The following is a 72,089-nucleotide window of genomic DNA, read 5'->3' on the forward strand; positions in this document are numbered from 1 at the left end:
AGTCTGGACATTTTTGCAGCCTATGGGCTGTACAGTGTAAATAAACATTTACGTGTGAGTAACAACTTGAGTTGTGCTGCTAGTAATCCTCAACCTGACACTGTCTGTGATGTATCCCTCCTTACATTACCATTTTAAGAGTACCTCATTTGCATCACATGAATTTTAAATTGTACATCCCTTAATGATGAAAAATCACTATTAGGAATTGATTGTGTGCTAGCTGTGTTTATTAACATGTGCTCTGAACATAAAGGTGTAAATTAAGAAAAAAATAAGTAAAAATTGTGAAGGGAACAGTCATGGTGGATGCAATCATTAATGTAGCTGCCACAACATTTGAAGTCCAGTGTCCTACAAACCTGGAAAATGGATAGTGCTTGGAGAACAGTCAACAGTGTGCTTCTGTGGCACACAATGGGTCTCCATCAGGAAGAAGTCACTTCCTGGCAGTGATTGAGGTCTTGGCATTTGCACCTCCTGGATGTTTGGGTGGACGTCCCCGCTTGCAGGAGGGGGGTTTCTTCAGCTACAGAGACAGGGGTGTTTGAGGCAGGTCCATCCCCTGGCAGGGCCTCTGTTCCACTGGCTGTCACAGAGGTTGAAGGGGTTGATGTTACTAGGCCAATGGAAGGGACCTGGTGTTGTTCTTGATCCCTCTTCAGGGTGGAGTTCGTATCCCTCAGCACCCCTGTTATGGAGGCCAAGGTGGCATTGTGGGCCTCCCACTGTTGCAATATTTCCTGGTGGTAATCCCTCTGCAGCTACTTGATCTCCCTAAGTTCAGTGAGTACCTGGTCCATTATGCCTTGGGATTGTTTGTAGGCTCCCAAGACTTGGATGATAGTGTCCTGGACAGACCTATCCCCAGCAGCCTCATGCCGCTGGCCCATGCCATTTCTCCCTTGCACCCTATCCCCACGTGCCTGCACCCTTGGCACAGTTTGGCCCCTACCGTTAGGCCCAGGTCCATCAGTGTCGGAGGTGTCTACATGTGACTCAGGTACCTGGACATGTGGGAGGGGGGACAAGATTGTTGGCTCTGTTCTCGGGACACAGGTTTGGGGGTCAATGGTTGCCTGAGATATTGATGCGACAGGGCTGGGAGGAGTCGATTTGGTCAGGGTGAGGTTGACAGGTGTTGTCTGAACAGGTTTACCAGATGGGCCGGTGCCATCCTCAACTTCTATACATCCAGGAGTGGTATCCTCACTGAGGGCTTCATCCATGGGAAGAGAGACAGTCTCTTGAACGGTGTCTGTGTACCCAGTTATAGGAAGATCTGTTGAAGTGAGAGACAGAATGTTACACGTTGTAATGTGACATGCACCTCCAACAGTTTGCAGTGACATTTGATTTAGGCCATGTACACATTGGCTTTGCATTTTTCCCTTATGTGAGAGGCACACCTGCTATCAACTGTATAGACCTGACATTTGGGGATCAGACCAATTTCATTTCAAGTCACCTTACTACAGGATGTCTGAGTATCTTGGCACTTGGATGTCTGTTCATAGACTCTTATCTTTCCAGCAGTGCAGTCAAAACTGTGGCTGGGCATGATATGGCTTAGAACATCTCAAGACCTAGTAGACTGTTATGTGGGATCATTGTTGTAGTATCTGTTAGTTGTAATCACATGGTCAGTTCATTGTGAATATGTGTTCTGCCACAAGCATTTAGATGATGCATCTTGGTACCTTTGTGTTGTCCTTCATTCTTTGGGCACATAGATTGGACTGTCCTTCCTGTCCACATTATTTTCATCTTGACTTATCTGCTCAAGATGGATCTACTTGATGAGGCACATCACAGAGTGTACCATGATGTGAATGTTGGTCCCTCCCAGGTAGTCCACCTGCATTCTTAAATTGACAGACAGCAGCAAGTCATTGTGGACAGTGTCCTGGTTATTGGAGTTGGAGGAACTGTTCCTCCTGGGATTTACAGGGTTGTTGCACCAAGTACTACACACAGCACACATAAGTCATCCTCTCAGGTGAGTAGACTTTCATAGCGAGTTGATGTACAAGGATGTTATGACAGATGCACAGTGAGCAGGTGTTTTGCATTAAATAGACAGTGCCTGCTGACCTTGGCATTCTTGTTATTGCCTGTCCTACCCATACACTATACAGTTGAAATCCCCATAGGTGAGTACATGGCAAAGGCTGAGTAGAGGGAGAATGGTACTAGGAGCCGAGATCACTTTATTGGCTGGGTGGAGTGACATTACCAGTGCCTGCTAAGCTTATCATTACTGTCATTGCCTGTCCTGGCCACACATCATACAGTTGATATTCCCATAGGTGAGTACATGGCAAAGGCTGAGTAGAGGGAGAATGGTCCTAGTAGCAGAGAACACAGTATTGGCTGAGTGGAGTGACATTACCAGTGCCTGTTGAGCTTATCATTACTGTCATTACCTGTCCTATCCACACACTATACAGTTGATATCCCCATAGGTGAGTACATGGTTAAAGCTGAGTAGCGGGAGAATGGTTCTAGTAGCAGAGAACACAGTATTGGCTGTGTGGAGTGACATTCCGAGAGCCTGCTGAGATTATCATTACTATCATTGCCTGTCCTGCCCACACATTGTACAGTCTAAGGGGGTTATTACAACTTTGGAGGAGGTGTTAATCCGTCCCAAAAGTGACGGTAAAGTGACGGATATACCACCAGCCGTATTACGAGTCCATTATATCCTATGGAACTCGTAATACGGCTGGTGGTATATCCGTCACATTTGGGACGGATTAACACCTCCTCCAAAGTTGTAATAACCCCCTAAGTCCCTTCAAGTGGGTACACTCCAATGTGGAGTTGACAAAGGGGGTAATTTGGATTGCCCTACACTGTTCTTGTATTAGTGATAGTAGAACAGTGCCTGCTGGGAGTGTAGTGCTGGTAATCCCTGTACTACACCCACTATACAGAGATGTTGTTCCTCCAGGTGGGTGTAATTGACATGTTTGGAGGCCAGACATGGGTTTATGGACAGGTGGGCACTGGACTGATGAGTGGGGTGACATTGTAGGTGGGGAAAGGGGACCAGTGAACATGTATGTCAATACATTTTGGTGACCTAATTTTGTTGTTGTAACATACCCAACTCCACTCCCTCAGGTAGTCCTGTCAAGCCCTCAGGATGCAGGATGGCCAAGACATTCTCCTCCTACGATGTGAACTGTGGGGGGGGAGGTGGGGGACCACCACCAGTCTTGTGGACCGCCAGCTGGTACCTGGCGGACATTGAACGTACCTTACCCCTGAGGTATATCCACCTCTTCCTGATGTTGTCCCTTGTGCATGGGTAGCTGCCTACAGAATTCACTCTGTTGACTATTCTTTGCCATATTTCCAATTTTCTTGTGATAGTATTCTGCTGGACTTGGGCTCCCAATAGATGTGTCTCTACTCTGATTTCATCTGCCTCGACTCTTAACTCATCATCTGTGAAACTGGGATGTTTTTGTGGTGACATGGTGGTGGTATAGGAGAAAGAAAAATAAATAAATTGAAAGTGTTGTGGGATGATGGGGTGACGGGGAGCAAATGGTGTTATAGGGTGAAAATATGTGTGTTGGGGGTGTTGTGAGGATGTGTGGTATATGCTTTGTGAGATATGGTAGGGTGCTTCATCTATAATTTGATTTGCTTTGATGTTGCTCTGGCTTCTGTGTTTGGCGTGGGAGATGCAAAGGATTGTGGTGTGTGAAGGTGTGTGTTTTATAGTGTGGTTGATAGGTGTACCAAGTGTGTGTATGTGTGTCAGCTGTGTTGTTTCAAATCTATCCAATGTGGTGTTGTGGACTTCTTTTTGGACGGCCGACCATGGTGGTTCGCAACACCATTGGAAGACCGCCATGGCAAGACGCCATGGCAAATTTTGACTTGGGGTCGGTGGCTGGTTGACCTGCTGGCACTGCCGGTGATCGGGCTGTCTCTTTCCCACCCTCGGGGGTCCTGAAGGTGTCGGGATTTTGGCTGTATTTTGGTGAGCCTGGCTGTTTTACTCACAATACGGTGGGTCTGTATGACTGCCAACATGGTGGACTTTTGGCGCCCGCCGCCGCGGTGGTCTGGAAGTAAGACTGCCAAACTCGTAATGAGGCACAAAAGTTGGATCATCTCCATGTTAGCCAAAGTTAGCAACAACATTTTTCTGCCAAGACTGCTGTAGACCATGATTGAAAGTCTTTGACTAGGTATTGGGAAGAGTAAAACCACATTGCTATCTTAAATAACGTAAGGTGGCAATCAATCTTGTCAATGTCTAACCTTACAGAAGAATGGAGTCGCATTTCCAAGACTTTAATCTTTCAGAGAACTGCATCACGTCCCAGATCAAATCAACTAATTTTCCAAAATTGCTCTAGGGCATATTCTCCCCCTTGCACCAACATCATCAGTACAAATCATAGAACATCTAAAAATATGCTTTACATGAAACTTAAGAGCAAGATACTCTGCAATATAATATTGAGTAATGAATTACATATGGTCCAAAGTTAGATGTTAACAACTCCTATGAACAACGTCTGTATAAACTGATGGATTTTACGGGGTACGGTAAGACAACTGTAGAATATAGCAGTTTAGCCATATCATTTCTCAACAAATCCTAAACCAGAATAATTTTCAAAGCCACGGTTTAACTATAAAATGACTTAAGTCTAGCCAAAAAATGTATATTTTATTAACATAAAAGTTACTCGATTGACTTGGCTTCTTTTAATCCTGCCTCTATAACACAATTTTTATAAGCAGTACTACGATGTGAATGCCTGGTAAGAAGGGTTGTACTGTGCAAAAGGTGAAAAACAGCACTGCATTGATAGAATTAGAGAAATTCGCAGTGCAAGCCGACGCTGGATACATTTAATCAAAGAGCGACTTTTACAAAGTCACATTACATAATTAGCATTCGCATGCCATCGATTGCTTGTACTTAATAGCAAAGATGCATTACCTTAATAGAAGATGTATAGGCCCGTATTTATACTTTTTGACGCTAAACTGCGCTAACGCAGTTTAGCGTCAAAAAGTTTAGCGCCGGCTAACGCCATTCTGAAGCGCCATGCGGGCGCCGTATTTATTGAATGGCGTTAGCCGGCGCTAGCAGACCGGCGCTGCCTGGTGTGCGTGGAAAAAAACCACGTACACCAGGCAGCGCCGGCGTTGGGGAAAATGGCGTTAGGGCGTCTTAAAATGGTGCAAGTCAGGTTGACGCCAAAAAATCACCTCCACCCGATTTGCGCCATTTTTTACGACGCCCAGACGCCATTTACATGACTCCTGTCTTAGTAAAGACAGGAGTCATGCCCCCTTGCCCAATATCCATGCCCAGGGGACTTATGTCCCCTGGGCATGGTCATTGGGCATTGAGGCATGTAGGGGGGCACAAATCAGGCCCCCCTATGCCAAAAAAAAAAAAAAAAAAAAAAACAAATTATACTTACCTGAACTTACCTGAATGTCCCTGGGATGGGTCCCTCCATCCTTGGGTGTCCTCCTGGGGTGGGTAAGGGTGGCAGGGGGGGTCCCTGGGGGCATGGGAGGGCACCTCTGGGCTCATTTTGAGCCCACAGGTCCCTTAACGCCTGCCCTGACCCAGGCGTTAAAAAGAGGCGCAAATGCGGGTTTTTTTGCCCCGCCCACTCCCGGGCGTGATTTTTGCCCGGGAGTATAAATACGACGCATTTGTGTTGCAGTCATTTTTTTGGACGGGAACGCCTACCTTGCATCTCATTAACGCAAGGAAGGCGTTCACGCAAAAAAATGACGCTCTTTCCTCATACTTTGGCGCTAGACGCGTCTAACGCCAAAGTATTAATATGGCGTTAGTTTTGCGCCGAATTTGCAAACGGAGTATAAATATGCCCCATAATGTGCAATTAATCGGGCAATTGGAATTTAGACCATAGAGGTGTAAGCAAATATGACCTTTTGAAATGATGGAAATATTGACTTGATAATGTCATATGAGGAAGTATGCGAACCTCATTATTTCGGTTTGATGAAAAAAATTTTTTTTCTTTTTTACAAACAATTTCATAGTCTGTGGCTAGGTTCAGGTGTGTACTGATGATGAAGTATGTCAGATTTGAATGATTGATAATGAACCTCAGGTTCATGAATTAGCAATTAGACCACACACAAACCAGGCACGCATTTAGACACGTTTCATTTATAGGGGCATATTTATACTCTGTGCCGAATTTGAGTCAACATTTTTGACGCAAATTCGGCGCAAACCTAACACCATATTTATACTTTGACACCCGACCCCACGAATGTCAAAATTCAGCAGTGTGCCTCATTTTCTGGATGCCTGAAACCACCTTGCGTTAATTACATGCAAGGTAGGCGTTCCAGTCCAAAAAATTACTTTAAGGCATTTGCGCCTTATTTATACTCCCGTGTCATTTTGATGCACAGGAGGGGGCCGGCCTTAAAAAATGGCACCCAGCCTGATTTGCGCCGTTTTTTAACACCTGGGTGAGGGCAGGTGTTAAGGGACCTGTGGGCTCATTTCCATGGTCTCTGACCATGGAAGAAGTCCACAGGTGCTCTTCCCTGCCCCCAGGGACACCCCCTGTCACCCTCGCCCACCCCTGGAGGACACCCAAGAATGGGGGGACCCATCCCCGGTAAGTACAGGTAAGTAGAGGTAAGTATTTTTTTTTAATGTGGCATAGGGCTAACTTCGGCCCTCCTAAATGCCACTGTGCCCAGTGACCATGCCCAGGGGACCGAAGTCCCCTGGGCATGGCCATTGGGCAGGGGTGCTTGACTCCTGTCTTTTCTAAGACAGGAGTCATTTCAATGGGGGTTGTGCGTCAAAAAATGGCGCAAGTCCGGTTAGAGCCATGATTTTTGACTCCAACCTGACCTGCATAATTTTTTTACGCACAAGCCTCATTCTTCCCTACGCCTGCGCTGCCCGGTTAGAGTCATTTTTTTTTTATCTAACCAGCCCGCAGCGCCGGCTACCATCAATACATAAATAAGGTGCCCGCTTGGCGCGTAGGAATGGCGTTAGTCGGCTGTACATTTTTTGATGCAAACCAGCACCGGCACTGGTTTGCGTCAAAAAGTATAAATATGGCCCTCAGTGTTGTAAATTTTGTGCCCACAGTATTCAGCAGATTGTACAGAACTGATTCCGATCCTGCTTTTAAGTAGAGACAAGGTTAGTCTGTTGTGAGTTCTGAAGCAAAGAATGGGAATACCTTTGTGACCTTATAGCAAACACTTTTAAGCAGTGGTTGTCAACCTGTGGTCAGGGGACACTGGGGGTCCCCAAAGCCTCCTAAGAGGGTCCATGACTGCTTAGAAAATGAAATAATATTAACAGATTAATAAAGTGTTTATAAATAATGTGGCTAAATGGGCAAAAATAATTTTTTAAACATACTGTAAAATACAAGGAATTTGTAAATGGAGACTAAAAATTAAATTATTATTCTCCGGTTAATTCATGGAAGCACTGCAGGTGCATCAAGCAGAAAACAGCATGAATGATGTATGACTTCATTTAGAAAAGCTCCAACCTTCCTATTAAAATTATATATATATATATATATATATATATATTTATATTTGTTTGCAAATTAAATGAAATGGATTATCATTTGTGTATGATAAATGCTTGTTTTTGCATTTTTTGTGTATTGTTTTGTGTTTCAAATCATCAACAATGTTTAGGGCGGGGTCCCTGGTGCTCAGTAATGACTCAGTGAGGGGTCCCCGGGTTACAATAATGATTTACTGGGGGTCCCTGTGTTCAAGAAATGGTAAAGTGGGTGTCTGCATAAGTCAAAAGGTTGGGAACCACTACTCTAGAGTGTCATTAATAGATTGGAGGACAATGTGCTTACTGGAGCCAAAGAATGTTTTGTCTTTATTCTACGTAGGTAATCAGTCTCAAAACTGATTATAGCCTTATGGTAAGAATAAGGCAGAAAGTGCAAAAGCTAATGACCCAGCAGGGAGAGCAATCTACCACCTAGGTTCTGGAGCTATGCAAGACCTTAAAACGGGTTGTTTCCATGGAGCTGACTAAAGCACTGTGTTAAACACGTCAACTGTTTGACGTAAAGTTAAGTAGGAGAAAACGCTATTTAAAGTATTGAAAGGTCAGAAGCATAAGCTTAGCAGTACGTTAACCCACAATACCAGTGAGGCATGCATGAAGCCCACGTTTGAGCATATTGATGCAAGTAATTAGTAAAATACTGTTCCTTGTGACATAAATAAGTTCACAGCATTGGCATTTTAGCAAATAGTGCTACCTCATTCTATTGAGGCATATACACAAGTCTGGTGACACTAAATAACTTGTATTAGCACAATGGGGGTTATTCCAACTTTGGAGGAAGTGGTAATCCGTCCCAAAAGTGATGGTAAAGTGACGGATATACCACCAGCCGTATTACGAGTCCATTATATCCTATGGAACTCGTAATACGGCTGGTGGTAAATCCGTCACATTTGGGACGGATTACCACCTCCTCCAAAGTTGGAATAACCCCCAATGTACTTGGACATATGTACTTAAATATCACAACTTACAAGGGTAGGTAGAGTCATGTTTTATATCACAAAATGTGAATGTATGAGTATCAATGGATTTGTTGACACTCATAAACCTATGATGGCCCTGTGAGCAGATTTATATTTATTTCCAATGCTATGTTAAACATGCCGGGATGGGGATGTCTGTTGAAATAAATTAACATTCACAAACAACTATTTTTCTTCATATTAACTTTTATATTATATACATATAGAAGTATGTCTGCTATCACACGCACCATTTTGAACTATAAAATATCACATTTGTAATTTCCTGTGCAGATTAGACGTATGCCAATTCACTCCCATTTGATATGTAGAACGGGGGTTAAAAGATTTACAGCGGAAAGTATGAAAGGAATGTTACAACTACTAAAACCATGTTTTGAGATCACTCCGATTAGCATACCTTTCCAAACACTTGAAGTAGATTAAACATTGTACAGTGAAAACATAAACTGCATAACATTATTGTTAGAAATGGGTTTTTTGGTTGCAGTCATGTTACCCCCTGTCCAAGCAAGTACCCTCACTCTAGTCAGGGTAAATCACACACAGTCCAAATTATCCTGTGCCCACCCTCTAATAGCTTAGCACTGAGCAGTCAGGCTAAATTTAGAAGGCAATGTGTAAAGTATTTGTGCAATAAATCATGCAATAACACAGCAGAACGCCACAAAAATACACCACACAGTGTTTAGAAAAATATATAGGCCCTCATTATGACACTGGTGCTAAATCCTTCTTACCCCCATGCTGACTGCCGCCAACATACCGCTGCGGATATTCGCTCTCCATATTATGACACACACACGGTAATCCGTCACTATACAGCCACACACACAAATCCGCCAGCCCAAAGGTCAGTGATAAACTGGCGGTATCAAAACACACACCGTTACGCCAACAGAACAACCCTCACAACATTATGACCCAAGAATCACCACGGCGGGCATTCAATGGGGGTAAACCATTGGCGGTACATACCACTGTGCTCAAAATACACACACACAAACAAAACAACACCACATTGGTCAATTCACACTACACACACCTGACACACATACACACACCACACCCACACCACTATACAACACACACCCACACAACCCATAACCCCTTACAACAACAAATAATTGCCAGGAGAGAGAGACAGCAAGAGCACTCAGACAACCAGGGCCACATACCACTATCAACTATACACCACCCACACACCTTTCATCACACAACCCAACACATCACCCTACACACCCTCACCCACACCACTTACACTATACCCATGGGACCACAATGACACCCCAGATTCTCTGAGGAGGAGCTAAGGGTCATGGTGGAGGAAATCACTTGGGTAGAGCCACAGCTATTTGGAGCACAGGTACAGCAGATATCCATTGCTAGGAAGATGGAGCTATGGCAGAGAACTGTGGACAGGGTCAACGCCGTGGCACAGCACCCCAGAACAAGGGATGACATCAGGAAGAGGTGGAACGACCTAAGGGGGAAGGTACGTTCCATAGCAGCAAGACACCAGCTCGCAGTACAGAGGACTGGCGGTGGACCCCCACCCCCTCCCCCACAACTAACAACATGGGAGGAGCAAGTCTTGACAATCATGCATCCTGAGGGCCTGGCAGGAGTAGCAAGAGGACTGGACTCTGGTAAGTCAACTCTCTATTACTATCACCCCCCCACCTGCATGTCATCACATAACCCCACCCTTACCCTCACTCTCAATACCCCACCACGTCCCACACACACCACCATCACAACCCACTCAATGCCAAGTCCTGCATGCCCTAACAATGCATGGACACCACTCACAGACCTGCATGGACACTACAGGATGAACACTAGAGAGAATCACCTAGCCCACCAAATAACAATTCACACATGGCAAAGCAGCCAGGCCAATAACAACCATAGATGGAAGCCCACCCATGCACAATATGTCACACGCAGAAACAATAACACTGGATTTACATCCCCACAGGTCCCCTAGCCAATGTCTGTCACTGGAGAAGAGGTGCCAACAGCATCCTGTCCCCCCCACAGAAGAGGCCCAAAGTAATGACAGCAGCTCTGATCGCCTGGATCTGGATGACCAACCTGGCCCATCAGGGACCTCCGGACAGTCTGTTACCCAGGCTCACTTTCACACCACCACAGAGCCTCCCCCTCAAGAAACACTACCACAGCATCCACCCAGCGGGCACATACCTCTGTACCCATGACACGTCAATCAGCAGTGTGTCCACCACTACAGGGACCCCAGGGCACACCACAAACCCAGGACAATCTGGGACCTGGGGTTAGTGGCAGTGGGCCCAGGGACAGAGGCACAGAACAACAGGGAAGCTTGGAAGACTGCTGTGCACTAGGGGAGGACAGGCCAAGGGAACCGACTCTCCAGGAGGCACTCATCGCGATCCTGGGAGCATACCAACATTCCCAGGATATGCTGGGCCAGATCATGGACAAGATGCAGGAGAACATGCGGCTGCAGGAGGGACAGGGAGGACTTGAAGTCCATTAACACCACCCTGGTCTCCATTGCAGGGGTGCTGGCAGACATGGCCAACACAATGAGGGAGGCAGTGGCACCACAGTGGGCCCCTGACACTAGCCAGACTACTGAACAGCCCTCCACCTCCACTGCGGCTAGTAGACAGGAGGCCCTGCCACAGGACAACAGGCCACCAGCACCCCTCCCTCTGTAGAAGGAGAACCACTCCGCAAACGTTCCCTGAGATCCAGGCAGAAGCCAGAGACTATTGCCAAGACCCCCTCCAGGAAATAAGACTCTCCTGATTGTCACCCTTGTGTGCCACTCTGTCACCCTGTCCACCTTGAATTGCCATTGCTCCCCTTCCTATGCCCCCTTGGACATTGAACATGTGCTACATAGAGACTGAACTCTAACCTGAACTTTCCTCCATCATAACCCCAGCCGATTGCACTTCCCCCATTTCGTCAGAGCACTGCAATAAACACACTTTGAAAAAATACAAGTATGGAGTATGTCAAATGATTGAAAAATGTATTAGTTTAACAAGGTTCAAACATTGCAATTCAACTGTACAGTAATGTTTACATAGGAAAAACATGCAGTTGGCTGCAGTGAACAAACCTGGAGCAATAGTCAGGCACCAAAATCTGAAAAAAGAGATGCCAATGGGTACAGTGAGTGGGCATAGAAGTGGGAATTCACAGCATGCCAGTGACAATGTCACAAATCAAACTGTCAATGAAATGTGAAATAACACTGTCTTACCTGTGTGTCATTGGAAGTATTGACAAATTACTGCACTTCTGTTGTCCTCATCCTCACCCTCTGCCTCCTCATCTTCACTGTCCACAGGGTCCACTGCTGCCACGTGGCCATCTCCAGCCTCCTCCTCCTGCAGAAAAGGCACATGGCGTTTTAAGGCAAGGTTGTGCAACATACAGCATTCCACGATGATCTGGCAGACCTTCTTGGGTAAGTAGCACAGGGATCCACCTGTTAGATGGAGGTAATGAAACATGGCCTTCAGGAGGCCGAAGGTCCTTTCTATTATCCTTCTTGTTTGCCCATGTGTATCATTGTAATGTTCCTCTGCCCTTGTCCTGGGATTCCTCACAGGGGTCAGTAGCCATGAGAGGTTAGGGTAACCAGAGCCACCTGCAAATATTGAGGGTCAACTGTTAGCCACACACTATGCCATATGGCCCACACCATACCCATGCACCAACATCCACTGGGTGGGAACCAGGGCTCACCTATTAGCCACACCCTGTGCCTCTGTAGTTGGGCCATCGCATTTGGAATGCTGCTATTCCTCTGGGTAAAAGCATCATGCCCCGAGTCTGGATACTTAGCATTGACATGGGAGATGTACTGGTCCGCCAAACACACCATCTGTACATTCATCGAGTGATAACATTTACGATTTCTGAAGACCTGTTCATTTTGCCTGGGGGGGGGGACAAATGCAATATGTGTCCCATCAATCGCACCAATGATGTTGGGGATATGTCCCATTGCATAAAAGTCAGCCTTTACTGTGGCCAAATCCTCCACCTGGAGGAAAACAATGTTGCTGCACATGTGTTTAATCAGGGCAGACAACACTCCGGTCAGCACTATTGAGAACATGGCTGTGACATTCCTGTTGCCAAGCCCACTGTCACTTGAAGATAACCAGTTGGCAAGAAATGGAGCACAGATAGTACTTGTACAAGAGGGGGGATCTCAGTGGGGTGACGGATAACAGATATCAGGTCAGGCTCCAATTTGGCACACAGCTCTGTGATTGTGGCCCTGACCAGTCTATATGTGAGGATAATGTGCCTGTCCTCCATTGTTGCCAAGTCCACCAGGGGTCTGTACACGGGTGGATGTCTCCATCTTCTCTTCATCCACAGCAGTTGCATTCTATGGGGTAAAAGAGTGAGCAGCTGGTCATTATCTGTACATTGTAACCACTATAGTTCAATGGATTTTGTGGTTGTTGGAATATTTTAGTAGCATATGTCCAGAATGTGAAATTGTGAACTGTGACGCAGTTAGGATCCATGGCCTGCCCCCCACGGAAATGGCATCCACCTGTCCAGTATAGAGGGACAGGTGGAAATGATGTAAATCCACTGACGTTCTGCGTTGTTGCGGGAGGCGGTCGAGAACTGCTGAGCAACTCCTCATTGGTTATCATTGGGCCCTATGGGATACAGTGGCCAATGGTGATGTACGCTGGTGGTGACGGTACGCACCTCTGTGGACCTGACAGCTATTTTCTATCTGTACACTCACTTGCTACCTGAGCTTCAACAGGAGAGGACCTACACTCCATGTGCTGCTGTGACCTGCGTCTGGAACCTACCATGGCGCGTGTGACTGGGTAAAGGGCCCCTGCCTTCACCTAGGCAGAGTTGGAGTGATTAGTGGATGTGGTCCTACCCCAGTACAGACTGCTTTATGAGCCTCCAGACCAATAGGTGAGTACACTGTGAGTATGATGCCTAGGGCATGAATGTATGGAGTGCTGTGTGTAGGCCTTGTGTAGGGGGGTTGGTGGATCGGCCCTGGGCAGCATGCAGCATGTATGCTGGGGCATGTCTGTGCTAATGGGGATGGGGAGGGGCATGGTGGGCCATGAGTGTAACAGGCAGGATGGTCGGACTAATAACTTTCCCTGTGTGTATTTCTCTGCAGGTCAGCGCCCATCAAAAGAAGGGTAGATGGCGTGCCATCACCAAGGAGGTGCGGTCCCTGGGGGTTTATAACAGGTGGAGCACCCACTGTCCGAAACAGTGGGAGGACCTGAGAGGCTGGGCATGGAAGACGGCGGAGGCCCAGTTGGGGATGGCCTCCCAATGAGGAAGGGGTGCCTGTCAAACCCTGACCCCCCTGATGGCCTGCATACTGGCGGTGGCCTATCCAGAGTTGGATGGGCGCTTGGGGGCATCACAGCAGAAACAAGGGGGTGAGTACAGTGCCCTTCATTACTATTTATGCCTGGTGCGGTGGTATCTGGGTGGGGGATGAGGGCCTGTGGGTGCCCCCAGGCCGGGCCTGACATTGCAGAGTAGGTCCCATGTCGGGCAGGGTTCTGAGGTGAAATTCTTCCAACCTAGCTAGTAAGCATCCACTACTGGGCAGGGGTGTGTGGGTCTAAGGTATGTTGCAGTTGGTGGTATGTGTCCCTACCAATGGCCTGGTGACTAGCATTGTAACTGGTAGTGCATTGCCTAGTGCGTAGCCCTGTTCCCTGTGTGTGAGTGTGTTGTGTATGGCAACGGTGATGTTGGTGCCGCCATTGACCAAGTGTATACTTTGTCACTTCCCCCACTTTTTGTTTTGTGACTCTGTCCTTATGTGCATTAGAATCATCTGGCAGAGGAGCAGAGGCACCGGCGATGGATGGAGCTGCATCCCACAGGAACCAGAAGGCCGAATCCACTGATGGTGAGGGCACCAGTGGGACAGAGAGAAAGGGGAGCATCACGGCGAAGACTGGAGGGAACAGTTCGGACATGGATACCTCCTCCTCCGATGGAAGCTCACTGGTGGTAGCGAGTACCTCTATGCCCACTCCAGCTACAGGTACATCCGCCACCCCGTACCATTACCACCCTCCCAGCAGTCCCTCAGCGAGTTGCCTGTGCCCTCTCACCCAGGAGGGTGGGCATCTCCTTCATGCCAGTCACCTCAGGCCCTGCCCCAGTTATCCCTGCTGCCCTGAGTGAGGAGGCTATTGAACTCCTGAAATCCATCCAGGGGCTGGCAGCCCAAATACAACCGTCCAATGCATTTCTGTTGGGCATTCACACTGGCTTGGCGGCCCAACAGAGATCATTCCAGGGTATGGTCTCCTCTCTGAAGGCAGCCATTGTCCCTGTTTCCACCGTTCCCCCTGCAACTTCCTCCTCGAAATCCCATTCCCCTCAACCCCAACCTATCCCAAGCAAGCATACAGGCAGATGAGCATGCACACAGGGCAACACACAAGAGTGGATATGGGAAACACAAGCACCACACATCATCCCACAGGCACTCACTCAAACACCATCCAGATGCAGACAGACCAACATCCACTGCCTCCACTTTGGCCCCCTCCTCCTCGTCATCCACCTCCCTCCCAGTTGCATCTCCACTCACACCTGCATGCACTACATCCTCATCCACTACCAGCATCACCAGCACACCTATCAGAACACACACCTCACTGGCAGTCACCACCCCCACATCCATGCGCATGTTCCCTGTCTCCTCACCCGCTGTGTCTGTGCCCCCTCCTCCCAAAATACACAAACACCAGCACTCAGAAACCCGAAAGCCATCCAGCCCATGCCCCTGCACACAAACACAGCAGACTGACACCTCCTACAACCCCTCCCTCTTCCTCACTCCCAAACCATCTCCCTCTTCCCGCCCAATGTCCTAATAAGCTTTATCTCTCCACCAGTGACCTCTTTCCTTCCCCTCCTCCCCCCGTCCTTCATGTCAGGCCAGGGTGGTAAAAATCCAGGCAAGCACCTAAGCCACCTAGTCCACGGGCACAGTTGTGTCCCCAGCAACTCCAGGTGGGAAATGATCCCGGCCACTAGCCAGCCAGATGGAAAGGGTGCGTGCCCCAAGTGCTGCAGGAAGGAAGGGCAAGGAGCCAGCCCCAGGTGCTACAGGAAGGGAGGGCAAGGAGCCAGCCCCCAGTGCTGCAGGAAGGAAGGGCAAAGAGCCAGCCCGAGCTGCTGGCAGGAAGGGCAAGAGGCCTGCACCAGCAGGCAGTAAGGACAAGGGGCCTGGTGCTGGGACTCAGTCGGAGATCCGGCCCCAACCATGGTGGTGCAGCCGTCCGAGGCTGGAGGGGATGGGCTGGAGCCTCCCTCCACCACCAGCACCAGTGGGCAGCTATCCGAGGCTGCAAGGGATGGGCTGGAGCCTCCCCCCAACACCACCAGCTCCACGAGCAGCACCACCACCAGCAGCAGCACCAGTGGGCAGCCATCTGAGGTTGCAGGGAATGGGCTGCAGCCTCCCCCCACCACCAGCACCACCACCGGCACCAATGGGCAGCTGTCCGAGGCTGCAGGGAATGGGCTGGAGCCTCCTCCCACCAGCTCCATCAGCAGCACCACCACCAGCACCACCAGCAGCAGCAGCAGCATCAGTGGGCAGCTGTCCAAGGCTGCAGGGTATGGGCTGGAGCTTCCCTCCACCACCAGCAGGCAGCTGTCCGAGGCTGCAGGGGATGGGCTGGAGCCTCCCCCCACTAACACGACCAGCAGCAGCACCAGTGGGCAGCCGTCTGAGGCTGCAGGGCTGGGCTGGAGCTTCCCCCAACTACCAGCACCAGTGGGCAGCCATCAAGGCTGCGGGGGATGGGCTGGAGCCTCCTCCCACCACCAGCAGCAGCACCTGTGAGCAGCCGTCCGAGGCTGCTGGGGAAGGGCTGCAGCCTCCCCCCCAACCACCAGTAGCAGCACCACTGCCAGAACTGAACAGCCGTCACTGCCGGCAGACATTCTGTAGACCTGTGCCCATGGGCTGCTGTGAGGCCTGCTCCCTGCAAATTGAGTGGGTATGACAACCACCTGAAAGACTGTGACCTTGCACTCCCCAAGATCTGCATCACAGGGCACAATGCCCCCTCCAGAACCAGTGGAGATGCAATCCACTCACCCCATCCTCCTCAGGATGAAGCTCACAGGGCACAATGCCCCCTCCACAACCAGTGGAGATGCCATCCACTCACCCCATCCTCCCCAGGATGAAGCTCACAGGGCACAATGCCTCCTCCAGAACCAGTGGAGATGCTATCCACTCACCCCATCCTCCCCAGGACATGATGCCCCCTCCAGAGCATGTGTGCAAGTCACCCACTTGAGAGACTGTGGCCTTGCACTCCCCAGGACAGACTAATGGGCATGTTGCCCCATCCTGAACTTGTGTGGGAGACACCCACTTGAGAGACTGTGGCTGTGCACTCCCCAAGTCAAAGGGCACAGGGCATGTTGCCCTCTCCAGGACCAGTGCCGTTGTACCATTTTCTGGCTGAGGTGCCCCCTGTTCCCCGACCCCCTGAGGTGCCTGCCTATTTTCGACCTGATGCCCCTGCAGTGTTCTCTCCATGTTGTTGCAGGAGTAAAGTGGGGCCTTGGACTTTGTAATATGGCCCTCTGGCCCACGAACATTGAGGACTGGGCAGTGTACCTTAATTTGTAAATAGGTATATACTTTTTGATTTGGATGGATGGATTGCTACTATTTTATCTTATTACACTCTTTCTATTATATTGTATTTGTCCTTGCATTATTCATGAGGGGTATGGGGTAAATATGTTATGTAGCTGCATCTGCTTGTGTGTATGGTGTTGGGGGTGGGGGTGTTGCGTGTGTGTGTCACTCTCTTTTTCCTCCCTCCCTCCCCTGTGTGCTAGGCGGCTGTACTCACAGTGGTCGTCTTCGCCGTCATTGGTGTTCGTAGTGGAGCAGCACGTAGAAGAGAATGGGGAAGACATGCAGCTCGGGCTCCATGGTGTCATGGTTGTTCCCTGAGTCTCCACAGTCAGTTGGACTGTCTTAATACTGTGGGAGGAACATTGTCTTCTGCCTGGCTGTAGGCGGATACCACCATAGTGCCTGTTGATTCCGCCCTGGTGGTCGGTGTGTTAAAGTGGCTGTCTGTCTGAGCTGTTTTCACCATGGTCATAATTTGGCGATATTTACCTACAGCCTGTTGGCAGTATTACTGCCACTTTATCATCAACCGTTAGGGTTGTAATGAGGGCCATAATATTTATCTGGTAAAAAGCAGGTCAAAATGATTAAGATGCAATAAGTATATTTTGAAATATCACTGTAAGAATGATATAAAGGCCCTCATTACAACATTGCAGCCCGCCAAGTTGTAACCGCCGTGCGGCCGCCAATGCGGCCGCACTCCCGCGGTACCCATTATGACATCCCCCCTGGGCCGGCGGTCGGAAACAGAGTTTCCGCCCGCTGGCCCAGCGGGGATGTGGGCCGCAACATGGGAGCTGGCTCCAAATGGACTGCACTTGCACCCGTCGCGCTTTTTACTGTCTGCAGAGCAGACAGTGAAAAGCCGCATGGGGCCCCCAGGGGCCCCGTGACTCCCCGTACCAGAAGCCTTTTCCTGACGGTTCGAAACACCAGGAAAAGGCTGGTGGTAGGGGGACTCGTAATACCCTGGGCTGGCGGATTACAACAGCTGGGGCCATTGTGGCGGGAAACCGCCGGCTCCGCGGTGCAACCGTGGCGCTTCCACCGCGGTCATAATGACCAGGGGAGCACCGCCAGCCTGTTGGCGGTGCTTCCGTCATTTCAGCCCTGGCGGTCCTGTACCGCCAGGGTTGAAATGACCCCCCATGAGTCTTTAGTCTCTTAAAAGCATCAAATGTCTCTTGCAAGCACAAGTGCCTGGTTTGCGTTCAAAATCTCCACAAGGAACTGCAGAGGAGGAGATGCATGGAAAACAAGGAGGTGTGCGTTGATTTCTCAGGCTGCACACAGTGATGCGTTGTTTATTTTTCATGCAGGGAAGGCTGTGCAATGATTTCTGGCGCTTGGTCTTGGATCCTCTTCGGGTTGCGGTGTTCTCGGATGCCTCTGGGATGATGCGTTGAAATCCGGCACTGACAGGATGAAATTTCTACCGCATGGCAGGCGCTGCGACGATTCCCCTCAGGAAGTCAGTCTGCGTCATTTTGGCTCGGCTGTGTGTCGATCCAGGGGGCAGTGCATCAAATCTCCAGTCACTACGCTGGCACTGCGTTGATCTTCTCCTTGCGAAGTCAGGCTGCGTTGTTCCAGTTTGGCATGCAGTGAATTTTTCACTGTGATGCAGGCTGTGTGTCAGTTCTCAGCACAGCCAGAGAGCAGCAAGGCAACAGTCTTTCTCAGAAAGCAGTCAGGTGAGTCCTTTGAGCAGCCAGGGAGTTCTTCTTGGCAGGTTGCAGGTTCAGGTTCTTCTCCAGGAAGTGTCTGAGTTGGTAAGGGCAGAGGCCCTGTTTAAATTCCCAAATGCGCCTTTCAAATGGGGGAGACTTCAAAGAGTGGATTAGAAGTGCACAAGGTCCCCTTTCAGTTCCATCCTGTCTGCCAGGGTCCCAGTAGGTGGTGTGGCAGTCCTTTGTATGAGGGCAGGCTACAGTCCTTTGACATGTAAATGTCAGGCCCTCCACCCTCCCAGCCCAGGAAGACCCATTCAATATGCAGATGTATGCAAGTGAGGCTGAGCATCCTGTGTTTGGGGTTTGTCTGAGTGAATGCACGAGGGAGCTGTCAACTGAACCTAGCCAGGTGTGGTTTGTAAGGCACAGAAGGATGTAAGTGCAGATAAATGCTCACTTTCTAAAAGTGGCATTTCTAAAATAGTTAATAGTTAAATCTAACTTCACCAGTCAGCAGGATTTTGAATTCCCATTCTAGCCATACTAAATATGACCTCCCTACTCCTTTGATATCAGCAGCTACCACTCAAACAATATATGAGGGTAGCTCTAATGTTAGCACCCTGCCATGTGGGTTACTTTGGGCCTACTTTAGGGGTGAATTTTATGTCGAAAAAGGGGAGTTTTAGGCTTGGCAAATACTTTTAAATGCCAAGTCGAATTTGGCAGTGAAACTGGACACACAGGCCTTGCAATGGCAGGCCTGAGACATGGTTAAGTGGCTTCTTGAGTGGGTGACACAAGCAGTGATGCAGGCCCACTGGTAGTATTTAATATACAGGCCATGAGCACATATAGTGCAACTTACTAATGACTTATATGTAAATTAAATAAGCCAATTGGGTATGATCCAATGTCATCATGTTTAAGGGAGAGCAGTGCTAAAGTGTGCAGAGTCCTAATACCAGCAAAATCAGTGTCCAAAAATGGAGGGAGACAGACAAAAAGTTAGGGGTGATCACCCTAAGGCTGTCAGGTCTACCAATTATGATTAGGGGAATAAGAATAACCCGATTTCACCTCAGTCTAATACAGCAGGCAGCAGTTCCAGCCAGAAACAAAACATAGGAATGGCTCCCACAGACCTGACCTCTCCCCTGTGTGATTCACATTCGGTCCTTGATGCTGACATCTTGCTTCAGCGGAAGAACATCACTGAGGTGGAGGTGAACAATAGGGTAAGCATAGTAGTTTGTCACTGGGAGAACACCTTGATGAACCACTTTATGTCCTTAATGAAGGAGAGAAGTGGGTCATGAGCAGGATTTCACAGACAAGGATAATGCAATAGAGTTGGAAGTACGCACCATGAGGATGATTAAAAGATGTGGCAGGATGAGATGAAGGTTAAGAAGAATAACTTTGGCAGTATACAAATTACTTGTTGATGCGGGACCCGGCATACGTCTCCTGCGCTTCCTCATGGAGCAGAGTATCCTCTGCACCATGCATTACCACCAGCTGCATGACCTTCCAGTTCCATGACCATACAATTCTCTGAACATATCTGGACTCAGTGCCCACAGATAGCATGCATGTCATTCATACACACAGGGTCAAGAAATATACATATAAACATGGTTTCTGGTTGGCAGAGGTATGTTCACTGTCCAAGAGGGAACCACAATCATAGTCGGGGTAAGTCTCAAACACACCCTAAATTAACATGTGCTCACCACATGGTACCATGGCACAGAGCAGTTAGGCTTAAGTTAAGAGGCAAAGTGTAAAGTATTTGTGCAGCGCTTGAAACTGTAAAACAGTGAACACCACACAAAAAGATACCTCACTTGGTTAGAAAGATACAGTTTAATGTAACAAACAAAACAAGACCAAAATGACAAAAATCTAATAAGTACTTGAGATATACATTTTCATTAAACTGGAATGTAGTGGTTCAAAGCATAAAGTGCCAATCAGAGCTATCTGTTCACTCTAGACTGGGTTTAATCTCAAAGTTCAGGCTGTCCGCATTGGAACATGGGTAAGATACAGGGACTAGCCTAGGCCTGCTGCAACAGTACCTTGTTTGCGTCAACATCGAAGAAGGTGTGAGGAGCAGAGGAGGTGATGCGTAGTTGACAGCCCTTGGGATTGAGGCAATGCATTGGCTTTGAGCTGCACAAAGCCAGAGATGCATTCGAAATGGATGTGATGCGCCTCACAGTCGGCAATGCACGGCAGTCAGTCCTTGAAGCAGCAGTGGTGTGTCAGCGCTGATGGACATGCGCTGGTTACGAGCACTTGTAGCAGCGTTAATGCAGTGTTTCTGGTTGAAGAAGCACTTTATTCTTGCTTCCAAGGGCTCAGGAATAGATTGGCACCACTCGGCAGGGCAAACGTCACAGATGGTAGAACCATTTTGCTGTAGTAGAAAAGTTGGCAGTGATTTGTGTCCCTGAGACTTCAAAAAACAGGAGACCAGTCAGCTAGCCCTTGGAATCACTCTGGGTGTTGGGTTCAAGTGTAACAGGTTTAGTTCTCTCACCCAACAAGGAGGGCAGCAGGCAGCAGGCCAGCAGAGCAAGAAAGCAGTTCTCCCAGAGCAGCAATTCAGCAGAGCGGCAGTTCTTGTAGCAGCACATCAGAATATCCACAGGTCCAAAAGTGTACTGAGTTAGTAGGGTCAGATTTTGGGTTCTTATAACCAGTGGTGTCTTAGAAGTGGGGGAGACTTCAAAGACAGACTTTTAAGTACAGAGATGTGCTCCTTTCCTGCCCTGGCTCCAGACTCACTATAAGGGGTTAGGCAGTCCTTTGTGTGGGGACAGGACACAGCCTATTCAGGTGTACGTGTGAGGCTGTGGTAATTTCCCCCTCATATCCTACCCAGGATGGTACATCAGGATGTGGAAGGCCCACCAGTCATACCTAAGCTCCCTTTGTGTGTGCCTGTCTAAAAGGAATGCACAAAGCCCAGTTGTCACCCCATTGCAGATGTGTATTGAAGACAGGCTGCTGGCACACCGGGCAAAGAGAAGGAAAATGCCAACTTTCTAAAATGGAATTTTCAGAATTGTAACAATAAATCCATTTTTCCCATTAAAGAGGATTTATTATTCTTTCTAAAGAAAGTTGCTGACATACAGTCCTCTTTTGCTGATTCGAGCGTGGTAATTCCATCCATTGATCTTACAGCTACTACATGTACCCTGGACACCTATTATCCTCTAGATCTGATATCATTTAGTTCTCTGTTGGCAGCTACTAGATCAGGATCCCCTCTTGAACCCTGTCCTTCCTTGATAATGGGCAAGCTTGGAACAATTTATGCTCTACGTAATTCCTCCTTGAAAGATGGTACCATTCCTCCAGCATGGAAACTGACTTTGGTTACACTTTTGTTAATGAAAATACATTTTGACCCTCTTATCTGTGCAAAAACAGGCCAATTTCTCTTTTGCCTACTTTGGCTAAGGTGCTGGAGATGCATGTCAATCTGCAGCTTACCTCCTATGTCGAACTGAATGGTCTACTGTAGCCTTAACCATCATGACCATCTTGGCATAATAGAATATATGTGCTGTCACTAAGACAACAGGAGCACTCCTTTTGGATTTCAGTGTAGCTTTTGATCCCCTGAACCATTCTATTTTGTTGTCCAGACTGAGTAAAGCAGGTTTTTGGGGTACAACAGTGGCTTGGTTGAGCTCGTTTTTACCTGCATGTATTTTCCAGGTCCATTCACAACAACAAAGGTCCAAACCACATCACCTTATCTCCGGGTGCCACAGTGGTCCAACCTAAGCCCGCTTCTTTTCAATATTTATGTGAGCTCTCTCATGCTGAGATTGTGGAACCTCATGGGCTTACCTTGTTTTAATATGCAGATGACACCCAAATTGTGGTATCCTTATCATCCCAGGATAACCTCAAGGTAGAACCTCTTAACAGCTGTCGTGCCCAATGGATGAATGTGAACTCAATAAAATTAAATGGGTAACCAACCCCACCTTTGGGGTCCTCATCTGTGGCCAGAGATCTTGGGCAGCACACTCTCACCAGTTCATGTGTTTATAAACTTGGAGGTTTGAACTGATGATAACCTGGTTGTGGACCATGAAATTAACAATGAAGCTGCCACTTGTTTTGGCATCCTTAAGTGGTTAAAGAAAATTCTGTTTTACCTTCCAGCCACTGATCAAAGAACAGTAGCCCAGGCTCTGGTAATTTCCTGACTGGACTACTGTAATGTTCTATATTGGAGTGCTGCAAAACATTTACTCAAACGGCTTCAGACCGTACAGAATGTGGCAGGAAGGTTTTTCTTTCATCCACCCTGACTTACTTCCTCAACCGGTTTGTTACACACCCTTCACTGGCTGCCAGTTCAACATTGGGTTTTATTTAAAACACTAAGGGGGTCATTCTGACCCTGGCGGTCGGTGATAAAGCGGCGGCCAACCCGGCAACAGGCTGGCGGTCCAAAAAATTGAATTCTGACCCTGGCGGGAACCGCCAACAGAGCCCGCCACTTTAACACTCCGACCGCCACGGCGGGACACACAAACAGCGCGGCGGTCACCGCCAACAGGCAGGCGGCAGACAATGTACCGCCCACCCTATCACAACTCACCAATCCGCCACCTTTTCCGGGGCGGGAGCACCGCCGATAAAAACACGGTGGAAACAGACTACGAACGGGAAAACGCTCACCTCTATACACTCCACGAGGACGGAGGACAGCATGGAGCCCGAATTGAACATCCTACCTTCTCGTCTACCTGCTCATCTACCACGAGTACGAACTCCGGCGCAGACGACAACGGTGAGTACCGCACCTACGACACAGGGGAGGGGGGGAGGAGGAAGGGTTACAGGCACACACATACGCAATACACCCACCCCCCAACTATCTACACACCAATGCAGAGCACCAAGTCAAAGTGACCCCACCCAAACCCCCCGGAATAATGAAAAGATATAATTAAAGTGAGAAACTAAATTTATGTATAAAATAGGTTCATTGAAGTCATGGTAAAATAGGAAAATGAATAAAAAAAAATCAAGTTTAAACATTGCGTAACCGATAAATAGAGGCAATAAGTCCAGCACAGTCACTGAAATTTCAACTGTCCGTGGGCCAAAGTGTATCAATACATGGGCAAAGCCCACACAGGAGACCTGAGTCCGTTGGGGAGAACACTGCAGGGGCATCAGATGATAAAACTACAGGCACCTCAGGGGGAAGGGAAGGGGGGGCACCACAGCCACAGGAGTCCACGACGCCAGATCCAAGAAGGGGCCACCATGCCCACTGTTCAATCCTGGGGAGTGCAAAGCCTCAGTCTCTCAAGTCTCTACAGTGGGTGGCTTGCCCACTGTCATATCCTGGGGAGTGCAAAGCCACAGTCTCTCAAGTCTCAACAGTGGGTGGCTTGCCCACTGTCATATCCTGGGGAGTGCAAAGCCACAGTCTCTCAAGTCTCTACAGTGGGTGGCTTGCCCACTGTCATATCCTGGGGAGTGCAAAGCCACAGTCTATCAAGTGGATAACAGTCTCCACAGGCAATGGAGGAGGCAGGGTGGCCTGAGTGCAGCGTGAACAGTAGCACGACACAGAACCAGCACTGTCATTGGGCCAGCGGTGCTTGAGACGGCGGGGCCCAGCGGAGCGATGCTTGAGATGAAGGGCCCAGCGGAGCGGTGCTTGAGACGGCGGGGCCCAGCGGAGCGGTGCTTGACAGGAAGGGCCCAGCGGAGCGGTGCTTGAGATGAAGGGCCCAGCGGAGCGGTGCTTGAGACGGCAGGGCCCAGCGGAGCGGTGCTTGAGATGAAGGGCCCAGCGGAGCGGTGCTTGAGACGGCGGGGCCCAGCGGAGCAGTGCTTGAGACGGCGGGGCCCAGCGGAGCGGTGCTTGACAGGAAGGGCCCAGCGGAGCGGTGCTTGAGACGGCGGGGCCCAGCGGAGCGGTGCTTGACAGGAAGGGCCCAGCGGAGCGGTGCTTGAGATGAAGGGCCCAGCGGAGCGGTGCTTGAGACGGCAGGGCCCAGCCGAGCGGTGCTTGAGATGAAGGGCCCAGCGGAGCGGTGCTTGAGACGGCGGGGCCCAGCGGAGCGGTGCTTGAGACGGCGGGGCCCAGCGGAGCGGTGCTTGACAGGATGGGCCCAGCGGAGCAGTGCTTGAGACGGTGGGGCCCAGCGGAGCGGTGCTTGACAGGAAGGGCCCAGCGGAGCGGTGCTTGAGATGAAGGGCCCAGCGGAGCGGTGCTTGAGACGGCGGGGCCCAGTGGAGCGGTGCTTGAGATGAAGGGCCCAGCGGAGCGGTGCTTGAGACGGCGGGCCCAGCGGAGCGGTGCTTGAGACGGCGGGGCCCAGCAGAGCGGTGCTTGACAGGAAGGGCCCAGCGGAGCGGTGCTTGACAGGAAGGGCCCAGCGGAGCGGTGCTTGAGATGAAGGGCCCCTGTTCAGCGGTGCTCCTCCCGGCGGTGCCCTGTTCAGCGGTGCTCCTCCCGGCGGGGCCCTGTTCAGCGGTGCCTTTCTGGACGGCGGGGCCCTGTTCAGCGGTGCCTTTCTGGACGGCGGGGCCCTGTTCAGCGGTGCCTTTCTGCACGGCGGGGCCCTGTTCAGCGGTGCCTTTCTGGACGGCGGGGCCCTGTTCAGCGGTGCCTTTCTGGACGGCGGGGCCCTCTTCAGCGGTGCTTGTTCTGTAAGTCAAGGGAGTCAGACCTGGCCACGACTCCCTGCTCAGTCGCCCTCCGACCGTGCAGTTGCTGGACCCTTCGGTGACGGTGTCCTGGGCCCTTGGGTGTCCTCCCTCACACCCGGGATGGGGCTTGTGGGGCCCTCCTGGTCCGCGCTCCTGCTGGCTGACTTCTCCGCCCTGCTGCCCTTGCCCTCCTTCGATGTGGCTCTCTAGGCATTGCCTCCCCTGGATGTTGTGGCAGGTGAAGTGGCAGAACTTTGGTCCTTGGGGGCAGCCGTGTCAGTCTTCTCGCGGTGGCCCCTTACTTCACGGGTCCTCTTTCCAGGGGGGGGGCTGGCTGTCCCCTTGCTGCTGACCGATGTATCACTGCTGGCAAAGGGGGGACTCCAAAATCCATGCACTACGGTGACCCTTGAAGCCGGGCTGGTGGTGGCTGAGGTGCTCTTGGGACTCTTAGCAGATGGAGGGGGGGGGTCAGGTGAGGGAAAGAGGTCAAGAGTGGAGAGGTAAAGTTTTTTAGGACCAAGGTAAAGTGTAGGTGTAGTGGTTATGGGAGTGGAGGAAGAGGAGGTGGTTGTAGGAGAGTCAGGTGTGCTGTCCTTGGATGAAGGTGCATGGGCTGGAGGCTGTCGTGAGGTGGTTGGCTGTTGGGTGGGTGGCTGCCTGCATTTGTGTGTCTTGGAAGAGGGGGTGACAGACACAGTGGGAGAGGACACAGGGGACGTGTAAATGGCAGTGGGGGTGGTGACTGCACGTGTGCGGACTGGACTGGAGGGTGTGCTGGTGATGGAAGTACTGGCTGTTGGTGGTGTGCATGCAGGTGTGAGTAGAGACGTCACAGGGAGGGAGGAGGGAGACGAGGAGGTGGGGGACACAGAGGTGGTAGTGGCTGTTGGCATGTCTGCATCTGGGTGTTGCTTGGGTGAATGTTTGTGTGATCTGTGGTGCTTATGTCTGGATAAGCTGCCCTTGGGTGTTGAGGTGTGTGCAGGCTGGTCTGATGGTGTGGGTGGGATAGGCAGAGGAACAGGAGACAGAGACAGGCTGGAGGCAGTTAGAAGAGGGAGGCTGGAAACAGGGACAATGGCTGCCGTCAGTGCTGAGGCCAGAGCATTGAACGATCGTTGATGGGCAGCCTGACCCGAATGAATGCCCTCCAGGTATGCATTGCTACGATGCACCTCCCTCTCTACCCCCTGGATGGCATTCAAAAGGGTAGACTGCCCAACAATGATGGTCTGTAGGAGGTCAATGACCTCCTCACTGAGGCCAGCAGGGGTAACAGGGGCAGGGCCTGAGGTGCCTGGGGCGAAGGAGACGCCCGCCTTCTTGGGCGAGCGGGCACGGAGCGAAGGCTGAGGGGCTGCTGGGAGGGCGGAGCTGGTGCGCTGGGTGGCGGCTGTACCTGTAGAGGCGGGGGGCACGGATGTTGCCGCCACCGCTAGGGAGCTCCCATCCGAGGACGTGTCGGTGTCGCTGGTGTCACCACGGCTCCCCGTTGTGAAGCTCCCCTCGCCCTCCGTATCACTGGTGGCCTAGGTGTCTGTGCCATGGCCCACCGGGGCCTTGTGAGTTGCAGCTCCCTCGTGCTCCGGTGCCAATTCTCCTCCGCCTGATGATGCTAATGCACACATGCACAAGAAGATAAAGAAAAAGGGTGGGGGGAGAAATAAAAACAGGTTGAGTGCATGCATTGTCAACACCGTTGGCGGAGAGGACAGACACAGGAGCCTCATGCACTAAGCCGCGCAATTGGGGTACACTACTCAGTACTTGTGACTAGGCCAACAGGTCTAGGGACAACAAACGCGCACATGGGTGATGCAGGACCATGGATAGCTGTACTTGTCACCCTACAGAGGTGGGGGGCGGGGGCACAGGGACATGGCTAAAGGAGAGGACTACACTACAGAAAGCGCCCTGGCCTAATGTCACCCACAGCCCTCTTCCCCCACCCAGGCACCTCCACTGCGCGTAAAGATAGCTGAATGTGCTGGTACTCACCCCCTTGTGTCTGCTGTGATGTCCTCACGCGCCCATCCAAATCGGGGTAGGCCACCGCCAGGATCCGGGACATCAGGGGGGTCAGGGTACGACTGGCACCCCTACTAGGTTGGGAGGCCATCCCCAGCAGTGACTCAGCGGTATTCCTGGTCCCGCGGCGGATGTCCTCCCACCTCTTGCGGCAGTGGGTGCCCCGTCTGTTGTGGACCCCCAGGTTCCGGACTTCCTTGGCGATGGCACGCCAAATGTCGACTTTCTGATGGGCGCTGACCTATTTGACATGTACAGGGTGGAATTTGAAATATCATCAATTTTCCGCATGATAGATGCGATTGGCCCCCCCTCCCCAACCTTGCCATGTGGCACATGCTCTCATCTGTCGTGCCTTGCACTCGTCATTGTCTCCCCACCCCACCATCTAATATCCACCCCACTCAACACAGGCATAGCCCATTCAACGTGCACACAGTGTACTTACCTGTTGGTCTGGAGGACCGTAGAGTCGCGCATACTGGGGCAGGACCCCATCCACAAGTTTCTCCAACTCTTCTGTAGTGAAGGCAGGGGCCCTTTCCCCAGTCGCAGCAGCCATTGTCTCTTCCAGACCGAGTTCACAGCAGCACTTGCAGTATAGGTCCTCTCCTGTGGATGATCAGGTCTCGAGTGATTAACCAGATAGAAAATGGCGGTCACGCCCGCGGCGGTGCGTACCGCCGTGGTGCGTTCTGCGACCACCGGCGCACCTAGTCATTGGCTCGTGAAACCCATAGGGTTCGATGTTAACCAATGCGGCTTGGCGCCGCGGTCTTCGACCGCCTACCGCCACGGTGTGTCACGCCAGCGCATTGACCTCACATCCCACTGTCACACTTCTCAGGTCAGGCAGCCGCCATTTCAAGGGCCCACATGGCTTAATTTCTACTGCGTCACACAGGCCTAGGCCTTGCATTGCCACTCATACAAGCCATTCAATGCATTGAGAATCGTGTACTGTGCAAGCTGTAGTTACGTACCTGTGGGTTGCTTGACTCTGTGGTCCATGTTGTCCTTCCTAGGCACCGTCCGCTGGGACTTGCGAGGAGAAGGATGAATCCTCCCGTGTACCGACCGCTGGTGGACCTGTCGACAATGGAGGAACGTCATATAATACTTCGATACCGACTTGACCGAGCCACTATACATTAACTGTGTGCCCAGCTGGAGCCAGCACTGATGTCCCCCATCCGCCAACCCACAGGAATTCCCCCTCTGGTGCAGGTTCTGTCAGTCCTCCATTTTTTGGCAAGTGGGTCTTTTCAGACAACAGTGGCCATGTCATCAGGGATGTCTCAGCCTATGTTTTCTAAGATTTTGTCCAGAGTGTTGTCTGCCCTGACGAAATACATGCGGAGCTACATTATTTTCCCTGAGGAGGGTGATTTGGCCACTGTGATGGGTGACTTCTATGCCCTTGGACATATCCCCAACATCATTGGTGCCATTGATGGGACCCATGTGGCCTTAGTACCCCCAAAAGACGATGAGCAGGTGTACAGAAACAGGAAAAGTTACCATTCAATTAATGTGCAGGTGGCCTGTTTGGCTGACCAGTACATCTCCCATGTAAATGCCAAGTTCCCTGGGTCAGTGCATGACGCGTATGTTATTTGAAATGGCAGCATCCCCTATGTGATGGAACAGCTACAGAGACAACGTGTGTGGCTAATAGGTGACTCTGGTTACCCCAACCTGCCGTGGCTACTGACCCCAGTGAGGAATCCCCAGACCAGGGCAGAGGAACGGTACAATGAGGCCCATGGGCGATTTAGGAGGATCATAGAAAGGACCTTCGGCCTCCTGAAGGCCAGGTTTAGGTGCCTGCATATGACAGGGGGATCCCTAATGTACTCACAAAAGAAGGTGTGCCAGATCATCGTGGCCTGCTGTATGCTTCACAATCTTGCATTGCGACGCCAGGTGCCTTTCCTGCAGGAGGATGGTCCAGATGGTGGTGTTGTAGCAGCTGTGGAGCCTGTGGAGAGTGAAGAGGAGGAAGACGACGGGGACGACACGGACAACAGGGACACAGTCATACAACAGTACTTTCAGTAGCACCCAGGTAAGAATCCCCCACGCCATTTTACATTTACTTCTGGCCTCCTGCATCTCTACTTTCTGTGTTTCCCCCCAGTTCCTTTTAACTGAATTGTGACTTTCCCTTCCCTTTTCAGAGCTGTATGACCCACTACGTGACTTCTGGTTTGTTCGCCCATGGAGTAAAGCACATTGACATTGGTATGTTGTCATCACAATGTAACTGAACATTGTTGAACCGTTATGTGTAATACATTTGTTAAGAATACAAGCAGACTCCTGAGTGTTTTAAGTGCAATTAGTGATTTATTTAAAGTGCTACATATAGGTCCATGATAGTAAAACGGTGATGGGTGGGGGTGGAGTGATGTCCATGGCAGAGTCCAGTTCTCGGTCGCACAGGTGCATTGTCCATATGCCTGTGGAAGGATGGAGCAGGGGCAGTTCAAGGTTGGACAGGGTGACAATGTGGGACAGTGGAATGACATCCGGGGGTATCTTATGCTGGCGGGGGTCTTGGCATCCTACTCTGTCTTCCTTTGTGATCTCAGGTTCCTCTTGCGGGGTGGTTTATCTTCAGCAGGAGGTGGGGTTCTGGTGGCCTGTCGTTGTGTGGGGGCCTCCTGTCCACTAGCGCCGGCGGAGGTGGTAGGCTGTTTCTGGTCCAGGCTGGTGACAGGGGTCCTTTGGGGTGCCACATGGTCCCGCAATGTGGTGACTATTAGGTTCAGGGCCAGGACGATGTTCCTGAGCTCCTCTCTGTACCCCATGTACCGTTCCTCCTGCTGTGCCTGGATCTCCTGGAACCTGGCCAGTACCGTCGCCATCGTCTCCTGGGAGCGGTGGTATACTCCCATGATGGTGGTGAGGGCCTCTTGGAGAGTCGGTTCCCTGGGCCTGTCCTCCGCCCCCTGTCGCACTGCAGCCCTCCCAGTTGCCCTGTTTCCCCGGGCCTCTGTCCCCTGGACAGTGTGCCCACTACCACTGCCCCCAGGTCCCTGTTGTTGTTGGGGTGTTGGGTCAGCCTGGGTGCCCTGTAGTGGCGGACACACCGCTGATTGACCTGTCCTGGAGACAAAGGCATGGGCCCGCTGGGTGGGAGCTGTGCTGATATTCCCAGAGGGGGTTAGGTCTGCTGTGGCCTGTGTCTGTGTGTGGGGAACCGACTGTCCAGAGGTCCCCGATGGTCCGGGCTGGTCATCAGGTTCTAGGTCGACAGAGCTGCTGTCCTCACTGGGGGCCTGTTCTGGGGGTGGGATGGACATATCTGGACCCTCCTGGCTGGTGTGTTGGCGTTCGGGCCCTGCAGGGGTGAAAGAGTATGGTTATTGCTTCTGTGTGTTCCATGGCGTGCGATTTGTGGGTGCCCTTGTCCCCCAGTGCTGGCATTCCCTTGTGGCAGGAGTTGTGAGGGTGGTTTGTGGGGGGGATGGGTATGTGCAGTGGTCATGCATAGGTGATGGGTGTCCATGGTTTGTGTTGGCATTCAGGGTTTGGTTTTGGGTTGGGTGGGTTGTGCTGGTGAGACATTGGCAGGGAGGATGTGTGCTGGGGGGTTGGGGGTGAGGGTGGGGGTGTGGGTTGGCATGCTGGTGGTTGGGGGGGGGAGTAGTTGAGACTAGACTTACCAGAATCCATTCCTCCGCCTACTCCAGCGAGGCCCGCAGGATGCAGGATGTTCAAGACCTCTTGCTCCCATGCTGTGAATTCGGGAGGAGTAGGTGGTGGTCCGCCGCCAGTCTTCTGCACAGCGATGTTGTGTCTTGAGACCATCGACCGTACCTTCCCCCGTAGGTCGTTCCAGCGCTTTCGGATGTCTTCCCGGTTTCTGGGATGCTGTCCCACAGCGTTGACCCTGTCGACGATCCTTTGCCATAGCTCCGCCTGCCTGGCTATTGTGGTGTGTTGCACCTGTGTGCCAAAGAGCTGGGGCTCTACCCTTATTATTTCCTCCACCATGACCCTGAGTTCTTGGTCCGAAAACCTGGGGTGTCTTTGGGGTGCCATGGGGTGGTGTGGATGAGGTGTGGGGTGGTGTTTGTGGTGATGTGAGTGGTGGTGTATGGTGATGTGTGCGTAGATGTGGTGTGGTTGATGATGTTGGGTACCTGTGTGTGTTGGGGTTTTCGATTGCTGTGCTCTCTCTCTCTCTCTCTCTATCGCCTTCTCTCCGATTTCCTACTAGTGGGGGTTTGTGGGTGATGTGGGTGTGTGTTTTATAGTTGCTTGGATGTGTGGGAGTGGTGTTTGTATGTGTATCAGGTGTGTGTATTTCAAATTGTCCAATGTGGCTGTGTTTTGGAGCTGGGTGTGTATTTTGACCGCGGCGGTGTGTACCGCCAATGGAATACCGCGGTTGAATGACCGCCGCGTGGATTCGTGGGTCGTAATGGCATGGGCGTGTTTGTGTTGGCGTGGCGGTGGAGGTTTGGTCATCACCAGTTTATCGCTGCCCGCTGATGAGGCGGCCTTCCGTGGATGTCGGGTTTTTGGCGGCTTGGCAGTTGTGGGTCAGAATGACCGTGGCGGTTTACCGCGGCCGCGGCGGTAGAATGGCGGTCTTCTGACTGGCGGTAAGAGCCTTTTACCGCCGAGGTCAGAATGACCCCCTAAGCATTATACATAAGTGCCTCTCCAATTCAGAACCCATGAACTTGAGACCTCTGGTTCCTTGGTACACTCCTGCTCGCTCATTCCAGCTCTCAACATTTGGTTGAGGTCCCCAGATATAATAGAAGCCATCAAGGGGGTTGAGCATTTGCATTTCTGGGACCAAAATTGTGGAACACCTTACCACATTCATTGAGAATCTGTAAATCACTCACAGCTTTTTTGAAAAGCGATCAAAACATGGCTGTTGCCACCTCTCCTTCCTCAATAGATTCTTATGCTTTGGTTCACTGGCAGCTCTAGGAAGGAGATTAGCGCTGGGAAACCTTTATTGGTAGTTACACACTTTAGAAATCTTGTAAATAAATAAATAAATCATTAAAAATCTGTAGGCTCTAAACATGACATATCTATTCTTTCTCAATTAGGAATTATGTCTTAATAAATGTAATAAGGAATCCCCACTGTTATCCTATGAGAGGGGCCTCCCAATAATGAAAAATGACTTTGGGAGTTTTTCACTACCAGTGCACGTAAAACTTAAAAGTACGTGTCCTTCCGCACCCTGCTCTATGGGCTACCTAGGGGTGACCTTAGGTGTTACATATGTAATAAATAGGGAGTTTAAGGCTTGGCATATCGACAAGGCAATTTGATGCTGCATTCAGGGTGCAATGGCAGACCTTGGACATATCTTAAGGTGCTACTTAAGTAGGTGGCACAAGCAGTTCTGCAGGCCCACTAGTAGCATTCAATTTGCAGGACCTGCACACATGTAGTGCACTTCACTAGGGACTTCTAGGTAAATTAATTGTGACAATTAGGTATATACCAATCAAATTATGTCTCAAGGAAAGAGCACAGGTCCAACACTTTAGCACTGATTAGCAGTGGTTTTGTTTATTTGAGTTTAGGAGTTTGTAAAGCGCATGGCTACACAAAGGCCTCTCAGCACTAGAGCAGAAGCAGAACGACAAGGAGGCAACTTATGCTGTGAACAGAAGGGTATTCAAATTCTTATGAAAGGAAATTTCTTGACTATCCTGGTGGAGCTCCAAGGGAAGGGAATGCCAGATATTTGAGGCTCTAAATGCTAAAGATCGACCTCCCCATCTTACTTTCTTAATCTGTTGAACGGTAATTAGGGAGGCCATCGAGGATCTAAGAGCCCTTTGAGGGATGTAGGGCGTTGCAATCTGCTTAAGGAAGGCCAGACCCTTATTATGCAAAGCTCTGTGCAAAATGCAGAATGACTTGAAATTGATCCGTTGTTCCACAGGCAGCCAGTGAAGGGAAACTCAAGCAGATTTTGCAGACAGGTGTCTGGGAATCTTCACAAATAGGCGTGCAGTGGATTTCTGCACCACCTGAAGTCTTTTTAGTACATATCGAGGTGAACTCAGATAGAGGATATTTTCATAGTCCAGGCGTGAAATTATGAGATCCTGAGTGATTAGTCTTTTGGCTTGAAAAAGGAAGTATCTTAAAGACTTTTCTGAGACGTCTTAATAGACTAAAATAGAGTGCTGACCACTTTTTAGATTGATAATCCATAGTCAGGTGAGAGTCCAGCCAAAGACCCAAGAACTGGTCAGCTGTGGTAAAGTGCACAGAGTCCTAAGGCCAATGAAAATTAATTCAGCAAAATTGGCAGTAAGCAGGCAGAAAGTTTGGGTGAAGACCACTCTACATCTGTCAGGTCTAACAAACAGGCATTCTGAAACAAAAGTAACAACACACCTGCATGCAAAACTATATCTGCACACAGAAGTACCAGTTGTTAATGTAAGAAATCATCTTGCTTCCCCTGCTCAGACACCGTGCATGCACCATATGAAGCAATAACACCCGCACACAAAAATGGTCTGGCATCTTTCAGCCAAGACTGGTATACCACTTATCTCACTCATACAGCTAACTAGAGGTGCCACCAATATTGGTCCAACCCACACAATAATAATAAGTGCCACGAGACTCCTCTCTGGACAACCCTCACCTGATTATATGTCTTCTCAAATCACCCACGTCAGTCTGTGCACATCATTTGCAAATCATATGCTGTCTCATACTGGGAATCCTACTCAAAAGGACTTAGTTTGAATCATCTATAGTCCTTATGTATTTTGTTGATTAACTTTGACACCAGCCTCTCAGCCATTTGAAACCACCATCCCCACTCATGTTGTGCTGCCTGCAGGACTATACTGGGTAGTATGCAGAACCTTGGAGGTGTTCTGCCTCATGTTCCAAACTTTTTTAAAATAGTTATTTAATTAACTTTTTACTTAGGTGACAAAATTCCTCTATAAAGTAGGCACAGTTCCTGGAATTCAAGTATCACTTCATGAAAATGAAAGAAACAGTAAATAAGAACTAAAAGTCAGTGAATTCCCCTTCCACTCTCACCCCTCCAAAAAAAGAGTATATTTCACATTTCCCTTGGTATAACATTTAGAGCGAAATCTAATAGCTAGAGCCTCGTACTTCATTCACGAGTGTCGTAACATTTCGTGATGTGTAATCAGATCTCATACTGTGGCTGCATTTCGCATTTCTCTCAGTGATTTCAAGATCTTTTTTTTTACAAGTAGCATAACATGGAGCAATCCCACCATGCATGCAGCAAGGTGTCTGCATTACTACATCTCCTGCATTTTGAGGAAGTATTGGGATATATCTGTTGAATATGAAGATTAAGAGGTGTGCGTTAGCAGTCATATAATTTGCTAGCGACTACCGCTTTTTTCTTGTGCAAAGAAACATTTATGGATATCCCTTCTGAATATTTCATTGAATCGTGTGTGATGTCCCTGTTCATGCATTTTTCACACACTTCCTACAGGACCACTGTGGGCTGGAACGAGGTTTCATCAGTATGATTTTATATTTAAGAGATTATGGGCCAATTATGAATTATTTTTACAGTCACAAGTGCTTCAGTTCGTCATTTTGGACCATTATAAATGAATTTTGTTATGTACGCATCTCATTATAAGAGTCGTAAATGTTATCATGACCATAAAGTGAGATCCTGAATAGATACCAATCCAGTTTCTGGAAGGAGCCTGTTGTTGGCGTTCCTTTCAAATACCAAATTAGTATCTTAATTGTCAATGTTTTCTGAACTAAATCGGTAAGGTTTAAGTGGAGCTGCAAAAGGCATACTTAGTGAAGTGTTAGCTGATCACAAGTCCTTTGAAAGCCATTTGAAATCTAGTAATAGCCCATAAGGCAACCTTTGGGACAAGTCCCTTTCTATGTCCACCAGCACAGATAGATAGTCTGCAAAGGTCTCAAACAACTTTAACCCCCCAAGTATTTATTTAAAACTGAAAGGCGCTTACATGGGCACAATTCTCTATTGTATGTTACATCACGTGGCAATAGGATCAGATTTAATATTTCAGGTGCCTTCTTGTTGATTTTGTACTCTGCTACGGACCAAAACTCATGTAGTTGGTGTAATAAGATAGGGAGCAAGATTTCCTGCCCTCCCAGTGATAGATTGATATTGTGTGCCTACAGGGCAATATTGTTTTCATCTGGGCCAAACCTTGGGGCATATTTATACCAAAAAATTTTTACGCACATTCAGCGCAAACCTTGCCCCATATTTAAACTTTGATGCCCGAGCCCGCGGATGACAAAATTCCGCCGTGTGCGTCATTTTTTGGATGCGGCAACCCGCCTTGTGTTAATGATATGTAAGGTAGGCGTTCCTGTCCAAAAAATGACTTAAACGGCCGTGCGTCGTATTTATGCTTTCGGGCAAAAATGATGCACGGCCTGGAGGCGGAGCCAGAAAACGAAGCACAGCCCGATTTGCGTCAAAATTTAACGCCTGGGTCAGGGCAGGCATTAAAATGGGGCAAACACACCTGCATTTAATCAGAACACACAGAAGCAACAGCAGAGCAGCAGAGCAGCAAAAGGGAGACATGGAGGTGATTCTTATCCAGCGTGCACGCAGACGTAGAGCCCAGCAGCTACAACAGCAGCTACAACAACACCAGCAGGGACCCCAAAGGCAGCGCAGAAGGCAGGAGAGGATATTCCGCACCAGAACAACCCTTCATGGCCTCAGGGAACTCAACATCATCCAGAGGTACAGGTTGAACTGGCAGGCCATTCAGCAGCTGCTGCGAAACATTGAACCGCAGTTGGCACCCACTTTGCTGACACCCTGCACCATTCCAACAGAAACCAAGCTGCTTGCCGTACTTCACATGCTGGCAAGTGGCTCTTTTCAAACAACTGGTGCCCTGGTTGCTGGAATATCACAATCATCATTCTCTGCCTTTTTGCCCAAGGTACTGGATGCCATCATTGGACTTACACCCCGCCACAACTGCTTCCCTAACACACTGCAGAAGCAGCAGGAAACAAAACAGGGGTTCTACCTCATTAGTGGCTTTCCACACGTCCTTGGTGCAATTGACTGCACACATGTGCACCTTGTGCCACCTGCTGCAACTGAACATCTATACCGCAACAGGAAGAACATACATTCCATCAATGTGCAGGCCATAGTCGATCACCAAGGATTGATCACCAACATCGTGGCTAAATATCCTGGGATTGTCCATGACTCATTCATCTTCAGTCACTGCACCATCAATGAACACTTCCAGGATGGACGGTATGGCAATGGACTACTTGTTGGTAAGTACAAAAAACTACTTATATATACACTGCACAGCAACCCTCTAGGACGCACAACACATACACCACAACAGCAACATGTGAACAGGAACACACTGAGGTCGTGACATCGCTAGCCATGTCTCTTAGGTCTGCAATGAACCTGTCACACATCTGAAATTAGTGTACAGTCTAATGTTAAGAGGTCAATGATCACAACGTGTGGAGTGGGTTGCCTAAATGTCACCTTGCAAATTATAAGTGTCCCAATGACGTTTACATTAATCCATTGCATAAGTCTCAAAGATATGGGATGTCCAGGGTACATTGATATGAACGTGTTAACAACACCCCCAGTGAAGGCACAGGGACACCTGTATCACAAGTCACAATGCTAGGGAGGGCACACTGTACTGCAAATCCCAAAACATACTGCTGACAAACGGTCAGCAGACAAACACTCGTTCAGTCAAGGAAACAACACAATGCAGATGGTATATCCTAGAAGCCTAGGATGCGACATTACAACACAAAAGAGTCACAGACAACACAAGACAACTACTGCCATGAAAGGTCATTTCAATAGGGCCAGCTACATCGACATGATCCCATTCATTTTCTCTTGCAGCTGATCAGGGGTATGGCATCCAGCCAGGGATAATGACACCTATTGGCAACCCGAGTACTGCAGCAGAGCGTGCCTACAACGACGCATATAGGAGAACACGCACCATAGTAGAGAGGACCTTCGGCATCCTCAAGTCAAGGTTCCGGTGCCTCGACATCACTGGTGGTAGCCTCCTATATTCCCCGGAGATGGTCTGTAAGATCATCCTAACATGTGCAATATTGCACAACATTTGCATCAAAATGAACATTTCCCTCCTGGAACCAGAGCACACATGCTTGAAGAGGAGGAAGAGGAGGATGGTGGCCTGCAACATGAGGGGGAACTACAGAACACGGCCGCTGGTATACGCAGGCGGCAACATATTGTTAACAATTTCTTTTAAATACAATCACCATTACCACTTTAATGAACTAATTTAAATAAACACCTATAATAATCACCAAATCATGGTCTGGTTAATCATTTTTGTACACCTTCATCTCTAATAAGAGTGTTGCCTCATGGAGCATTGCTGAGATACTGATTAGGACACTGAAAATCCCAGAGCTAATGTGATGCGTAACATACAATGGTCACATACACACACTGTAAATGACATATATCATGTACATTTCTCCTTTGAAGGCCAATAGCAGAGGACCACACCTATTTCACACATGCATGTTGAAATCAAGGTCCAACGCAGCATATGGCACACAACTAAGACACCATCACTCAATAAGGGGAAAACAAGCCTCATACATGAGGCAGTCGATGTGCTTTTGCATCAGTAACAGGAATGTCTGACAAGACCCTTGACAGCAGTAAGTTCAACTGCATCCAATATTTGCAAGGACTATCTGTGACCAGAGTTCCATAGAGGCAGATCATAGACAGCACAAGTGCCACTCATATGAGCAGCATTGCGCACATGACATTCCATGTACAATATCAGCCCATTTCATAACTCCTGACACACCCATGCACCTGATCACAATCCACCTGTCTGAAGAGGTCCCTGGAATACTAAGATGTGTACCCTGATATTTCCTCCTCTACACACACAGACTAACAATAGCAATCCAGTGTGCTACATCCTTTCCTATGGTATGCCATTGTCATAGAACATCTGACTGCTTGGACGTCACGTCAATTAATACACTGGCTTCTAGTTTCTAAGCCCTGTTAGCACCTGTAGATTGCTTCCCGTGTGAAAAAGTCTGTTGGCCATTAGAATGCAAATCTCACCTACAGTACTTGTGAGAAACAGATGCAGCCCACACCTGTGATCACCTCCATGCACACCACCCATTTCAACAAGCACTGCCCCTGCTGGTGCCTGGAACAGCATAGGAGTTGCCATTATATCAAATACACCATTAAGCATTGATACTAATTAAGCCGTGTAACACAGCCCTTGGGTTCATTTGTCACCTTCAAAAACACAGGACATACACCATTTGACACGTCAACTGCCTAGTTCGTCCTCCAAACAGTCTGAGTCAGACCACTGATTATGTAACTTGTCAAATTGCTGGATCCTGAATCACCCTGCATTCTGTCAGCCTGACTGGCATCTCTCTGTGCGTCACACTAAAGTATCACTGTGTCTACATATGTACCACACTTGCATTAGCAAACCTCTCATTCATCAGGGGGTATTGGGCATGGGCTTCTTCAATGCATACCCAAATACATTGTATAGCATCATCTGCCTTTTAACTGTACCATTTGAGTTAAATCCTCTGGGAAAAGCAAAATTCATGGCCCATCCCTTGTCTGGGTCTCATTTATGCATGAATGACAAAGTGTGACAGTGTCCCAGGGCCCTATGCAGGGATTGGGTATGGGGCCTTCAGAAGAACCAGCAACCTCTGATAATGTCCATGAAAAATCAACACATGTCAGGACCCTGACAGTTCACACACAGAGTCACAGTGCTCACAACATATTGATGGGCCGTGTGTGGTTAATAGCTGCGAGAATAATCAGCACAGAGGCTGTGATGTTCCCAGATGCAGTGGGAATTGCAGAGGCTAACCTGTGTACAAATGTTGTAATGATACCTGCTGGAACATGACACCTGAGAAATTATCTCACTCAGCACACCAAGGTTGCCCTGTTGACTGTCTCATTACACATCTTTAGTGACAGGGTGGGACCATCCCCATGTAGGTTCTCATGTCCTCATCCACTTTACTCACATTGATCAACCAAGGATACTCAGTAGATACAGGAATAGCTGACACTGACTCTTGATGAGACCTGGACCGAACTGTGACAAATTACACCCCCAAAAATATACAGGATCATCATTGGACCACACACATGAACAAGACACCTGTGTGCAATTGATCACTGGAAATATGTGGACATGTGCTGCCTCGTCTGCTGGTCCACCACAGCCACTTGAGAGTTGTGGCTCACTTCTTTGACCTCAACTGTGGTGTCATCATACATTTGTGATTCACATTTGTCTGTCTGGGCAGACAACATGGTACCCACTTCCTCAATGCATGTGTATGACTCACTGTGGGATTCACCAACTAGTGCCTAGGAAGCTGTTACTAAAACTCTAGGATATAGGATGTTGAAAATGTGGACCATTGACATGAACAAGTGTCTGCCATCTATCTGGTGCATGCTTTGTCACATGTGGTGTCTACGTTACCCTAAATCTTGGAAGTCCACATTACGGATGTTGCTATATGTGTGACTAACACATGTCCTCTCTCAGTTCCACAATGACTTGCATCTAAGGATTGGACACATGGACGTCACATTCATACAAGCATATGTGCAATAATGCTTCATGTGATACACAAACACTTGGTCAACAAATACATTAGTTGCCAAAGCACACACATTGAGCCAAAGGCATTTAGGTATTGTACATATGTGCGTAACATTGCTATCCTCTCCTTATGCCAAACATGTCCAATTTGTGCAACACATATATGTAGGCCACAAATATGGCCATCTAGTGCGTCAGCCAACCGTAAAAATACTTTGAAGGAAGTAGCGGATCATGGTCCGCTGCAATATGATGTCACACATGTGAACATACACCATCAACACCATAGTGGGCGCAATCAGCCTATCTCTGATGTGTCCCAAATGTGACATAACATAAAAACAGAGAAAATGCCCAAAACCAGTTCATGCACTGAAACTTTGACGTTCCTAGTGTTATGCGTCATTTTTTGTCCACAAATACTGTATTTGCATCATTTTTTTTGACGCACAGGAGTGCACATTAGGCCGCATCCAGATATTTGTACAGGCCATGTACTATTATTTGGATGCGGGCTAATTTTCACTCCTGTGCGTCAAAAAAATTACGCGAATACAGTATTGGTGGACAAACAAAGACGCATAACGCTAAAAAGGGCGGACATTTCATACAGGAAGTGATGTAATAGGATATCCTGTTTACAGATCATGTACAGTGGGTGTACTTTCACTTTCACTTTGCAGTCTAGGATTCTTCTAGACTGTGTGGCTGTGTAGAAAGTGGTGTCCTAAGATTTTGTGCTTTTTTGTCCTGTGTGCTGTCTCTATTGTCAATTTGTGAAATAAGTATTGTTGGTGTATACTGTCCTATTTTGTTTTGTGTGCATTTGTCCATTTACCTAGTGTTTTTGTTGTTTGTGGGAGTCTGTTGTGGGTAGTGGTATTTTGGGGATAGTTGGGCTCTTTTAGTGGTTAAGTTTACTTTTCTTCTGTATTTGTACCCATACTTTCCCCCTTTAACCCTTTCTATTTCTTTAACCCCTATTCCCTTTCACATTTCTACAATGTCTGTTAGGCCACGTCTTGGCAGGATGGGTGAAGAGGAGTTGGGGGCTTCATATGGCTTGTGTGCCATTTCTTGCCACTGATGATCGAGGCATGGTGATGCAAGGGTATCACACAGAGGCGTGCAGAATCCGGTGGGGAAAGGTGCTGCATCACCTGCAGCGTGTGTATGCCAGCCAGAGGAGTGACCACCAGCTGAAGCACCGGTGGGCTGACCTCATCACCAGGGAGCAGGATCTCTTGGACCACCTGGGAATCGTGATTGGTGGCCCTGTTGGTGAGTACTAATCATGTAAATGCGCACAATTAAATGCTCTGTAGTGACATCCGATGATTTGGACTATGTCTGCCAGCTAACTTGCTGACTGTGTGTAATGCTGGGGAAACATACAGGGATAATTGATACACTGTGGTAAGGATCACAATTGCTAGCTGTCAGGTAGCACGTGCTCAGCAAACTTACAGGATACTTTTCCATGAAGTAAATTGGTGCAGCCTTTGTGTCAGACAACCAAACAAAATAGGAGCCAATCATGTCTATATAGGGCACTTTTGCCAGAGAAGTAAAGATGTACCAACATATTGGCTAACTTTGTTGACGCAATAGCTAGACTGACTTTAGAATCACTACATGATGCAGAAAATGAGTGCTGGCTTCACGTCAATTGATTATAGCAAAGTGGCTCAGACATGTGTCTCATGTGAGTCTGGTGAGTGTGGAAGGAAAACGTTCACGGAAGTACTATTAATGTTTGGGATTATTGTGGTCCTTTATCTTTTTGGATACATGTCAGATCTGGATTTGGAAACATCGTGAAAAGGTGCCCTCAGCTAACATCTTAGAATGTTTGTTGGAGTTAGTTGTACCACATTCCAATTAGGGATGGCAGCCCAAAGGTATGCAAATGGGTTCACATCTCCATGGTTGGTGCAAATTACCATAGCTGGGCCACATCAATTGAATAAACTGTAACAACAGGAGGGCTTACAAAAGTACCTGCCCCTCCCTCTGTACATTGTACCTATGTGTCATAAATGTGTCATGGCCACATAGCATGTTTGCCTGGTAATGTAGTCCTCAAGTAACCAGGCTTTGGATGTCTCTCTTGGATGCACATGATAAGACGATTACACTCCATATTTTTTTCAGGTCACAAATGACGGGGCATGTTTGCCACTACATGATAATTAGGGCCAATGCATGTGTGCAGATATGTGTGTAACTGTCACAGGAGACCCAGGCTATGTACAAGTTGGCCGTGATATATGCAGTATCATCATGTCTGAATGGCTGCCATTTCCTTATTCAGCCTACACATTGTATATGTTAATGAAATTGTTGGTCATTGCACAGATTTTGAGCACATTTCTACCTTCCATGCCTTACAGGTGGACCGGCACCCTACACTGTGGGAGAGGTGGCTACATTTGAGGACCCCGACCACTCCAGTATGTGTTGATATGTCTGTTATGTGTTGTGTTTGCTGGTTATGGACTTGTGTGTGTTGAACGCATAGCAAGGTGTGATGCATTGGGCAATCATTTCTCTTGTTCCATGAGTGGGATTTCAGTTTCTCAAATGTTTTGAGTTGGCCAATGAGTATCATATTGTATTATCTAGGGATTGTAGGCCATTCCTGTAGGCCCCACAGTGAGTACTGGGTGAGTCATGTGGATGACACTTGTGTCAACAAGAGTCACACTGGAAGTCAGCTCAGATTTAGTCAGCCTGTCAGACCCACATTCTCCAAGATTGGTACAGCAAATTGCTTTCCAATAGACTTCTGCTTCCCTATTTACCAAGGTATTTATTAAACTGTAGGTAGAACCTCCTAGCAGCATGTATTTCCACATGTAGTGCTATAAGTATGTGGAACTTGAGTGCAATGGCCTAGGTGTGCATGCTAATCATGATCATGGATGTCTTTCAACTCTGTGTCTGATGTAAGTCAGGCATTACTGGAAGTATATGTTGTGTACCAAGTTCTGCATTTCCTGACATGTGTGGCCCCATGATTGTTCTAGGGTTTGCTGACTCCTAATTTTTGATAGACCTTACCTGTGTTGTGTGTGTAGAGCCAAACATGTGTGGAGTTTTCTATACACTCCTCTGTGTATATGTTGTTGGAAATTGATAGTTGTTTATCCACCCCCCCACCCTCAAACACAGGCATGGGTTTGTGAATGGGGTACCTAGTACTGATGCTACCAGTATGTTACACATACATGTGAATAAGTGACTGTTTGGTTGGAACCTAGTATACACACTCAGGTTTGGCACATGGGTACTATACTGGCAAGTCCTGTTACAACTTGCAGACCATGTGGCTTTAGTTTTGCATTCCGTACACTTACATTTGTAGCCCAGGTCTTGGCGGAGGATATGCAGCATGATTGTTAGCTGATAACTGGCAGAACTCAGAAGGCAAGTCAAAGCCAGTTGTTACCCATCTTGTAGGTTATTGATGTGCTATGTGTGATGTGACCTTTGTAGGCTGGCCTGCCATGTACTTCCTCAGGGACATTTCATGATCTGTATTGTGATATGAGCTATTACAAGTACAGTAGATGTATTGTCTGATTAACTTCTTGTGCCATTTCACACAGTGCAGTTACTAATGTAGAATATTTGCATTTGTCTTGACAGCTTCAAACATGACTCCAGACCAGGTCCGTGAATTCCAGCGGCGGGCCATGAGATACCAGAACATCCTGCTGGTGGAGTCGGGGTTCAGGAGGATGGCCCATCAATATCGCCATGAACGGGCCTCCGGGGCATGGAGGGCCTTCCCACAGGGTGGCCCTACTTTGCCCACCAGCAAAACCACCACTTCAAGCCAGGTGGCCTCATCCGCAGCTAGGACTGTTGTGCCTACATCTACTGGACTTCCAGGCCCCAGCATTGCTACATGTGTAGGACAGCCCACTAGCCTTGGCTCCACACACCCACAGACCTCCTCCACCGGTACCCAGACTGCCCCAGCTCCATCTGTTGACCCTGCAACCTTCCACAACATAGAGCGGAAGATGGACCGTGTGTTGCGCAAGTTGAGCCACCTGAGCCGGGATGTGCACCACATTAACCGGTGTGTGAAGTCAATCAAGAGGACCCTCCGCAGGGCCAACCTCTAGACTGTTTTTGATATGGACATGATTCCCTCCCCTCCCTCCTCTTTCCTTGTTCTTATAGTTAGTGGGCTTAGGGGGCTTAGTGTTAGGTTAGTATAGGCTGTTAGTTTAGTTAGTGTTAGTGGGTGGGGGGTTCTGATTGTTTCTATTTTTTCTTATTACATGTGTGGGTGGGTGGGTGAGGGGCTATGTTGGGGTTCTTGTGTGTTTAATAAAAACAAAGAAAAAAAAGAAAAAATACAATAAAATGTATATTTTTTTAGGATAGTATAGTATGTGTTTAAATTAGTATGTATTGTCCTGCATGTGTCCTGTCTCATAAGGGGGGTGGGGGGGGGTGGATGTTTAGAACGTTTCGTCACATGTGATAAGTAAGTGTAGCTTAGGTTAGTTAGGGACAGTTGTGGGTAATGAGTAGTCAGGGTAGATTAGGGTAGGTAAGATTGTTCCCTCAGTTTCCTCTTCTGTGAATAGCATTTAACAAGTATTTGGTTAACCCTTAACAGTATGGGTTAAATGGTACTTGATCCTGGGTTTGGAATCAGTGTACATGAATTTTTTACTATTACATTTGTGTCCTATGCTACAAACAAATCCCAACTGAGCTGTACGATTGGCAGCTACCCCAGAGCTACCTTACAAAGTTTCCACCCTTAGTTGCAACCACCAATCACAGTTAATATGGATGACAACGTTTTTCTGTTGATAAGTGTGTTTTCTACGTCACAAACAGTGCTTCCAGACATGGTATTGGGGGATCAGTTTTAGGTCTGACTGCAGTGTGATGATCAAGGACACCCTTATAAGATGAGTTCTCATAGGCACTCTTATATTCTTGTCTTCATGACTCTCATACGTCATTTGTGACACAGTTCAGCATGATTGCCTATTTGTATGTAAACTCAGACACCTTCATTTATGCAGTTTTTTAGTGTTTGCTTAGATTAGTGTGCACTGTTATATGTGTTAGTATTGCATGGTGACAACATTTTGCGGCCACTATTTGATGACTTAGATATCCCTTCAGTAAGAATTCTTCTGTCCAACACAGCATGATGGTGTATGGTTTCTCACTTCATCAGATATGTCCCTCAGGATGGGCAGAGTATGATGCAATCATGGGCACTGTGCAGATTTATCTGACTACATAATATCAGGACAGTTGTATTGACAAGCTACTTAATTTGACAGTAGGCACATTTCAGTTATCTACTGCACAGTTGATATGTCACATTACCCAGAGACAGATTTGTTGTGTAAGTGCTATTTATTGAAAAGTGCTGTAGTGCTATCTGTACATTGTCCATGATTGTGAGTCCATTATAGTGACATCTTACATTGTGATCCTATACAAGGGGTTACGGAAATGCTTTTGACATGCTGGGTTTGATGTTTCAGACATTGCAGAGGGACAGGATTTGCCAATGAGTAGGAGAGAGACAATCACTGGGCAGGCTGACAAAGTATACAGTGGTAAGCAGAACAGTCATTAAGTAGAGTTGTTGCAAGACTGGTATGTTACAAAGCGCAGGACCTTGGTAATAGTTGGCCATGTGGCAGGGACTAGTGTTTCCGGGTACTTTTCCTTGTGAATGGGATCTGTTCCATGTCTTCTTCTTCAGATGTGTGTGTTGCTTCCTCTGTCCTTGTTGTTGGTGGTTGTGAAGGGGCAACACACACCTCAGTGTTAGAAGACGTGGAGTCAGACATCCCGGTCACTGCTCCCTGTGAAGGTCTTAAGGGCAATACTGCAGCAAGGAGCATCTGCTGTTTTTTGAGAATAACAGCCACATCACGATGGTAGGCAGCCAGGTCGGCCCTGATGGGTTCAATGTTGCATTCATTCATGCATTGACAGGATTGCTGTTGTAGATGTTGGGTCAACTGTATTACAGCTGTGCTGATTTCCTTCTGGGTTTTTTGCTGTTCCTGCAAGATAGATGTTAGGGCTTGCATAGCTGCTGCCTGATCTGCAGATGACATCATGCACAAACGCACCCCCCTCAAGGCTGGCTGCCATAGTTTGCATCCCCACCCGCACCTCCTTGGCTAGCTCCCACTGTACTCCAACTACAGTTCTCTCAAAGCTCGTGCCAGTGTCGTCTGAGTCCTCAGCTGTATTGGAGCTGGCACTAGTACAGTAACTCCATTACTTACTCACTTTTTGCCCAAGGTACTGGATGCCATCATTGGACTTACACCCCGCCACAACTGCTTCCCTAACACACTGCAGAAGCAGCAGGAAACAAAACAGGGGTTCTACCTCATTAGTGGCTTTCCACACGTCCTTGGTGCAATTGACTGCACACATGTGCACCTTGTGCCACCTGCTGCAACTGAACATCTATACCGCAACAGGAAGAACATACATTCCATCAATGTGCAGGCCATAGTCGATCACCAAGGATTGATCACCAACATCGTGACTAAATATCCTGGGATTGTCCATGACTCATTCATCTTCAGTCACTGCACCATCAATGAACACTTCCAGGATGGACGGTATGGCAATGGACTACTTGTTGGTAAGTACAAAAAACTACTTGTATATACACTGCACAGCAACCCTCTAGGACGCACAACACATACACCACAACAGCAACATGTGAACAGGAACACACTGAGGTCGTGACATCGCTAGCCATGTCTCTTAGGTCTGCAATGAACCTGTCACACATCTGAAATTAGTGTACAGTCTAATGTTAAGAGGTCAATGATCACAACGTGTGGAGTGGGTTGCCTAAATGTCACCTTGCAAATTATAAGTGTCCCAATGACGTTTACATTAATCCATTGCATAAGTCTCAAAGATATGGGATGTCCAGGGTACATTGATATGAACGTGTTAACAACACCCCCAGTGAAGGCACAGGGACACCTGTATCACAAGTCACAATGCTAGGGAGGGCACACTGTACTGCAAATCCCAAAACATACTGCTGACAAACGGTCAGCAGACAAAAACTCGTTCAGTCAAGGAAACAACACAATGCAGATGGTATATCCTAGAAGCCTAGGATGCGACATTACAACACAAAAGAGTCACAGACAACACAAGACAACTACTGCCATGAAAGGTCATTTCAATAGGGCCAGCTACATCGACATGATCCCATTCATTTTCTCTTGCAGCTGATCAGGGGTATGGCATCCAGCCAGGGATAATGACACCTATTGGCAACCCGAGTACTGCAGCAGAGCGTGCCTACAACGACGCATATAGGAGGACACGCACCATAGTAGAGAGGACCTTCGGCATCCTCAAGTCAAGGTTCCGGTGCCTCGACATCACTGGTGGTAGCCTCCTATATTCCCCGAAGATGGTCTGTAAGATCATCCTAACATGTGCAATATTGCACAACATTTGCATCAAAATGAACATTTCCCTCCTGGAACCAGAGCCACACATGCTTGAAGAGGAGGAAGAGGAGGATGGTGGCCTGCAACATGAGGGGGAACTACAGAACACAGCCGCTGGTATACGCAGGCGGCAACATATTGTTAACAATTTCTTTTAAATACAATCACCATCACCACTTTAATGAACTAATTTAAATAAACACCTATAATAATCACCAAATCATGGTCTGGTTAATCATTTTTGTACACCTTCATCTCTAATAAGAGTGTTGCCTCATGGAGCATTGCTGAGATACTGATTAGGACACTGAAAATCCCAGAGCTAATGTGATGCGTAACATACAATGGTCACATACACACACTGTAAATGACATATATCATGTACATTTCTCCTTTGAAGGCCAATAGCAGAGGACCACACCTATTTCACACATGCATGTTGAAATCAAGGTCCAACGCAGCATATGGCACACAACTAAGACACCATCACTCAATAAGGGGAAAACAAGCCTCATACATGAGGCAGTCGATGTGCTTTTGCATCAGTAACAGGAATGTCTGACAAGACCCTTGACAGCAGTAAGTTCAACTGCATCCAATATTTGCAAGGACTATCTGTGACCAGAGTTCCATAGAGGCAGATCATAGACAGCACAAGTGCCACTCATATGAGCAGCATTGCGCACATGACATTCCATGTACAATATCAGCCCATTTCATAACTCCTGACACACCCATGCACCTGATCACAATCCACCTGTCTGAAGAGGTCCCTGGAATACTAAGATGTGTACCCTGATATTTCCTCCTCTACACACACAGACTAACAATAGCAATCCAGTGTGCTACATCCTTTCCTATGGTATGCCATTGTCATAGAACATCTGACTGCTTGGACGTCACGTCAATTAATACACTGGCTTCTAGTTTCTAAGCCCTGTTAGCACCTGTAGATTGCTTCCCGTGTGAAAAAGTCTGTTGGCCATTAGAATGCAAATCTCACCTACAGTACTTGTGAGAAACAGATGCAGCCCACACCTGTGATCACCTCCATGCACACCACCCATTTCAACAAGCACTGCCCCTGCTGATGCCTGGAACAGCATAGGAGTTGCCATTATATCAAATACACCATTAAGCATTGATACTAATTAAGCCGTGTAACACAGCCCTTGGGTTCATTTGTCACCTTCAAAAACACAGGACATACACCATTTGACACGTCAACTGCCTAGTTCGTCCTCCAAACAGTCTGAGTCAGACCACTGATTATGTAACTTGTCAAATTGCTGGATCCTGAATCACCCTGCATTCTGTCAGCCTGACTGGCATCTCTCTGTGCGTCACACTAAAGTATCCCTGCGTCTACATATGTACCACACTTGCATTAGCAAACCTCTCATTCATCAGGGGGTATTGGGCATGGGCTTCTTCAATGCATACCCAAATACATTGTATAGCATCATCTGCCTTTTAACTGTACCATTTGAGTTAAATCCTCTGGGAAAAGCAAAATTCATGGCCCATCCCTTGTCTGGGTCTCATTTATGCATGAATGACAAAGTGTGACAGTGTCCCAGGGCCGTATGCAGGGATTGGGTACGGGGCCTTCAGAAGAACCAGCAACCTCTGATAATGTCCATGAAAAATCAACACATGTCAGGACCCTGACAGTTCACACACAGAATCACAGTGCTCACAACATATTGATGGGCCGTGTGTGGTTAATAGCTGCGAGAATAATCAGCACAGAGGCTGTGATGTTCCCAGATGCAGTGGGAATTGCAGAGGCTAACCTGTGTACAAATGTTGTAATGATACCTGCTGGAACATGACACCTGAGAAATTATCTCACTCAGCACACCAAGGTTGCCCTGTTGACTGTCTCATTACACATCTTTAGTGACAGGGTGGGACCATCCCCATGTAGGTTCTCATGTCCTCATCCACTTTACTCACATTGATCAACCAAGGATACTCAGTAGATACAGGAATAGCTGACACTGACTCTTGATGAGACCTGGACCGAACTGTGACAAATTACACCCCCAAAAATATACAGGATCATCTTTGGACCACACACATGAACAAGACACCTGTGTGCAATTGATCACTGGAAATATGTGGACATGTGCTGCCTCGTCTGCTGGTCCACCACAGCCACTTGAGAGTTGTGGCTCACTTCTTTGACCTCAACTGTGGTGTCATCATACATTTGTGATTCACATTTGTCTGTCTGGGCAAACAACATGGTACCCACTTCCTCAATGCATGTGTATGACTCACTGTGGGATTCACCAACTAGTGCCTAGGAAGCTGTTACTAAAACTCTAGGATATAGGATGTTGAAAATGTGGACCATTGACATGAACAAGTGTCTGCCATCTATCTGGTGCATGCTTTGTCACATGTGGTGTCTACGTTACCCTAAATCTTGGAAGTCCACATTACGGATGTTGCTATATGTGTGACTAACACATGTCCTCTCTCAGTTCCACAATGACTTGCATCTAAGGATTGGACACATGGACGTCACATTCATACAAGCATATGTGCAATAATGCTTCATGTGATACACAAACACTTGGTCAACAAATACATTAGTTGCCAAAGCACACACATTGAGCCAAAGGCATTTAGGTATTGTACATATGTGCGTAACATTGCTATCCTCTCCTTATGCCAAACATGCCCAATTTGTGCAACACATATATGTAGGCCACAAATATGGCCATCTAGTGCGTCAGCCAACCGTAAAAATACTTTGAAGGAAGTAGCGGATCATGGTCCGCTGCAATATGATGTCACACATGTGAACATACACCATCAACACCATAGTGGGCGCAATCAGCCTATCTCTGATGTGTCCCAAATGTGACATAACATAAAAACAGAGAAAATGCCCAAAACCAGTTCATGCACTGAAACTTTGACGTTCCTAGCGTTATGCGTCATTTTTTGTCCACAAATACTGTATTTGCATCATTTTTTTTGACGCACAGGAGTGCACATTAGGCCGCATCCAGATATTTGTACAGGCCATGTACTATTATTTGGATGCGGGCTAATTTTCACTCCTGTTGTCAAAAAAATTACGCGAATACAGTATTGGTGGACAAAAAAAGACGCATAACGCTAAAAAGGGCGGACATTTCATACAGGATGTGATGTAATAGGATATCCTGTTTACAGATCATGTACAGTGGGTGTACTTTCACTTTCACTTTGCAGTCTATGATTCTTCTAGACTGTGTGGCTGTGTAGAAAGTGGTGTCCTAAGATTTTGTGCTTTTTTGTCCTGTGTGCTGTCTCTATTGTCAATTTGTGAAATAAGTATTGTTGGTGTATACTGTCCTATTTTGTTTTGTGTGCATTTGTCCATTTACCTAGTGTTTTTGTTGTTTGTGGGAGTCTGTTGTGGGTAGTGGTATTTTGGGGATAGTTGGGCTCTTTTAGTGGTTAAGTTTACTTTTCTTCTGTATTTGTACCCATACTTTCCCCCTTTAACCCTTTCTATTTCTTTAACCCCTATTCCCTTTCACATTTCTACAATGTCTGTTAGGCCACGTCTTGGCAGGATGGGTGAAGAGGAGTTGGGGGCTTCATATGGCTTGTGTGCCATTTCTTGCCACTGATGATCGAGGCATGGTGATACAAGGGTATCACACAGAGGCGTGCAGAATCCGGTGGGGAAAGGTGCTGCATCACCTGCAGCGTGTGTATGCCAGCCAGAGGAGTGACCACCAGCTGAAGCACCGGTGGGCTGACCTCATCACCAGGGAGCAGGATCTCTTGGACCGCCTGGGAATCGTGATTGGTGGCCCTGTTGGTGAGTGCTAATCATGTAAATGCGCACAATTAAATGCTCTGTAGTGACATCCGATGATTTGGACTATGTCTACCAGCTAACTTGCTGACTGTGTGTAATGCTGGGGAAACATACAGGGATAATTGATACACTGTGGTAAGGATCACAATTGCTAGCTGTCAGGTAGCACGTGCTCAGCAAACTTACAGGATACTTTTCCATGAAGTAAATTGGTGCAGCCTTTGTGTCAGACAACCAAACAAAATAGGAGCCAATCATGTCTATATAGGGCACTTTTGCCAGAGAAGTAAAGATGTACCAACATATTGGCTAACTTTGTTGACGCAATAGCTAGACTGACTTTAGAATCACTACATGATGCAGAAAATTAGTGCTGGCTTCACGTCAATTGATTATAGCAAAGTGGCTCAGACATGTGTCTCATGTGAGTCTGGTGAGTGTGGAAGGAAAACATTCACGGAAGTACTATTAATGTTTGGGATTATTGTGGTCCTTTATCTTTTTGGATACATGTCAGATCTGGATTTGGAAACATCGAGAAAAGGTGCCCTCAGCTAACATCTTAGAATGTTTGTTGGAGTTAGTTGTACCACATTCCAATTAGGGATGGCAGCCCAAAGGTATGCAGGTGGGTTCACATCTCCATGGTTGGTGCAAATTACCATAGCTGGGCCACATCAATTGAATAAACTGTAACAACAGGAGGGCTTACAAAAGTACCTGCCCCTCCCTCTGTACATTGTACCTATGTGTCATAAATGTGTCATGGCCACATAGCATGTTTGCCTGGTAATGCAGTCCTCAAGTAACCAGGCTTTGGATGTCTCTCTTGGATGCACATGATAAGACGATTACACTCCATATTTTTTTCAGGTCACCAATGACGGGGCATGTTTGCCACTACATGATAATTAGGGCCAATGCATGTGTGCAGATATGTGTGTAACTGTCACAGGAGACCCAGGCTATGTACAAGTTGGCCGTGATATATGCAGTATCATCATGTCTGAATGGCTGCCATTTCCTTATTCAGCCTACACATTGTATATGTTAATGAAATTGTTGGTCAGTGCACAGATTTTGAGCACATTTCTACCTTCCATGCCTTACAGGTGGACCGGCACCCTACACTGTGGGAGAGGTGGCTACATTTGAGGACCCCGACCACTCCAGTATGTGTTGATATGTCTGTTATGTGTTGTGTTTGCTGGTTATGGACTTGTGTGTGTTGAACGCATAGCAAGGTGTGATGCATTGGGCAATCATTTCTCTTGTTCCATGAGTGGGATTTCAGTTTCTCAAATGTTTTGAGTTGGCCAATGAGTATCCTATTGTATTATCTAGGGATTGTAGGCCATTCCTGTAGGCCCCACAGTGAGTACTGGGTGAGTCATGTGGATGACACTTGTGTCAACAAGAGTCACACTGGAAGTCAGCTCAGATTTAGTCAGCCTGTCAGACCCACATTCTCCAAGATTGGTACAGCAAATTGCTTTCCAATAGACTTCTGCTTCCCTATTTACCAAGGTATTTATTAAACTGTAGGTAGAACCTCCTAGCAGCATGTACTTCCACATGTAGTGCTATAAGTATGTGGAACTTGAGTGCAATGGCCTAGGTGTGCATGCTAATCATGATCATGGATGTCTTTCAACTCTGTGTCTGATGTAAGTCAGGCATTACTGGAAGTATATGTTGTGTACCAAGTTCTGCATTTCCTGACATGTGTGGCCCCATGATTGTTCTAGGGTTTGCTGACTCCTAATTTTTGATAGACCTTACCTGTGTTGTGTGTGTAGAGCCAAACATGTGTGGAGTTTTCTATACACTCCTCTGTGTATATGTTGTTGGAAATTGATAGTTGTTTATCCACCCCCCCACCCTCAAACACAGGCATGGGTTTGTGAATGGGGTACCTAGTACTGATGCTACCAGTATGTTACACATACATGTGAATAAGTGACTGTTTGGTTGGAACCTAGTATACACACTCAGGTTTGGCACATGGGTACTATACTGGCAAGTCCTGTTACAACTTGCAGACCATGTGGCTTTAGTTTTGCATTCCGTACACTGACATTTGTAGCCCAGGTCTTGGCGGAGGATATGCAGCATGATTGTTAGCTGATAACTGGCAGAACTCAGAAGGCAAGTCAAAGCCAGTTGTTACCCATCTTGTAGGTTATGGATGTGCTATGTGTGATGTGACCTTTGTAGGCTGGCCTGCCATGTACTTCCTCAGGGACATTTCATGATCTGTATTGTGATATGAGCTGTTACGGGGAAAGCGCGCATCGACCGAGAAATCCGGAGGGGGCAGGAGCCCTGAGACCAGAGCCCAGTGTCCAATCAGAAGGGCAGGAGCCCTTTAAATTTTCATCGCGCTCCCGCCGTCGCGGGAAAGCGCGCATCGACCGAGAAATCCGGAGGGGGCAGGAGCCCTGAGACCAGAGCCCAGTGTCCAATCAGAAGGGCAGGAGCCCTTTAAATTTTCATCGCGCTCCCGCCTTCGCGGGAAAGCGCGCATCGACCGAGAAATCCGGAGGGGGCAGGAGCCCTGAGACCAGAGCCCAGTGTCCAATCAGAAGGGCAGGAGCCCTTTAAATTTCATCGCGCTCCCGCCGTCGCGGGAGAGCGTGCATCGACCGAGAAATCCGGAGGGGGCAGGAGCCCTGAGACCAGAGCCCAGTGTCCAATCAGAAGGGCAGGAGCCCTTTAAATTTTCATCGCGCTCCCGCTGTCGCGGGAAAGCGCGCATCGACCGAGAAATCCGGAGGGGGCAGGAGCCCTGAGACCAGAGCCCAGTGTCCAATCAGAAGGGCAGGAGCCCTTTAAATTTTCATCGCGCTCCCGCCGTCGCGGGAAAGCGCGCATCGACCGAGAAATCCGGAGGGGGCAGGAGCCCTGAGACCAGAGCCCAGTGTCCAATCAGAAGGGCAGGAGCCCTTAAAATTTTCATCGCGCTCCCGCCGTCGCGGGAAAGCGCGCATCGACCGAGAAATCCGGAGGGGGCAGGAGCCCTGAGACCAGAGCCCAGTGTCCAATCAGAAGGGCAGGAGCCCTTTATATTTTCATCGCGCTCCCGCCGTCGCGGGAAAGCGCGCATCGACCGAGAAATCCGGAGGGGGCAGGAGCCCTGAGACCAGAGCCCAGTGTCCAATCAGAAGGGCAGGAGCCCTTTAAATTTTCATCGCGCTCTCGCCGTCGCGGGAAAGCGCGCATCGACCGAGAAATCCGGAGGGGGCAGGAGCCCTGAGACCAGAGCCCAGTGTCCAATCAGAAGGGCAGGAGCCCTTTAAATTTTCATCGCGCTCCCGCCGTCGCGGGAAAGCGCGCATCGACCGAGAAATCCGGAGGGGGCAGGAGCCCTGAGACCAGAGCCCAGTGTCCAATCAGAAGGGCAGGAGCCCTTTAAATTTTCATCGCGCTCCCGCCGTCGCGGGAAAGCGCGCATCGACCGAGAAATCCGGAGGGGGCAGGAGCCCTGAGACCAGAGCCCAGTGTCCAATCAGAAGGGCAGGAGCCCTTTAAATTTTCATCGCGCTCCCGCCGCGCGGGACGCGCGCGGGCGGCGCCCGGGCAAAGCCCGGGCCAAGGGCGGGCCCGTCCTTGCCCGTCATTGCCAGGAAGAGCCAGGGCAGGGCCACCCCCCTGACATTTTGTAATAGGTAAAGGCTGCCTGAAGGAAGCACCATATGGTGCTGTGGGTGGAGTGAGGCACCCAGAAAGATCTTCAACAGTTCGGAACTCCAACGCCCTAAACAGGTTCCACAGATGCAGGACTTGGGCAGTGGCTGACAACTATCTACCTACCCGGACACCTTCTCAAACAGAGGTGATCAGCCCTTCATGCCTCTTAGATATCTCAGCACTCCCTAACACAAACCTCAGCAGAGCTAAACAGGGTGAGGAAAAGAGAGGGAGAGTGCTCACAGGAAATAGATTGCTAAACTTTTGCACAGGATCTGATTGTCCTACCAAAACAAGATGGGTAGACGGAAGGGAGGGATACCTTTGGAAGAAGCAGGCAATAACAAGACCTTAGACGGCTTCCTCCAAAAAGCGGTAGGGGCACTAGAAAAAGAAATTGAACTGGTCGAGCGCCGTCTAACTGCTCCCCCATCCTTCTTTTCACCAGCTTCCCAGCCCCCTCTGCAGAACCACCAGCACCAACCACCCTCACAATTCAAACACTCAACGCAGAACCCCTGGACAGAACCATACATTCTTCGGGATCTACCCAGCCTACGCCAATCAGGCCTACACCCTCCCCAAATCATGGCACAAAGGGCAAAAGGAAACGGGGGAGACGAATCTAAAGAACAAACGGGCCCGTGTCCTGGACCCCTCTGTCCATACCGTATCTACCAGACCTAAGGATTATATACCTGCCCAAACCACCAACTTTGGCAACCTGGATATTACTTCTATCACAGACTTTATTAAAGATGAGCTTCTAAAACAACTACATCCTATAACAACCCGTCTATTAGCCATCGAGGAGAAACTCGATGCCCTCATTAAACCCAGCCAGCCAATCCCCCCTTCCCCATCGGGTTTGCACTGCCTGCGACAACACCCTATCCTTGGCCCCCCTGTCAATGATGCCAGTAGTCCCCTTCTCCCACCACCTATGGTTCACAAGCCAAAACCACCTTGCTCTGACACACTACATCAACTACCGAAGCTCTCTACACCTAGTCTGGCTAATCTCCCTAAAAAGTGGTACGCAAAGAGCGACTCCTCTTACCTAAGGCGGACTGGTGAAATTGCCCCTTCCACAAACACGGGCGCCAAACCCCATAGAACCCACCCAAATATCCCAGTAGATCGGATGCGCAGGGACTCAGGAACTAACATGGGAACTTTACATCTACCACCAGAAGCCTGCCCCTACGTGCTTGTTATTACGAACGTCCCTAAGCTCAAGTCCACCATCCCAGAATCATTCACAGAACTGAAAAACAAGGTTATTCATTGGTTGCATAAACATGCTAGATTCGCATTCCATATGATACCCTCAATATTAATGGTGAGGAGGGTGGGTTGGGTGGGTCCACTCAAAAATCCTGGTACTGGGGACTGTATTGTTATTAACTTTAATGCGCCCTCCCTTGTCGAACAGCTTTCCCTAAATGCATGCCATCTCAACCCCCTAGGGGGGGCCACTTCACTTTGCAGGCTTCAGGCCTTTTACCCCCATAAAACTGTACCAGGTTTCAAGGGGGTGACAATGACATCCAGAGATTTTCCTAGGGCTCAGATGTCAACTGATTTCCAGCCAAGTTGCAATCCTGCCTCGCCCACACTCTCCGAAAATGATTGACTATTACACTTGACTTTTCCTAATTCCCGAGGTTCAAGCAACTGGAACAAAAACTATCCTATAGCTGGGGAAAATGAAACTTATAAAACAGGGCAAATCAACTGTGGGGCCGAATATACTTCCATTAGCAACACTAGTGAGTCTACTCTAACTCCCGCTCTCGCCCAGTCAGACTATCTTAAATGTTCTGAAATCCATTTCGGGGAATTAGATAAGGAGCGCAGGGTGATTGAGATTAATTTAGCTACAGACCCACTAGATCACAGCAAACCCGCAGACCCACCTCTACTCCAGGTATTTGATTGGCTTAGGCCACCCCCTGTCCTAGATGGGGCTGGAAGCACCCTAGACACGACTGAGAAGGGCATAATGCTTCCCCACGGTACCCTAGTCCCGAGAGAGAATCCTGTGGCTGAAGCTCCCCATAACAAACCAGATGGCTTAGATACCATCCTCAGTTGGAACATTGCCGGGTTGGAGAGTAAAATGAACAACCCTGAATGGGGAAAATTTATAGACAAACATAAAATATGTCTCTTCCAAGAAACATGGGCGCTGGAGCCTAAATATAGAATCGGTTACAAAAGCTACTGGGTTCCAGCAAATAAGGTGAATTCAGGGAGACCCTCAGGTGGCCTGCTAATATGGCTCAGCTGTTCTCTCAAATGCCAAATTGAACCAATTGATTTGGGCTGCCCTGATCTAATGGGTCTATCAATACCATCTCTTAGAGAGAAACCACTTTTAATAATTAACATCTATAATAGGAGCCTGGGCAATAAATATGAGTCCAACGCACTGACTATTTTAGACAATTTTCTCACCGATAAATCACCCTCTCATTTTATTCTCATTGCCGGAGATTTTAACACCACTTTTGAACCCTACTCGCTGGCCCAGGAACTATATAAAGATGAAGATGCTCATTGGGGCATCCACCAGCTGGTGTCAAGCAAAAGACCTAAAATCAACAGACTATCACACCAGCTCATGGACATTACATTGGCACACGGCCTCCGGGCTTGCAATGGCCGTTCTCGCTCGGATCTTAACCTTCACCCCACATTTAAACGTGGGTTGCAGAAGAGCCAGATTGATTACATCTTGCTCGACATCCGCCTTTGGGGTCACATGGTCGATATGAACATCACAGAACATGAGGAAAGCGACCATGAACCACTGATTCTATCACTCAGGAACCTACTACCCCTACTTGAAGTCTCCTGCCCCAAGTCCTATAGACAGCAGCTCGCACTGACCAACAACAGGCGAAATGTTAGATGGAAATCCCTGAACACTGACATAACCACTTTGGCAAAAGTGTACAGGCAGCTGGCGGACCATATGGAATATATACTTCAACCCACGAAAGATAGTGGTGGGCTTATAGCAGCCCACACGCTGTTTTTTAACTCTTTAAAAACTCTACTTACTAAAGAGTCGGCAACAGAGCCCAAACAGAACTCTAACGCAAGATGGTTCAACACTGCATGCAGAGAAGCACAGCATAAGTTGCTGAGAGCCCTAAGAGGTGGCCAGATGGATTATATAAGGGAAGCTAGAAAAGACTACAAAAAGGAACAAGGTAGAGCCCGTAGGAAATGGGATGAATCAAGATGGGACCTCCTCCTGGAATCTGCTAAAACAAACGACACCACGAAATTCTGGAAATTGGTAGCTGATGCCAGCAATGAACCACACCGTTCGCCTGGTGCCTCAATACTCCCTGCAGAATGGTCCGACCATTTTTCCCAATTATACCTGGGGTCCGCCGATGCTGCTTCCCGGGATCTGATCCATATCATGACCTCCGAGACCCCCAAAATTGAATTCACTTTGGCAGATACCAAGGCTGCGATTGCCTCAATGAAATGGGGAAAGGCCCCCGGCCTTGATAAAATACCAGGAGACCTTTACAAGACGAATCCAGATGTATGGGCCCCATACTTAAACCTCATTTCCAATGAGATAGCTGCTGGAGCACCGGTTCCGAGCTCCTGGTTGGGAGCAGAGATAGTCCCCATTTTTAAGAAAGGCGACCCCTCTAACCCTGCCAACTATCGCCCAATCTCCTTACTCGACAACTTCCAAAAAATCTTTGCAAAGCAAATTTTGTCCTGTCTAGAAGACTGGATTTTAGAAACAAACGCCATCTCTGATCTACAAGCAGGGTTCAGACCAGCAGTCAGTACTATAGATCAGGTGCTAAGATTTTTAACAATAAAATGGAAAACTGTAGAAATAGGAAGGGGTAACCTTTACGTAGTTTTTATTGATCTCAGAGCCGCGTTCGACCTGGTCCCCAGAAACCAGTTATGGCTGACGCTAGCCAATATGGGTGTCCCGCATGGCCTTCTGAAACTTATTACCCGCCTACATGAAAATACCTATGCCCAAATCAGGAACGGCAAGAAGGGTGATCTCACAGAACCAGTGGCTATTGAGAGGGGAGTTAGACAGGGGTGCGTTCTGGCCCCAACTCTTTTCCTATTATACATAAACAACTGTATCAAGTACTTAGCAAACTGCACAAATGACTCTCCCAAGCAGGCTGGAACTAAAGTCCCCTGCCTACTCTATGCAGATGACACTATTCTTTTGTCTAAATCACCCATGGGAATTCAAAACTTGGTAAATCAGTTTGGTGTATACTGCAGAAACTATGGATTAGACATAAACCATAAGAAAACTAAACTTATGATATACAGCGCCCCGAACAAGAAGCTCAGCGCAAACATAAAGATGGATTTAACTCCCCTGGAGAGAGTAATGGAATATGACTACTTGGGCATTAGACTATCTGACAAGGGCAGCTGGGAGCCAGCCATAAGGAAAGGGGCACTAACAATTAGCCAAAGATGTGGAGTAATAGGACGCAAAGCCAGCACTGCCACAAGCCCCCCTCTGACTCTTATCTCTGAAATATATAAAGCACAAATCCGTGCTGCGGCCCTATATGGAGCAAAACTTTGGGGATCACACAGACAGATGGATACTCTCCAAACCAAAGAAAATAACTTCCTCAGACACATATCTAGACTGGGGAGGGGCACGCCAATGCTCCCCCTCAGACTGGACCTGGGCTTAAATAGTATCAAAGACATAGCATATCTAAGACCACTCCTGTATTGGGTCAGACTATGGAAAACAGACGAACTTGAACCCTACAGGGCAGCAGTTAAAGAACTATTACCACCTCATCACGGATGGGAAAAGGTACGGTGGCTCAGGGAGATGAAAGCGGCATGGACCAAACTGAGTCTATCCCAGTACTGGGAGAACCCCGAGATGATTCCTGGCAGTGCTAAACGCCTGATCAAAGAACATTATTGGGCAAAAATCAACGAGGAATCTCTCGGTTCAAATGGGTCAGGTCGGCTGACAGCAGAATTCCTGCTGGTCAAACACGTTCCCTTCCCTGAAAGCTCCCTGGATCTACCCATACCAGCCCGTGCTCGCTCTCTACTACTCCAGCTCAGGTACGGGACACTGGCGGTCAATAGCTACACGGCTGGTTGGTCGACTAACAGTTCCCCATCGGACAAATGCATAAATTGTCATTTATGCAAGGAAACAGCTGAACACATCCTATTTTTTTGCCCTCTGTACAAAGGTCCCCGAGGGAAGTGGATTATTCCCCTGTGCAGAACACTCCATCCACTATCCCGCAACAGCCTATTCAGAATATGTAAATACGACACTTCCATACTGATAATCAGCGCTGTTTCTAAATATCTGGCAGCAGCATGGAAAATTCGTAATAGGACTATTCTAGATTTTAACTCACTGTTTGAAGAGCTGTCTAGAAAACAGTAAATCAGCATCCTGTTATATCAGCCTTGGGCTCTAATTGCAAACCGCGACTTATTGAGCACAAAAGACCGTATTTCTAAACAAGTGCTACATCGGGTTATTTTAATTAAAGTGTTTTATAAATTTAAAATTATATTTAATTTTATAATTGCCAAGATGCAATTTATTGGATTAATTAACACCAAAAGAACTAATTAACCTAGAGCATCATCTACCTCTGTCTGACTTCTCAAATTTTTAATCAGTTTTACTGTCTGGAGTTTTAATGTCTGATTTTATATAGAGATGTGCCACACAACAGCTTTTACGTTATTATTATTTTATTGTTCAGGGTTATGTACAGGGTAAGATCCAGAGACTATTCCGAGCACCTCCTTCACCTCACCTATTTATGTAATCTTTCTCAGGCAGCTACTGGACCCCTACTTTTTTTTACTATTGTTCCTTTTATTGTGTACTGGTTTATGGTTTTTATCTTTCTGTACGTATGTATATATTTTTAAACCTTTTAAATGGCCCAAATTTGGACCGAATAAACTATTGATTGATTGAGCTGTTACAAGTACAGTAGATGTATTGTCTGATTAACTTCTTGTGCCATTTCACACAGTGCAGTTACTAATGTAGAATATTTGCATTTGTCTTGACAGCTTCAAACATGACTCCAGACCAGGTCCGTGAATTCCAGCGGCGGGCCATGAGATACCAGAACATCCTGCTGGTGGAGTCGGGGTTCAGGAGGATGGCCCATCAATATCGCCATGAACGGGCCTCCGGGGCATGGAGGGCCTTCCCACAGGGTGGCCCTACTTTGCCCACCACAGCCACCACCAGCAAAACCACCACTTCAAGCCAGGTGGCCTCATCCGCAGCTAGGACTGTTGTGCCTACATCTACTGGACTTCCAGGCCCCAGCATTGCTACATGTGTAGGACAGCCCACTGGCCTTGGCTCAACACACCCACAGACCTCCTCCACCGGTACCCAGACTGCCCCAGCTCCATCTGTTGACCCTGCAACCTTCCACAACATAGAGCGGAAGATGGACTGTGTGTTGCGCAAGTTGAGCCACCTGAGCCGGGATGTGCACCACATTAACCGGTGTGTGAAGTCAATCAAGAGGACCCTCCGCAGGGCCAACCTCTAGACTGTTTTTGATATGGACATGATTCCCTCCCCTCCCTCCTCTTTCCTTGTTCTTATAGTTAGTGGGCTTAGGGGGCTTAGTGTTAGGTTAGTATAGGCTGTTAGTTTAGTTAGTGTTAGTGGGTGGGGGGTTCTGATTGTTTCTATTTTTTCTTATTACATGTGTGGGTGGGTGGGTGAGGGGCTATGTTGGGGTTCTTGTGTGTTTAATAAAAACAAAGAAAAAAAAGAAAAAATACAATAAAATGTATATTTTTTTAGGATAGTATAGTATGTGTTTAAATTAGTATGTATTGTCCTGCATGTGTCCTGTCTCATAAGGGGGGTGGGGGGGGGGGGTGGATGTTTAGAACGTTTCGTTACATGTGATAAGTAAGTGTAGCTTAGGTTAGTTAGGGACAGTTGTGGGTAATGAGTAGTCAGGGTAGATTAGGGTAGGTAAGATTGTTCCCTCAGTTTCCTCTTCTGTGAATAGCATTTAACAAGTATTTGGTTAACCCTTAACAGTATGTGTTAAATGGTACTTGATCCTGGGTTTGGAATCAGTGTACATGAATTTTTTACTATTACATTTGTGTCCTATGCTACAAACAAATCCCAACTGAGCTGTACGATTGGCAGCTACCCCAGAGCTACCTTACAAAGTTTCCACCCTTAGTTGCAACCACCAATCACAGTTAATATGGATGACAACGTTTTTCTGTTGATAAGTGTGTTTTCTACGTCACAAACAGTGCTTCCAGACATGGTATTGGGGGATCAGTTTTAGGTCTGACTGCAGTGTGATGATCAAGGACACCCTTATAAGATGAGTTCTCATAGGCACTCTTGTATTCTTGTCTTCATGACTCTCATACGTCATTTGTGACACAGTTCAGCATGATTGCCTATTTGTATGTAAACTCAGACACCTTCATTTATGCAGTTTTTTAGTGTTTGCTTAGATTAGTGTGCACTGTTATATGTGTTAGTATTGCATGGTGACAACATTTTGCGGCCACTATTTGATGACTTAGATATCCCTTCAGTAAGAATTCTTCTGTCCAACACAGCATGATGGTGTATGGTTTCTCACTTCATCAGATATGTCCCTCAGGATGGGCAGAGTATGATGCAATCATGGGCACTGTGCAGATTTATCTGACTACATAATATCAGGACAGTTGTATTGACAAGCTACTTAATTTGACAGTAGGCACATTTCAGTTATCTACTGCACAGTTGATATGTCACATTACCCAGAGACAGATTTGTTGTGTAAGTGCTATTTATTGAAAAGTGCTGTAGTGCTATCTGTACATTGTCCATGATTGTGAGTCCATTATAGTGACATCTTACATTGTGATCCTATACAAGGGGTTACGGAAATGCTTTTGACATGCTGGGTTTGATGTTTCAGACAGTGCAGAGGGACAGGATTTGCCAATGAGTAGGAGAGAGACAATCACTGGGCAGGCTGACAAAGTATACAGTGGTAAGCAGAACAGTCATTAAGTAGAGTTGTTGCAAGACTGGTATGTTACAAAGCGCAGGACCTTGGTAATAGTTGGCCATGTGGCAGGGACTAGTGTTTCCGGGTACTTTTCCTTGTGAATGGGATCTGTTCCATGTCTTCTTCTTCAGATGTGTGTGTTGCTTCCTCTGTCCTTGTTGTTGGTGGTTGTGAAGGGGCAACACACACCTCAGTGTTAGAAGACGTGGAGTCAGACATCCCGGTCACTGCTCCCTGTGAAGGTCTTAAGGGCAATACTGCAGCAAGGAGGATCTGCTGTTTTTTGAGAATAACAGCCACATCACGATGGTAGGCAGCCAGGTCGGCCCTGATGGGTTCAATGTTGCATTCATTCATGCGTTGACAGGATTGCTGTTGTAGATGTTGGGTCAACTGTATTACAGCTGTGCTGATTTCCTTCTGGGTTTTTTGCTGTTCCTGCAAGATAGATGTTAGGGCTTGCATAGCTGCTGCTTGATCTGCAGATGACAGCATGCACAAACGCACCCCCCTCAAGGCTGGCTGCCATAGTTTGCATCCCCACCCACACCTCCTTGGCTAGCTCCCGCTGTACTCCAACTACAGTTCTCTCAAAGCTCGTGCCAGTCTCGTCTGAGTCCTCAGCTGTATTGGAGCTGGCAGGTCTTACAATTGGGGTGGTGGGTGGATCCTCTGCGATGGCTGCTTGTTCTGTGCTCCTCCTTGTGACTGAAGGTGGGGTCTGGAGGGTTTCAAGGACCTTTTGGATAGTCTCCTGGGGAATGTTTATCGGCTCGTCATCCATGTCATCAGGGTAATATGAGACAGGCATATCCGCAGGAGATCCATCTTCCTCTGCAATTAAACAGGGTACAATTAGTGTGTCTGTGTTGTGGCATGAGTCATGTGACATGCCTGCCTTATGATGAATTCACATTGTGATCTTGTTTCGTGTGCATTGCTCCAGTCCTTCAGATGGGCATTCTCCCAGGCCTATGGCCCACCTGCATGTAACATGTATGTTATTGAGTTATTAGACTTGTCGGCATCATCACTTCTAGGTGTTGGTTTTGGCCAAATAGAGAATTGCCACCTTCTTGTCCTACTCAAGCCTCCGTCTACATCCATTCTCATGGTGAGACCTTTCACTGGCTGTGGGTGCTCTGATGGCACTGGCAGCACACTTAACAATCTGGACCTGCCCCAATCTCTGATCTTTCACATCCACTTAAATGTATTTGACATGTGGCATATCCTATGCATAGCAATGTTATGACACAATATGGATGTTGGCATTGGTAATGTGTACTGCTGAAGTTGGGGAATGTGTGGTACATTGGATTGCCCTGATTGTCGTAGCAGTGTCCTATTTCCTCCTCTGACTGTGCAGGTGTATTTCAATGACCAGTTACATGTGGCCACCCCTCAATGCTGTTGTCTGAGCAGTATGACATTTGGGATGTTACATTGTGACCCAGGCACAGGATGGACCCTGACATATGCAGTATGAGTATGTCCTTAGTGCTGTGTAGCTCCTATTGTTGTTGACATTGGCTGATGTTTGCGACAACTATGGGCATTGACATTTGACAGTACTGGGGCCTTTGTCTTTTTTCAGGGGGTTGTTGAGGTTGTCATCCTCAACCCCCTAATTTAGATGTGTATGATCCATGGGGAGGTTACTGCCATTGGCTACTTGAGCTGCACACAGAGCGGAGGTGGTGGTGGCAACTGTTGTCGCAGTTGCATTCCAGTTGCCGGTATGGCTAGAGGTTGTTAATAGGGCCCTAGTTAATGTAGGGGGTATAGTGGCTGACGTGTGCCGGGATGTCAGTTTGACGTTGTGGCCTTCCCTCCTGGTGTGGATTTCCCTTTGCTCCATCGTTGGCATGGCAGCATGCCCTCATGGTACTGTTGTTGGTGTAGTGTAATGGTGTGCCCCAGCTTCTGTTTGTGCGGGCCATGCCCCCATGCCATCCCCCTTTACCCATGCCACTCCATGTATATGATGACTTCCATGCATTTTGTGGTCGGTATCCCCCCGCTTACGGTTAACGTTAGTGCATTTTGATTCCCCATGCGACTTACCCTGCATGTGCGTTGTCTCCTGGTAGTCTGCGCTGTCCTGTCCTTGAATCCCTGTGACAATCTCCTCAGGGATGACGGCTGCGACCATCTCCTCCATGTGGTCCAGGGCCTCCTGGTGTGCTGGACTCCCACCTCTAGTATGCAGTGCTGCCTTCCTGTTCCTGGCCATCTTTTCCTTGGTCCTGCGCTTGCAGTCATGCCAGCGTTTCTTGCACTCAATGACTGTTCTCCGTACTTCAGCCACTGTTAATCTTGTCAACAATTTGTTGCCATATAGCCTCTCTCCTACTGATTGGCAACTTTGAGGTGACAAACAGTTGGTGCTGGTGTTCCGTCACCTCTTTAACCAGAGTGTCCTAGTTCTTGTGTGGGTCCTCCTGGCTGGTTCCGGGTCTGTTGTCATCTTCCTGGGGTCTGTAGTGGCATCTGGGATCCATTTTGGCTCTCCTCTGGTGAAATGTTTTTTTTTATGCTATTGCGTCCAAAAACAGCTCATATCCGGTTTACGGGGTCGTAAACTGACCCACAGTCATTTCTGCTGCGTTAACGTCGTTTTGCTTTACGACTTGACGCTGCGGTGTGCGTCATAAATAATGACTCCCACCTGTGTTTTGCGCCGCCGTGCGTCAAGGTATAAATTTGACGCCCGCATGGTGCACCAAAATGGGTTAGCCGGCGGCAATATTTTTGACGCAAAACTGCGCCAGCGCAGTTTTGCGTCAAAAAGTATAAATATGGCCCCTTATGTTTTCTGCCAAGCGAAAGACTTATGTGGAAGGCTAGTGGTTCCATACTTTAGACAAAAAGAACAAGCATTTGGAATGCAATGGGTCTTGCGTTTGCTCCTGTAAGCGCTATTAGCATTGTAAATTTCTAATTGGAACTTTATTGCCACACAAACTGAAAATAAAAAATTGAACAGTTGATATAGCAAGCCAATTTACAATGCCGTTGTGAGCGCGAAGAGAGAGACAGAAAGAAAAAGAAGTTCGCTCGCAGTCAAAGTTATCAGCAAAAGTGCAATTATTCACGTAACAGGGTTGATTGCCAAGGCGGTAACAAAAGCGCCCCAAGGAGGGACAAACGTAAAGCAGTTACCAATTAAAACAAAGGATTTTTTAAAGGCAACCACAAGAACGAGTGAAAGTGATGGCGTGCGATGAGCGTGGTTAAAAGCCCAGATACATACCAACACGTCTGAAAAACAGTGCTTGAGCGCTGCAGTGCTCGACCTAAAAAAGGCATTAAATCTACATAGATGGGCTTTGAGCCCGTCTTCTTTACCCAGTGGTCTACTTAACTGTCATTCACATTTAACTTCTACCCACCACAGCATACTCAAATGAGCAAAGGGTCAGTTTACTGCACCCACTGTTTCTCTTTCACTGTGAGAGATGTTCTTTTTCCTGATCACATGTACCCAGCGGCCTAAAATGAATTGCACTTCAATGCCAGGATTCGTGGGCCAATACTTCACTATACCAATGTGTTTTTCTTTTCTTTTCTTTTCTTTTCCATTTCTTATTCTTTTTTTGTCACCCTTGTGTTTTAAATTAAGTGTTTGTGTTACAGTAATTTAAAGTCAATAGGACATTTTCTTTGCTCCAATAAGAATAATTTTTCCTGTAGATGAACATTTAAACTGAAAAACTTTATGTACAACTGCCTGCTCGAAACCCCTCATCAGTTTCATTAAAAGTCTATGCCATTTATATTTTTTATAAGGTAAACATTTAATTGCAAGTATATGGTTGCCACACTTATGCTGTGGCATTATTTCTTGTTTTGGCATATGCTTCCAATAAAAAATCTAATCATCTCACCAGTTTAGCAAAATCAGACCTATTAGCTTTGGCAATGTGTGTTTTCCTAGTAACTCCTGGAGAGAAACTGAGGAGGGGGAGGTGTGTGTGTTGTGTGTGTGTGTATGCATGTGAAGGTGTGTATGTGTGTGTGTTTATGTTTGTTTGTGTGTATGTAAGGGGAGGGACACATAGGGTTACTTCATTATCATAAGTACGTGTCCGACAATTGTGCTTTTCCAGTTTCACAGGAATAGATTTTAAGACGGAGGTTAACAATGGGTAGAACTGTATGGACTGTTTGAAACTAATGGCGAATGCGGGAAAGTAGCAACAAGACAGACTGGACTGCTCAGGACCCATCTTTGGTGTTACCATGGGCAACTACTCAGGCAGGGAGCAGCTTCAAAGCCACCAACATAACTGCAGATGGGGATCTACCAAAAAGCCAGATACTGTGTGAATATTTTCTACGACTTGGTAGCTCAACCTTTGGTTGCATTAGTTCTCCATTTCCCCACATCACCCGCTTCTTTTTTAAATATTAAATTTCAGTTTAGAAAATATCTACGTTTTAAATTAACTGCTGTGGCACTTTGTGGTATGATATAGTTATTGGTATAAACAGAAAAAAGTTTCTTGCAAGTAATTTTTGCAGCCGTATGGAATATAGACTTGTCAATGCATCTACTGTGATCAACTAAAATAAACAAGAAAAGTCCATTTAGGAGTTTACAATGCTAATAGCTCTAACTCGAGCAAATGCGAGACCCATTGCTATTAGCTTTGTAAACTCGTAACCGGACTTTTGTTGCCACACAAATGGGAAAAAAAAACGCAGATCGATCGTCTTTTCATTTTTGTGGCAAGAAAAGTCCAGTTAGGTGTTTACAATGCTAATAGCTCTAACTCGAGCAAATGCGAGACCCGTTGGTATTAGCTTTGGAAACTCCTAACCAGACTTTTCTTGCCACGCAAATGAAAATAAAACAGATTGCGATCGTGCTATGTAAACCCCAGCGCGATCGTGCTGCGTTTTTTTTTTCTTTTCATTTGTCTGGCAAGAAAAGTCCAGTTAGGAGTTTACAACGCTAATAGCTATAACTCGAGCAAGTGCGAGACCCGTTGCGCCGATCAGCGCACATGGGGATGAAAACAATAAGCTGGAGAGCTCAACTCGCAAAAACACATGGGTCGTGTTTTGTGACCTTTTAAAAAAAAGCCTGAGAAACGGAATCATGTTTACACAACAGAAAAAACAGTGAGGGGAGAGCAAGCTGGCCCTGGAAAAGCCCCCATCTGTTTTATTATGTTTGCAAAGTGAGGTGGTGGGGAGGAGGGACTGAACAAGCACCCACAGTGTTGAATTGAAACAGGCAAATGCTAAAAAAAAGTTCCTTACTGAAGAGATAAACAGAACATAGTGTAATTACACAGTACTTTGTGCTGCTCCCAAAGTGAAAAAAGGGAGGACAAAGAGGCAGAACTGACCACTAGCAAGCATGGATTTTTGAAGGACACTGCAACTAACAAATGAAAATGCTGGAACTCACTCTATAGTACACTTAAAAGTATACAGAAAGCCGAACGCTAACACTTGACCTAAAAAGCAAGAGAAGGCACTCTTTTCACGAAGCTGTAATGGATGAGATTTCTACACATTTGGGGGTATCGTGGCTGTAAGGTGCTGGTAGTTTCCAAATCATTACTATATAATGAAAATGAAATCCTACGCAGCATCTTTATACTCCCCTTGTGCCACATTGCGCCACACTAATGTCACTTTTTATTACGCTAAGGTGGCATTAATAAGGCTTTTCTCCTGCACCATATTGAGCAATAAAAACAGAATTATAGCTACCCATACAATGTGGTACCCTGTTCCCATGAAAAGCAGACTGAACATATTTCTACTGCAAACTTGCCTTAAGTGACTCAGGAATAAGTGGAGTAATTGAGGGCACCCATAAGAGAAGAGAAGATAAGATGAGGCTAGCTATCCAGAATTTTTAATTTAGTAAATGTCAAGACCAAATTGATTTCTCTGGGCTTTTTACAATGTCTATATGACCCAACTTTACTCAAAACCTGTGAAACTTTACAATCACTTATTACTCTGGCAAATCACTCCATATATCAGTGAAGTCATCCTCATGATTTATGCAAAACTTGACAGAGTCTTGTTTCTGTCAACTATATAAGACCATCTCAAATAGATGTGAAGTTCAACACAAAGGTCCCAGCAGTCTCAATTGACGATAGATTTCTGGACCTTATTCACCCAGATCAGTCGGGGTTCATAAAAGAAAGCAGACTCATGATAACATCAAGCAGACTGTCTACCTGGTTGACAATATTACACAAATAGAGGGTCTTAGTGATCTTAGCCTTCTTAGGTGCTGAAAGGGCCCCTGACTAAGTGGACTAGTCCTTTTTAGAAAAGTCCTACAACAGGTAGCGGCATATTTACAAGAAAGTGACACATCGGTCCAGATGCACCACTTTTCTTGCATCCCCATAGAAATATTTCCTTAAATGGAGCATTCTTATCTCCACTTCAGTGGCAACTATTGTTTTCAATTGCCTTCTAATTATTGTCATTTTCTTAAAAAGCATAATTGAGGGAGCTTGCCTTTATTCCCCTTCAAAGTTCCATAGTCCTTTTTTCTAATTTCTGAACTTCTACAGTTCACAACCAGTGCAATTCCCACATCAAAGCGATGCACTGGCCATGTATAGCCACGTTGAAAGCATTCCATAGGCTCAATGACACCCATCTTCATTAATGTCATAGAGATGTTTTGTTTTTTGTGTTAGTTCATATCTGAGTATTGGATCCCTAAGTATAGCAGAATGAAAACACATGAGTATATGATTTTCTTTGCTGTTTTCTGAGATCCAATTCTGCATACACAGGAGTATGATTGGAGTGTGCTATAAAAAGCTATACCTAAGCCTCTCACTAGTACAGTAACTCCATTACTTACCAAGATATAGCTAATGCCAGAACAAAATATATAATCATGTGAATTGTATGTATAGTCTTTTACTTCTAACTTCTTCTCTTGCTATATATTTTTTAGACCCATACCTTTTAACGTATGATTAAGCTTCCTAGAAAACATCTTTGAAAGTCCCTTGACTTTGCACGATCTATCTAGTGTTATATACCACACTGCATTAAAGTCTTAAGTGAGGATAATTCACTTGTTAGCAAATTGTAGCAGGATTACAAGACATCATTAAAGAAAAGAATCTTGGGAAAGCCTAGGTGCACAGATAGAGGTCAAGGTCACTTCCTAACCCTCAAGAGTTTATCTCAGGGTCAAGTACCTTCCAGCCTTAACTCTTCCACTGTCTTCTACATTAACTTGGAGTCGCCTTTGGAAAGAAATGCCTACCATATTATTTTTAGTGAAACATGATGAATGAAAAGAATTTGGACATAGCGTGTGCATGATGCAGAGTCATATCGAATGGTGACATCAAGACCTCAAATTATTTCGAGAATAAACCCTCCACTCCCGCATTTAGAGTAAAAGTCAAGCCATATTTTGGAGGTCTATTGAAATAAAATACAGTCTCACACAATTGTGAGTGTGAAGAAAAAAAAATCTGTATTAAGTAAATCCTCTCAAGAACATAATTTGTAATTGCAGGCGAACATGTGTATCATGCCTTCAGTTGATACACACACGGTTTGTTTTATTTTAGTTTATACTGAATAAATCTATGTGCAATAATACTTCACACCCACCATGAGGATTGTATGTCTACTGAGGGTAAAATTCAAATCAAAAATATTTTGAGATTTGCATATGTTGTGGTGTTTGTAAGTTTTAATGTTAACTAAGTTGTGTATCCATGATAGCCTGTTTCTTACCCAAAATTGTATCACATTGTTAGAAATTGGGTTGGGGTGTTGAATGGCAGAGGTATGAGCCCTGGTCGAGCAGTAGCCACAATCCTAGTCAGGGTAAGGAACATGAACAAGAAAATCTTAAATGAATCTTAAATTAATCTGGTTACCCTCTGGTAGCTTGGCATGGAGCAATCAGGCTTAAATTAGAGGCAGAATGAAAAGTATCTGTGTAGCACCTCAAACAGTAAAACTGTGAAAACACCTTACAAAGGATTCCACACCAGGTTAGAACAATAGATCTAAATGTAATAAATAAAACAATACCAAGACAACAAAAATCCAATCATTAAAACCAGAATTATGCATTTTTAAAGAAGAAACTGCAATATTGTGCCTAAAAGCATAAAGAGACAACCGTGGCTGTATTGTAGCACTAGACCAGGTCAAAGTCAAAAGTCCAAGCTAACTGCAATGAGATGTGGGTCGGTTACAGTCCCAGATTAGTTCCACTGAAGTTTTGCCTTATTAAGAATTGTTCCAAGACTATCGTTCGTGGGGAAGAAGTTCACCGGGAGCAAGGAGAGCATCACTGGCGATGGTGGGCAGCATGTCAAGAACAGGCTGAGCATCAGGGGCAGATGGGCTGGAGCCTCATGGTGGTAATCGCTGCAAGCAGACAATGCTTGCTGTATGAAGAGATGAACTTGCAGATGCTGGCACTGGATTTCCGGGCAAACTGTGAGGTTCCGGAGCACCTGTTTGCATTCACAAAGAGCCCAATAACTTGACTTCAATAGCTTAAAACCACTCCCAAGGGCCCAGAACCTGAGAGACACCTCTTGGGGTT

This window comes from Pleurodeles waltl, chromosome 3_1, assembly GCF_031143425.1.
Source record: "Pleurodeles waltl isolate 20211129_DDA chromosome 3_1, aPleWal1.hap1.20221129, whole genome shotgun sequence".
NCBI lineage: Eukaryota > Metazoa > Chordata > Amphibia > Caudata > Salamandridae > Pleurodeles > Pleurodeles waltl.